The sequence below is a fragment of the Lithobates pipiens genome, unplaced genomic scaffold, assembly GCF_037356315.1.
Source record: "Lithobates pipiens isolate NorthernLeopardFrog02 unplaced genomic scaffold, aLitPip1_a1.2 Scaffold_1, whole genome shotgun sequence".
Classification (NCBI taxonomy): domain Eukaryota; kingdom Metazoa; phylum Chordata; class Amphibia; order Anura; family Ranidae; genus Lithobates; species Lithobates pipiens.
Window position 1 is genome coordinate 248,650,890 of NW_027507685.1, and position 72,089 is coordinate 248,722,978.

A 72,089-nucleotide genomic window follows, 5' to 3' on the forward strand; every position below is an offset into this window, starting at 1 on the left:
TTCCACTTAATCATGCTTGGGAAAAGGTTAATGTCACCATCGAAAGACTTTGCTTCTATTACTTTTATGTGGACAACCCAAAATTAGGTATTTTCTTTTTGCTTTCACTTTTAGTGATAATGGTAAACAGGACAAATAGAGAGGGGCGAATCTCCCTAACGGGGCACAGACTGCAATAAAAAAACTGACAGGGATCCTAATCCATCTTCATGCTATCCAAAACAAAAAACAAAAAAGTGTTGCCCTTTAGTTATACTTTAACGTAGGGAAGTTATTAGGATAAAACATGTTTTGGCTTTAGAACCACTTTAAGCTTACATGGTTTATAAGTAATGCCGAATCATTCAACCAATGTAAAAATCCCTCCGTAGAATACCCACCCCCCAAAAAAATTGCTTATTTTTCCCTACAGCTTCGTGTTAACTTTCTCCTATTAATTCTAAAATTTCTTTAAGGCAAGTTTTGAATACAAACATGTAAGACGTTTTCATTTTTCACTGTACAACTGTTTCCAATGATTTCGGCATAGGAAGCAGAAAATTATTTTTCAGACAGCTGCTGTGGAAAAGTAATAGTGTTCATAGTTTTAATCAATCTATCAGCAAATCAAATGCCAAAAAAAAAACAAAAAAAAACAAAAAAAAAAACATGCCGTCCTTGGAATGGAAATCAAATATAATTACACTGTATTTGTCGAAATTGTTTTATACATGAGTACGCAAAGCAAAAGTCAGATGGAAAATCAGATGAACTAAAAAATATACATAAATATTTTTTTTTTCTTGCAAATCCTTTTAAATTAAATTATACGATGAGAGACTTGGGGAAAAAAAAAGTTATTAACATGAATAACATGCAATTAAAGGGCCAAGCTACTCGAAAAGTACAAAGTAGAAATTTTCCTTTAAAATTGTTTTAAAATATTTTATAAAGCAATACATGTGGTTTTGCGGCCCTTCCCACAATTGTTGGGCCACCCCACTGCAAGGTCCAAGGGCAGGGCCTTTTTTCAGCAGGGGCGTGGGGGAACGCACTGAATGTATGTAATAGCAAGGGATGTGGGTGTGCTGGAGGGTCTATTGATGCTGGATGCTGGGGGAGTCTATTTTTACTGGTGGGTATCTGTTTTTGTGTGAGGATCTATTGTTGCTGGTGGGTCTTATGTTGCTGGTAGGCATCTACTGTTGAGGAGGAGGTCTATTGTTGTTGGCTGCTGGGAGATCTGTTGTTGCTGCTGAGGGGGTCTAATGTTGCTGGGGTGTATCGTTTGATGATGGGTGTGGTTCTTCGTTGTGGTCCATTGTTGCTGTGTGGAGGGTCTATTGTTGTGTGTGTGGAATCTATTGATGCTGGGGTGGGATCTTTTGTTGTGTGTTGGATTTATTGTTTCTGGCTGCAGACTGCAGATCTATTTGACTGCTTTTCTTGTAAACATTAACATATTCCATACAAATTATTTAGCCCCACAAAATGATATTCGGTTCTGTATTTTCTAAAACAGCCGGTACTGGGAATGGGGTAGGGGGTGGAACCAAAGAACGGTGCTCAGAGTTGGGTAGGGGGTGGAGACAAGGGACAATGCTCAGAGGTGGGTAGGGTGTGGAGACAAGGGACAATGCTCAGAGGTGGGTAGGGGGTGGAGACAAGGGACAATGCTCAGAGGTGGGTAGGGGGTAGAGACAAGGAACGGTGCTCAGAGTTGGGTAGGGTGTGGAGACAAGGGACGATGCTCAGAGGTGGGTAGGGGGTGGAGACAAGAGTTGAGGCTCAGAGGTGGGTAGGGGGTGGAGACAAGGGACGATGCTCAGAGGTGGGTAGGGGGTGGAGACAAGGGACGATGCTCAGAGTTGGGTAGGGGGTGGAGACAAGGGACGATGCTCAGAGTTGGGTAGGGTGTGGAGACAAGGGACGATGCTCAGAGGTGGGTAGGGGGTGGAGACAAGGGACAATGCTCAGAGGTGGGTAGGGAGTGGAGACAAGGGGTGACTCAGAAGGGGGGAGTTCCTGCACCTATTCTCTGAGAAAAAAGCCCTGTCCATGGGTATATGGGGGTGACAAAATTTTTTACAACATGCATTTCTTCTGACTCTGTGCCACTGCCCTATCATTTGCCTGTACTTTGTATTGCTTATGAACATGACAGAACTGGCAATATCTTCCTTCAACTATTCCACTTATATATATGTATACATGGTAAAGAAGGGGAATATATATATATATTTAGCAGAGACCCTATATAGTAAAAAATGGAGGATGTTGCAATTTTTTATGTCGCATGGTATTTGCGCAGCGTTTTTTATTTAAACGCAATTTTTTGGGGGAAAAAAACCACACTTTAATGAATTTAAAAAATAACAAAAAAAGAAATGATACCAATTTTTTGGTATAATGTGAAAGTTGATGTTACACTGAGTAAATAGATGCCTAACATGTCACGCTTTAAAATTGCACCCACCCGTGAAATTGCGTTAAACTACGGTGCTTAAAATTCTCCATAAGGGACCCTTTAAATGCCTTTATAGGTTAGCAGTTTGCACAGGAAGTCTAGTGCTAGAATTATTGCTCTCGCTTTCACGCTCACAAGAATATCTCACATGTTTGCACATGCGTTTTCATTTGCCCGTAAGCACGGTGGAACGGGGGCGCTTTCATTGTTTTTTATTATTATTTATTTTATCCAATTTTTGTTTTTTGTTTTTTTTACACTTTGTTTTTGTTTTTTTTGGATTAACTTTATTGCTATCACAAGGGATGAAGAACACCATGACAGGTCCTCTTTACGGAGAAATGTGGGGTCTCTTAGACCCCAAATCTCTCCTCTAACCTCCCCATGCAGCCGATCAGACACAGATCGGTATGATCGGCTGCTTTCCTGGCTGCTGGTGGCCAGGTAAACAAAGAGGCGGAAGCGGGAGTGACAAACTACTCATCGCTCGTTTCCGTGGTTACAGAGAGAGAGAGGAACGATGTCAGTTCCTCCCTCTCTGTTCATTGCAGCAATTGCCACCAGCCGCATCCCTCCCGGCCTCCATGATGGGACAGTAGAGTCCGGGAAAGTCGGCGGTGGCCGTGGGAGGGGAGTGGGACCCTGTTCTGCCAATTAGCAATTCAAATCACTTCTGCCTTACTGGGAATCACCGGCTGAAAAGATCCATGCTGGGATGATGCCTGTAGGTGTAGGCATCATCCCGGTATAACTACTGAAACCCGAAAAAGACCCATGGATAGCCTAACAGTTAACTTCTTGCCACCTGCCCACCTTAGTTTTACTTTTGACGAGCGGCATAGAAAGGTCAGACTACGTACTCGGTTTGGGGCATGCATGCCGGGCCAGGACAAGGGGGTGGGGGGCAGAAGGGACTGTTGCCCAGAGTGCTGTGAGGTGGGGGTACCATAAGGAGATTGGAGGGGATTTGTGTTAGAAGGGGGAATTTGGGGGGTGGCAGTGGGTAAGTATTGATATGGGGGGAGGAGGTGCTAGGAATGGTGATTTAGATGGGGATTTGTGTTGGGAGAGGGCATGGGGGAAGAAGATTTGTACTAGAAGAGGATATTTTTGGGGTAGAGGAATTATGCTAGGAGGGGTGATTTTTTTGGTGGGGGGTGGGCATTTGAGCTGGAGGGATTCAGGGGGATGTGGCGGCAAAGATATGTGCTAAGAGGGGGGATTTCTGCAGGGGGTGGATTTGTACTGGGAGGAGGGTGAATTTATGCTTAGGGGGTAAGCATGCAGATTATTGCTCAGTGTTTTTGTGGGGGAGGGGGTTTACTGACACATAGTACTCATAAATCTTATGGGGGGGAGCAGTTTGGCAAGTTTGTCCTGGCACTGCATGCGTGTGAGTGTCCCCTGCCGGCCCGTGCTGCAATAGGACACATGATGAGTTTTGCAATGATATGGGCTGAATTTTGGCTTACAAAAAAGACAGAACTCTGTGTACTGTAAACAGTGATCTGGTTGCTTCTTCTCCCTGCAAAGCAGGGAGAAAAATCTGGCAGATAGTAAAGTAAAAGCAGCATATATTACACATTGTTAGGCACATAGTAACCCCTTGATTGCCTCTAAAAGTTAAACTCTTCCCAGCCAGTGTCATTAGTACAGTGACAGTGTACAGTATTATCACTGATTTCTGTATTAGTGTCAATAACCACGTCGGTGCCAGTTTGTGACCCTCCCGGATAGTGTAGGGCCAGATTACCCACCACCCTATCACAGTCACACTATAAGTCACTGATCACCACCATAACAGTATAGCGTCTATAGCTGTGTAAATTCCAGTATATACACCATAGTTTGTAGACGCTATAACTTTGGCACATACCAATTAATCTACACTTATTGTGATTTTTTTTTTACCAAAAACATGTAGCAGAATACATTTTGACTCAAATTTATGGAGAAATTTTTTATTTTTTTTTGTATTTTTATTGAATATGTTTTATAGGAGAAAGTAAAAAATAATGTATTTTTTTTCACATTTTTTGTCTTTTTTTTCTATATGTATATATATATATATATATATATATATATATATGTGTGTGTGTGTATACTGTATATATATATATATATATATATATATATATATATATATATATATATATATATATATATATATATATATATATATATATATAATAAATATAATATAGTAAATTTGAAAAAAATTACATTATTTTTTACTTTCTCCTATAAGGCATATTCAATAAAAAAAAAAAAAAAATTTCTCCATAAATTTGAGCCAAAATGTATTCTGCTACATGTTTTTGGTTAAAAAAAAATCCCAATAAGTGTAGATTAATTGGTATGTGCCAAAGTTATAGCATCTACAAACTATGGTTTGGTATTTTTTCTTGTTTAGAATTAAAAAAAAAACACAGTGGTGATCAAATACCACCAAAAGAAATCTCTATATGTGTGAATTTTTTCTTTTATAAAAATGTCATTTGTGTACAGTGTTGCATGACCACACAACTACCATGGAAAGTGATGATATGGGTGGGTGGAAATGACAGACAAAAGGCACCAACATCCCTGTATGTAAATGTAAACAAGGAAAATTATTTGGCGGTATTTTTAAGGGTGCCAACGATGAAAGAAAGTCATAACAATGCTCTACAGTAAGTATGTAAAATTAGAAGATTTTTTATTGTTACATACAAAACATAATTAACATGCTAAAGCTTAAAAAAAATCTGAAATGAGTCACAGTTGTCCAAGAAAAAGGTATTGATCTGCATACATTGATATCTTCTCCTTCACAGAAGACCACCTTATAACCGGATCATTGAGGATTTCCTAAAACAGGGTATACACATTCAGTTTTTTTTTTCATTCAACCAGTGGGGGCCCGTTCTTGGTCTTTAGGGGCACATGGGCACCACTCCCCCTTTCCATGTGTCCAGCCCCCTGATCCACATAAAGGGGCTCCATACTATGGATTCCAATGGGTGGGGTGTTTATTTTAAACACGTCATTAGAGCTAGAGGCTCTAATAAGCTTCAAAAAAGGATGGGCTCGGGTGCAGAGCACTGCACTCTGCTCCCACCCAGTTGTGTGACGATAGCAAATGAATATTCTCTATTTTCACACTAAATCTTCTTCCCGCAATCAGGAAGCGTGAGACCTGTTTCCCGATTGGCCAAAACGTCAGATGATCCTATTGGACGCATAGCGCCTAGGAGGAGGAGAGAGAAGTGGCACGGCAGCTTGCGTGGTGGAAGCCGATGTGCTGGAGGGAAGGACACCAGAGCCACTACCCACCACCGCCACCTAGATGGAGTCCACCCGTGCTCGAGTACACTGGAGTCGCTGCCCGCAGCCCACCACCTAGATGGGGTAAGTCCCGGACCAACCGGCAGACAGCCTGGGGGGTTAGTGCCACCCAGGGGGGTGCTTGTTTGCCAGCTGCCACTGCATTCAACCAGGATTTTCCAGCATGACCATTTTGCCAGGCTTCCTGTTGAACAATCAGTGGTACACATGGACTGAAAATTGGCTGAACTGGGCAAATTTCAGTCTGGGAATACCATGCTTTATGCAGTTCATCAGAAGTTCCAGAATGGGGGGAGGCCTAAAGAGTTCCTCTGTGGATGGAAAAAGGTGCTGAGATGTCTTGATTTCTCCTGATCCTGGGCTTAGGCTTTGCACAAAGTAGTTCGACCTAAAATGCAGCAACACATACAGAGTAGAGGGTAAAATGAAGTTGGGGTTGGCAAAGCTGTCTTATGGTGCATTGGCTTTGTGTGCCAAGCTACACCCCCACTTTATACATACCCGACTATGTACTCTGTGCATTAGACATCCCCAACCCATGCACTTTGTGTATTACACACCTCTGGTTCCTACGTCATGCCACTGTATGGCTACACCCACTATTAGCTACAGGGATGCTCTCCTCAGGGTACCCCAGGTCCTTCACAATCCTAGCAACAGCCCTGACACTCTGCCCAAATTGTCCCTAATGAAGTTGGATTGGATATCATTAGCAGATCCTAAACGTTTCCCCAGTTTAATCGTTAATGATTTCTGCTAAGACTGTTTTTCTTAATTTGCTTTCTATAATTCTTTATTCCCTTAAACTGCATATCCTGGTATGACTGGCAATTTAAATCACGTAGGCAATAGTGATTAAAATAATTCCGAGTTAGGGAAGACTTAAGGGCAATCACTTCCATAAATTGAATGGCCTTAGGCAGCCGGGTTACTTTTCCCTCCAACCCCTGTGCAATTCCTTTTTAATGAAAAACACTTATTAATTTAGGAAGAGGATTAATTTGTATAATTGCTCAATGCCGTTACACCTAGTTCATAAATTAGATAATGCTGAAATATCTAATTATGTAACCTAATGCTTAAATTCTCAGCGATGCTAGGCAGGGAGAAATTATATTACCGAGTCTATCAAGACGTACGGACCAAGTTCTCACAAGAGATGTGATAATGTCTGGTGAAATATATCACTTCTACTAATAGAAATACATGGCTGGTTTTTCAGGCTCCATTCTGAATGATGGATTCCCCCATTTTGGCTAATTAGTTCACATCTTGTGTCATCAGTTCAATCCAAAATTTTATTTTAAGTAAAGGAATTCTTTTTTCTTGTTAATATTACCAATTTTCCTTTATTTTTAAAGGTTTTGTGTAGGGATGACTACAATTTACCCCCAAACCTTTCTCTGCCCCCCCACCCCACCAGAGCATGCCTTAGTATTAAAGTGGTTGTAAACCCTTATGCCCCGTACACACGAGCAGACTTTTCAACATCCAAAGTCCGACGGACTGATTCCGTCAGACTATTCGATCGTGTGTGGGCTGCAACGGACTTTTGATTCACCAAAGTCTGACGGACTTTAGAATATGGAACATGCTTCAAATTTTTCCGACGGAACTCCGCCGGACCCGGTCCCTTCGAAGAATTCGCTCGTGTGTATGCTATTCCGACGGACTAAAACCGACGCTAGGGCAGCTATTGGCTACTGGCTATGAACTTCCTTATTCGAGTCCAGTCGTACGTCATCACGTTCGAATCCGTCGGAGTTTAGTGAGATTGTGTGTGGCCAAGTCCGCTCAGCCGAAAAGTCCGCCAGAACTCTGTCGGAACTCCGGCAGAACTCCGGCAGAACTCCTTCGGAAGTCTGTCGGACATAAGTCCTCTCGTGTGTACGGGGCTTTACAAACCACTTTGACCTACAGGTAAGCCTAGGTTAAGGCTTACCTGTAGGTCCAAGAAATATCTCCTAAACCTACTTGGTTTAGGAGATATTTTCCAAAATACAGGCACCGCTGTCTATGGCGATATGCCGCGAGTGGCGGCTCCCGTGCGCATGCGTGGGAGTTACGTCATCGCGGCTTCGTCGAATGACAGCGGCGGAGCAGCGAGACCCACCGAGAAGATGGATGCTCCGGACTACAGCGGAAAGTGGTGAATTCACTGGCTCCTGTGTCAGGTAAGTGACACATAATGAACTACTATGTGATGCATAGTAGTCCAATATGCTTTACCTTTGCAGGGAATCAAAGAGGAAGTAAACTCATCAGGGTTTACTTCCTCTTTAAAGTGGTTGTAAACCCTAACATATACCCAGTGAAGTGATTGGCCTCGGGTAATAAATAGAGATGAAACAACTCCTCCTACATAAATTGTACCTGTATCCATCTACGACCTTCTCTCATATACATGCAGAAATTGCTAATCAGCCAATCACATGGCAGTGCATTAAGACGTGGTGAAGATGACTTGCTGAAGTTCAAACCGAGCATCAGAATGGGGAAGAAAGGGCATTGAACAAATTAATAATTCAGCATTGTTGTGCGGTAGTGTTGTGCCACGTCCTGTATAGACAGAAAAAAAGGAGAGAAACCCCCTATATTTAGGACTTTCATGGCACGTACACAATTCGAAAATAGAATAAAACAATATTTATTACACAAAATATATATGCATATCAAACAATCAAAAAACATATATGAAGATCAAAACACAATTAAAATACACAGTCATGGATAGAGAGTCACCCGTATGACAAAAGGTGGGCCAAGATGCTCAAAGACCCTACGTGTTTCGGAGCAGTGTTGGTCTCCTTCATCAGGGGTACACAAAGAGCAAAGGGCACATTTATGAATGATCACAGAGGTAAGGTTATGTAATGGAGGTAGTTAAAATAAGTCAGGCAAATTTCATGCTAGGAATTCCAGTGCTCTTTGGGTGGTCTTCCGTCTTGGGGGTCTTATCGCCGGACTCCTCCATTATCTTCTGCTAGCTCTTTTACTAGTGGAGGAGCCCGGCTTTCTTCGTCGTCGCCGCCGTCCGGAGGTCTTCTTCTGACTTCGGGGTCTTGTCCCACTCTTCGGGGTCTTGTCCCCCTCTTCGGTTCTTCTTGCCGGGCCTCCGCTTTCTTCTTCCAGCTCTTTTACTAGCGTTAGCCCGGTCTTCTGTTGCTGTCACCGCCGCTGCCGCATTTTCGCCTTCTTGCCTTCTTCTCTTCTTCTCTTCTTCTTCTTCTTTTCTTCTTCCTTGCGATGTGGACACAATGCTCTCTCTGGCCGCAATGGCAGGGAAGCGTTGTGCGGTGACTTATATAGGGACAAGGGGCTTGGTCACCGGGTGATGTCACATGGTGACCCCATCCCCTTATGATGTCACAGTTCCGGAGGATGCTGGCGCCGCAGGGCCCCCTTCCCCAAAGCACCCCCCATGTTGAGGACACACGTCCTGGTATGGCTCGGGGGGTGCTCGCTCGTCCCCACCCCCTTTCCCGACTATCCAGGCTGTGTGCTCAGATAAGGGTCTGCAATGGACTTTGGGGGGAACCCCACACCATTTTTTCGGTGTAGGGCTTCCCCTTTAAGTCCATACCAGGTGACGGGGCTAGCGAGGTGTCAATCTCGCCGATGGAGGCGGCGACATTGACTTCCTTCGCTAGTCCAGTCTACCTGGAGCCGCGTTCAAAATGAACGGACTTTTCTGTGGGCAAGTCCACTCATTTCAAAAGTCCAGCGGACTAGCACACAGAAGGGCGGATTGTCCGCCGGACTGCCGAGTCAAAACTTATTTCTAAGTCCGCCGGACTTTGGGAGGAAAAAGTCCGCCGGAGCCCACACACGGGCAGAGAGACCAAGTCTGCTGGATAGTCTGATCGTGTGTACGCATAAGTCTCTAGCAAGAGCAAAGTTGCAGTGGTGAGTCTACAGCAAGAGCTCTGCAAGTCACAGTGATCCCTGTGGTGGGATGATTATTGCACAACATAACTGAACCAGAACTTGCAGCAGACTTGCAGAAAGTTTGCATTTACAAAGAAAGTTGATCTGGAGTCATGCAATAAGGACTTGCAACAATTGTGAGACAAACTGTTGAAACATGGAAAGCCTAGCCTGTAAGGAGGGGATTCTTCCCAATGACCAAAAGTGTAAGGAGCATTCTTCCCACTGACCATCACACTAATGTATCATGAGCTATACATACAGTGCCTTGAAAAAGTATTCATACCCCTTGAAAATTTCCACATTTTGTCATGTTACAACCAAAAACATAAATGTATTTGTAGCACTGACATATTTTTGCCTATTAATGTGATCTTAATGTTTTACAATGTAAGCCTATGGACAATTCTATAGCTTAGTATTTGGCACCATCTAGCAGTCAAATACATGAAGTGGACTGGGATAACTTTGGTTTTTCAAGCATTGAATACAATACAGTAAGTGACTGATTGTTTACTTTGGAAGGTTGACCTTTACCCAGAATGCTTGGTGACCTACCCATGGACACCCTCTCTTGCACTGCATGCTGGGTAGGACATAAAAGGACCCTGAGCGGCCATTTTAGGACTCTTGGGATTGCATGGATCGGGAGGATCTGTGAGGATATCCTCCCAGAGAAAGCGGCCTACAGCTATTGCAGAGCGCAAATCCAGCAGTTTGTGAGAGTGACCTGACGGTGCCGGAGACACAGTGACTGGATTGGAGAGATCCAGAGACACTCGTTTGGGCATCGGAGGACCGGACTCACCCAGCGGAGCGGAACGGAACGACGGGCCCAGCTGATGGAGAAGCAAGCTGCATTCACCGGACCAAAGCTACTACATGGAGCCCCGAAGCAGTTGGTGAGCGGGTCACGGCCCACAGTTTGTTAACTTTCACACGCAATTAGACTCATACACAGGCCTCACTGGGATTTATAGTTCCACGGAGGAGGAGCAGAGCAACTGACACTGAGCAGGTTTGAGGCCTATCTACTCTGACATCCTAAGCCTTGTAAAATAGTTACTGAAGTTACACCAGGAGCACCTTTACCTCAACTTAACTTACTCTAGCCTGTGGATTACAAATCACAAGGATTTACTTTAATTAGTGAAGACAAGAAGATCAAAGACTTAATAATTTAAGTGAGATCTCACGCATAGCTTCAAAAGTAGGGGGAGCTCCCGGGTATATATATATATATATATATATATATATATATATATATATATATATATTGTTTGCAATTGTTTATGTTGAAATCCATTGTACTGTTGTCCTATGTTGGGATGACAGCACAATTAATGTAATCACCTTTTGAAACATATTCACAGTAAAATATATCTGGTTAAGTATTCAGTTGTGTGGAGTGTTGTTTTCTCCCAGCAGGTGGAACCAGTGGATCCCGTGGTTACAATACAGGTATATTGTATTACATTATATTGTACTGTATTGTATTGCACCACAGCTGTGTCAAGAGGACTGAGCCAATTCAGGGGGGTTCATTAGCAGAGTAGACGCCCAAATTAAATCTTAGCAGCTCCTTCGGGGGTCCGTGCTACATATTTTATTGAGATTTTATGTGATAGACCAACACAAAGTGGCACATAATTCTGAAGTGAAAGGAAAATGATAAATGATTTTCAAAATTTTTTTGCAAATAAATATGTGAAAAGTGTGGCATGCATTTGTATTCGGCCCCTTTACTCTGATACCCCTAACTAAACTCTAGTGGAACCAATTGCCTTCAAAAGTCACCTAATTAGTACCTAATTAGTAAATAGAGTCCACCTGTGTGTAATTTAATCTCAGTATAAATACAGCTGTTCTGTGAAGCCCTCAGAGGTTTGTTAGAGAACCTTAGTGAACAAACAGCATCTTGAAGGCCACGGAACACACCAGACAGGTCAGGGATAAAGTTGTGGGGAGGTTTAAAGCAGGGTTAGGTTATAAAAAAATATCCAAAGCTTTGAACATCTCACGGAGCTCAGTTCAATCCATCATCAGAAAATGGAAAGAGTATGGCACAACTGCAAACCTACCAAGACATGGCCGTCCACCTAAACTGACAGGCCAGGCAAGGAGAAGCAGCCAAGAGGTCCATGGTAAGTCTGGAGGAGCTGCAGAGATCCACAGCTCAGGTGGGAGAATCTGTCCACAGGACAACTATTAGTCGTGCTCTCCACAAATCTGGTCTTTATGAAAGAGTGGCAAGAAGAAAGACATTGTTTAAAGAAAGCCATAAGATGTCCCGTTTGCAGTTTGCGAGAAGCCATGTGGAGGACACAGCAAACATGTGGAAGAAGGTGATCTGGTCAGATGAGACCAAAATTTAACTTTTTGGCATAAAAGCAAAACGCTATGTGTGGTGGAGAACTAACACTGCACATCACCCTGAACACATCATCCCCACTGTGAAACATGGTGGTGGCAGCATCATGTTGTGGGAATGTTTTTCTTCAGCATGGACAGGGAAGCTGGTCAGAGTTGATGGAAAGATGGATGGAGCGAAAAACCTGTTAGAGTCTGCAAAAGACTTGAGACCGGAGCGGAGGTTCACCTTTCAGCAGGACAACGACCCGAAACATACAGCCAGAGCTACAGTGGAATGGTTTAGATCAAAGCATATTCATGTGTTAGAATGGCCCAGTCAAAGGCCAGATCTAAATCCAATTGAGAATCTGTGGCAAGACTTGAAAATTGCTGTTCACAGACGCTCTCCATCCAATCTGACAAAGATTGAGATATTTTGCAAAGTAGAATTGGAAAAAATGTCCCTCTCTAGATGTGCAAAGCTGGTAGAGACATCCCCAAAAAGACTTGCAGCTGTAATTGCAGCGAAAGGCGGTTCTACAAAGTATTGACTCGGGGGGGGGGGGGGGGGGCGCCATACAAATGTACCCCCCACACTTTTCACATATTTATTTGTAAAACATTTTGAAAAACATTTATGATTTTCCTTCCACTTCACAATTATTTTCCACTTTGTGTTGGTCTATCACATAAAATCCCAATAACATACATTTAGGTTTTTTGGTTGTAATATGACAAAATGTGGAACATTTCAAGGGGTATGAATACTTTTTCAAGGCACCGTATAGTAATTTTTAGCAGGGTTTCCCTGACACTGGAAATGGTTCCTCCATGTTGAAAAGATTGAGAATGGCTGGCATAGACTGTCAGAAGTGACTCATGCAGATAGCAGAATGAATGAATGAATGAAATACTTGTTTAGCGCACAATGCGAACTGAATCGCCTCTAGGCGCTGGGAAGGAGAGAGCAGACAGAAATCACACCAGGCGCTTTGTACAGAGGCAAATGCACAATGTAGAAAATATGCTTTGTTCATTTTTCATTTCACAGGTTTACAGCCGCTTTAAGACTCCCCATTACCTTGCTCCTGTTGCCAGGGCCGTCTGTAATTTTGATTGGGCCCTGAGCAAACATTTTCTTGGGGCCCCCCCTCCATTCTGAGACATACAAAAAAGGTAGACTCAAAATCAGTTTACTGCAGCAGATCCCGCAGTGATTGCAATTGTTTGCCAGAGGTTACAGCCTATTCTTACTGCTCGCTGGCTGGTTGCTAGAGGTTACAACACATAATTTCTGCTTGCCGATTGGTTGCTAGAGGTTAATGCACGTCATTACCACTTACTGATTGGCTGCTAGAGATTAAAGCAGATCACTGCTGTTCGCTGATTGGTTGCTACAGGTTAATTACCACTCACTGAGCAGTGGAGAAATTCTAAATAATTGAGCAAGTAAAGGGGCACATTAATACACATACTACAGGAGAGTGTCAGAGAGTGCAGACATAGAGACAATCGGAGACTGCGGACATACTGCAGGAGACAATCAGAGACTGCAGACATACTACAGGAGACAATCAGAGACTGCGGACATACTGCAGGAGACAATCAGAGACTGTGGACATACTGCAGGAGACAATCAGAGACTGTGGACATACTGCAGGAGACAATCAGAGACTGCGGACATACTGCAGGAGACATTCAGAGACTGCGGACATACTGCAGGAGACATTCAGAGACTGCGGACATACGGCAGGAGACATTCAGAGACTGCGGACATACTGCAGGAGACAATCAGAGACTGCGGACATACTGCAGGAGACATTCAGAGACTGTGGACATACTGCAGGAGACAATCAGAGACTGCGGACATACTGCAGGAGACAATCAGAGACTGCGGACATACTGCAGGAGACATTCAGAGACTGTGGACATACTGCAGGAGACAATCAGAGACTGCGGACATACTGCAGGAGACATTCAGAGACTGCGGACATACTGCAGGAGACATTCAGAGACTGTGGACATACTGCAGGAGACAATCAGAGACTGCGGACATACTGCAGGAGACATTCAGAGACTGCGGACATACTGCAGGAGACATTCAGAGACTGCGGACATACTGCAGGAGACAATCAGAGACTGTGGACATACTGCAGGAGACAATCAGAGACTGCGGACATACTGCAGGAGCCATTCAGAGACTGTGGACATACTGCAGGAGACAATCAGAGACTGCGGACACACTGCAGAAGACATTCAGAGACTGCGGACATACTGCAGGAGACATTCAGAGACTGCGGACATACTGCAGGAGACATTCAGAGACTGCGGACATACTGCAGGAGACAATCAGAGACTGCGGACATACTGCAGGAGACAATCAGAGACTGCGGACATGCTACAGGTGATGGTCAGAGAACTTTCAGCAATGCACAGCTTGACAGTTGAATAACACAGCTCAGGGTTTAAGCAGTCAGGCATTTTATGGGTGCAAGGACATACCTGGCCAGCCAAACTCACTACATACATTTAGAGGTATGTGGGCGGGGCTTCCATTCTCTGATCTCACTACAACAGTTGGGAGCTCCACTGATGCTTTGTAGGGGGGCCCCGTTACCCGTGAATTGGGGCCCCGATGAAGGTTTTGCAGAGTGCACAGAGGACACGGGAGGCTGTATTCCCGCGCTAGTCAGCTGAGAGGGGGCAGGGCCGGGAGCTCCACTGATACTGACCCCGCCCCGTGCAGCCTGTATTCTCGGAACAGAGCGGCTGTAGTGAGAGCCAGTGATCGGAGTGGGAGCATCAGTGGAGCTCCCGGCCCCGCCCCGCCCCGTCTTTACTGGCTGGGGAATACAGAGGTCCGGGGGCGGGGCCGGGAGCTCCACTGACGCTCCCACTCCGATCACTGCTCTCACTACAGCCGCTCTGTTCCGAGCATACAGGCTGCACGGGGGCGGGGTCAGAGCATCAGTGGAGCTCCCGGCCCCGCCCCCTCTCAGTTGGCTAGCACGGGAATACAGCCTCCCGCCCCGTGTCCTCTGTGCACTCTGCAAAACCTTCATTGGGGCCCCAATTCGCGGGTAGCAGTGCGGGCCCCCTACAAACATTGGGCCCAGGGCAGGTGCCCCGTTTGCCCTGCGCTAAATACGGCCCTGCCTGTTGCTCTCCGTAATGCCATCACCAGGCTTATAAAATTTGCAGGGGCAACTAATTGGAAGGGGGATAAGGAGGGCACCCTACATCAGTTGCAAATGACTTATAGGCATCTACAGAACGAGATCTTCTGAGAGCTCTTTACCTGTGCACAGCATGGGGTTGGTTTACTAAAAGTTGAGAGTGCAAAATCTGGCGCAGCTCTGCATAGAAACCAATCAGCTTCCAGGTTTTAATGTCAAAGGTTAATAGAACAAGCTGAAGTGAGAAGCCGATTGGCTACCGTGCACAGCTGCACCAGATTTTGCACTCTCCAGTTTTAGTAATCAACACATATGTCTCTCTCATAAGTCCAGGCATCAGCATTATTTTGCCGTAAAAATGTATGCCCCCTGTCATCATACTGCAGAGAAGGACCCTTGCTCTATGTGTTGAAACAGCAGTCTCTCTGTAACGTTCTATAATACCCCTTGCCAGTGCTATTTATTAAGCAGGGAGCAAATTGAAGAGCTATAGGTCTAACTCAGCACAGGGTTTGTTGGACCTTTACAGAGAGACCACTGCTTCTCCACAGAGAGCAGGGATCCCCCTCAGTAGCTGCTTGACAGGGGACAACCTTTTCTACTTAGGTTGTAGCTGCATTGGAAAGAAATAAGAAACTTTTCCTTTTATCTTCAGAAAAACATTTTTTTCCTGTTTTGCAGCCAAGAAAAAATGTCTACAGTTTCCAGATTGTCTAAATGTTTTGTCATCCTAAAATGCAGCAGCCGTGCTTTTCCCAACCTCTTGTTCCGAGAGACTTCCGTAATTTATTTTGGTGAAATTGTTCCGCCAGGCAAGGTGTCCGTCATTTCAGAATCTCGCAGTTCTTAAAGCTGTACTCCGGGAAGATATAAAAAATAAATTACAATTAATGCAGCTCATTAAAAGATTGTGAAATTCATTTTAATTGCAAGCTGCGGAGGTACCGGAATCCCACTCAGTATCAACCACCTGCACTCCTTTTACAGCAGCACTTAGACTAGGATAGGGGGAGTCCTCACTAGCAGCCAATCAGTTGTGCTATAATGTATATGAGCTGACAAGGAACATTATGAAGGAAAAAGAAGAGCAGAGTAATGGACTGATGACCAGTGGTGGCTGGTGCTCAAAAATTTTTTTGGGGGGGGGGGCAAACCAACGCGGGAGATGGTCGCTGGCCCCATCACCTGGTATGGACTTAAAGAGGAAGCCCTATGCTGAAAAAACGGCGTGGAGGTCCCCCCCAAGGTCCATATCAGACCCTTATCCGAGCACGCTACCCGGCCAGTCAGGAAAGGGGGTGGGGACGAGCGAACGCCCCCCCTCCTGAGCCGTACCAGGCCACATGCCCTCAACATGGGGGATGCTTTGGGGAAGGGGGACCGTGCGCCCCCCCACCTCAAAGCACCTTGTCCCCATGTTGATGAGGACAAGGGCCTCTTCCCGACAACCCTGGCCGTTGGTTGTTGGGGTCTGCGGGCAGAGGGCTTATTGGAATCCAGGAGCCCCCCACCCTATATGAATGAGTATGGGGTACAATGTACCCCTACCCATTCACCTGTGAAAAAAAATTAAATAAAACACAACACACAAGGGTTAAAAATAATTTATTGCACAGCTCCAGGGGTCTTCTTCCGTCTTCGGGGGTCTTCTCGCTGGACTCCTCCACTATCTTCTGCTAGCTCTTTTACTAGGGGAGGAGCCCGGCTTTCTTCTTCGCCGCCACCCGGGGGTCTTCTTCCGACTTCGGGGGACTTATCCCCCTCTTCAGGGGTCTTGTTCCCCTCTTTGGTTCTTCTTGCCGGGCCTCCGCTTTCTTCCTTTAGCTCTTTTACTAGCAATGGCCCGGTCTTCTGTTGCCGCAGTTTCTTCTTCCGACTTCGGGGGTCTTGTCCCCCTCTTCGGTTCTTCTTGCCGGGCCACCGCGTCTTCTTCCAGCTCTTTTACATGTGGTAGCCCGGTCTTCTATCGCCGCCTTCTCTTCTTCTTGTTCTTCTTCTTGTTCTTCTTCCTTGAGATGTTGACTCGTCGATCTCTCTGGCCGCAATGACAGGGACGCGGTGTGCGGCGACTTATATAGGGACATTGCCGGGTGATGTCCCCGCCCATTATGATGTCACAGTCCCAGCATCCTCTGGGATGACTTGACATTGACTTCCTTCGCTAGTCCCAGCTACCTGGAGCCGCGTTCAAAATGAACGGACTTTCCTCCGTGTGTGGGCAAGTCCATTCATTTCAAAAGTACGGCGGACTCCCGCCATAGTCCGGCGAACTAAAAGTCCGGTTGTGTGTGGGCAGGTCCTCTCATTCGGAAAGTCCGCCGGATAGTCTGATCGTGTGTACGCGGCATAATACAGTGATCAGTGATAATAATGTACACTGACAGCTGGGAAGGAGTTAACTTCTAGAGGCATGCAAGGGCCTAGCTCTGTGTCTAACAATGTCTAACATCCTATGCATTAAGGTGAAAAAACACCTTGCTGTCATGGGCCCCCCGTTTTACTTACCTGAGCCCGTTCATCTGCTGTGCGTGTCCCCCGGCATCCTCTTCTCCACTGAGTCTGACCGTTGATTGGATAGATTGATTGCAGCCATTGGCTCGCACTGCTGTCAATCACATCCAATGACGTGGCCACCAGGGGGTGGGACCGAGTCGTACACTTGACATCTATGGATGCCAACTGTATGACATGGGAGCACGCCCGCAAGCTAATTCCCTCATGAAAGAGCCTCCCAGAGGCTTCCCAGAGGGGGGTTAGCTTTAGCAGGGAGGAGCCAAGACAGCCGCCGTGGGACCCCAGAACAGTAGGATTGGGGCCACTCTGTGCAAAAAGAATTGCACAGTGGAGGTAAGTATAACATGTTTGTTATTTTAAAAAAAAAAAAAAAATCAAACCTATGCAACCCCTTTAACCACTTCAACCCCGAGCCTCGTTTTGAGATCTGTTGATTTCAAATAATTTTTTTATGCTAAAAAAATTACTTAGAACCCCCAAATATTATATATTTTTTTCAGACACCCTAGAGAATAAAATGGTGGTCATTGCAATACTTTATGTCACATCGTAATTGCGCAGCGGTCTTACAAGCGCAATTTTTTTGGAAAAAATAAAAAAATTTGAGTTAAAAACAGTAAACAGTAAAGTTAGCCCAATTTTTTTTATATATTGTGAAAGATAATGTTATACCGAGCAAATTGATACCTAACATGTCTAGCTTCAAAATTGCGCCCGCTCGTGGAATGGCGACAAACTTTGGCACTTGGCAACATTTAAACATTTCTACAGGTTGCAGGTTTTGAGTTACAGAGGAGGTCTAGGGCTAGAATTATTGCTCTCACTCTAATGATTGTGGCGATACTTCACATGTGTGGCTTAAACACCGTTTTCATATGCGGGCGCGACTTCTGCACGCGAGCTTGTGCGCTTTAAAATACATATTTTTTTTTTCTTATTTATTTTACCTTTTATTTTTTATTTTTACACTGTCCTTTTAAACAGAATAAAATCTGGATCATTTTTATTCCTATTACAAGGAATATAAAGGGGAGGGGAGCAGACACAATAGTCTCTGTCGCTACCAGCGGCTCCGGTAAGCGGCAGAGACGACCCTGGCATGGTGGGAGGGAGGCCTCTCTCACCACTGATAAAAGTGACCTCAGGGCGAATCCCCCGCAGAGACCACTTGTATCTTAAAGAAAACAGACACCATTCCTGAAAATACCAGGATTATGGCAGCTAGCTGCTGCCATAACAACGGTATTTCGCGTCAAAGTACCGACGTACGGGTACGGCGATTTGCGTGAAGTGGTTAATGTGTGCTGCTTTTATAAAAAAAAAGAAAACTTTAAGCTTTATTTTAACATTTTCTCACAGATGTAAAGCACATGAGCCTCAACGTGGTTGTAAACCCTCACGTATACCCAGCGAAGTGATTAACCTCAGGTGATACGCAGAGATAAAACAAATCCTCCTGCATAAGTTGTACCTGTTTATCTGCAGCTCTCTCTCATCTACAGCATTTCAAAGTCCAGAATGCATAAAGCGTGTCTGAGTTTTCAGAAAACAGGAGGCGGTGAGCTGAAAATACACACACCGCAGAGCTCAGTAAGGAGAGCTCTAAGAGCTGATTGGAGAGAAGGGACACACCCCCTTTAACACAGCACACAGAAACAGAGCTGAGGCTGTCAATCAAAGGCTGTGTGCTGGAGATCCCCCCGCCCCCCACACATTGTCACATTTTTATATCTTGGTGTCAGGAAAACTTCTCAGAAGTGACTCATGCTGGTAGCAGAAGACAGAAATGGCACTTAGTTCTCTTGATGGAGACAAGAGCACACTACACTATAGAGGGTTAGGCTTTTTTCGTATTTTATGTCTGAGGTTTACAACCACTTTAATGTTGGTTTTATGTATGTATGCCTCAGCTGGCTCCCCTGTTTTGTGCAGAGAGTGTACTCACTCACTGCACGTCTTTAGCACAAGCTGTTACAGTCATGTACCCAGAGGCGGCCCATCCATATAGAGTTCTACGGGATTGTTTATTTTTTCGTGAAGCACATGATTAGACCTGGAGGCTTCAATATTTAGGGATTCCTTAATGACTGGAATGGTACCACTAGATTGGCAAAAGGCCAAAGTGATGCCTATATTTACAAAGTCTTTACCAAGTAACTATAGACCTGTTAGTTTAACTTATATAATCAGGAAGATACTGGAGAGTTTAACCACTTAAGCCCGGACTAATTTGCAGCCAAAGGACCAGATCCCTCTTTGCAATTCGGCACTGCGTCACTTTAACTGACAATTGCACGGTCGTGCGACGTGGCTCCCAAACAAAATCGGTGTCCTTTTTTTCCCACAAATAGAGCTTTCTTTTGGTGGTATTTGATCACCTCTGCGGTTTTTATTTTTTGTGCTATAAACAAAAATAGATCTACAATTTTGAAAAAAATTCAATATTTTTTACTTTTTGCTATAATAAATATCCCCAAAAAATATATAAAAAAACATTTTTTTTCCTCAGTTTAGGCCGATGCGTATTCTCTTACATATTTTTGGTTAAAAAATATCGCAATTAGCGATTATTGATTGGTTTGCACAAAAGTTATAGCGTTTACAAAATAAGGGATAGTTTTATAGCATTTTTATTAATATTTTTTTTTTTACTAGTAATGGCAGCGATCAGCGATTTTTATTGTGACTGCAACATTATGGCGGACACATCAGACATTGTTGACACATTTTTGGGACCATTGTCATTTATACAGCAATCAGTGCTATTTAAATACACTGATTTCTGTGTAAATGACACTGGCAGTGAAGGAGTTAACCACTAGGGGGCAGTGTAGGGGTTATGTATGACGTGATGTGTTTTTTTATTGTAGGAGGGCGTGGCCTGGCATGGGACATCACTGATCATCCCTCCCTATAAAAGGGAAGAGACGGTCGATGACAGCCACACAGGGAAGCACGGGGAGAGGTTTGTTTACACTGACCTCTCCTCGTTCTTCAGCTCTGTGACCCAATCGTGGGACACCTGCAGCGATCGGGTCCGCTGGTCCCGCGGCCACAGTCACGGAGTGGCGCGCTCTCGACCCACGGCTGGGCACTTAAAGAATCAGGTAGCGGTATGTGATTGTGCCCAGCCGTGCCATTCTGCCGATGTATATTGCCTTTTGGCGATCCTTAAGGTTAATAAAAGACCACATAGACCAGTTCTTGCTAGAAAAAAAAAATATTTTTAGCAACAGACAGCATGGATTCATAAAAGACAGAAGTTGCCAAACAAATCTGATTTCTTTTTATGAGGGGGTAAGTGAAACCGTGGACAGAGGGATGGTGGTGGACGTGGTATACTTGGACAGAGGGGTGGTGGTGGATATGGTATACTTGGACAGAGGGGTGGTGGTGGACGTGGTATACTTGGACAGAGGGGTGGTGGTGGACGTGGTATACTTGGACAGAGGGGTGGATGTGGACGTGGTATACTTGGACAGAGGGGTGGTGGTGGACGTGGTATACTTGGACAGAGGGGTGGTGGTGGACGTGGTAAACTTGGATTTTTCAAAAGCATTTGACACAGCTCCCCACACACGGCTCATGTGTAAGGTAAAGTCTATAGACTTGGAAAGATCAATTTGTAAATGGATAGAAAACTGTCTAAAAGACAGAATTCAGAGAGTAGTGGTTAATGATTCATACTATGAATGGTCTAAGGTTATCAGTGGTGTACCCCAAGGTTCAGTGTTGGAACCCTTACTTTTTAATACCTTTATAAATGGTATTGGGTCTGGGATTAAAGGTATAATTTCTGTCTTTGCAGATGACACCAAGATATGCAGTAGAATAATGTCCTTACAGCAATGGTCACCAAGCCTGTCCTCAGGGCCCACTAACAGGCCAGGTTTTATGCATTACCTTGGGGAGCTGAAGACTAGAATACTACATTAGTACGTTAGTAGGCCCTGAGGACAGGGTTGATGACCACTGCCTTACAGGATGTCTCCAATTTACAAGTTGACCTCAATGCTCTGTCTAATTGGGCAACAAAGTGGCAAATTAGGTTTAATGTTGATAAATGTAAAGTTATGCACCTGGGGGCTAAGAGTGCATGCATCATACATACTAGGGGGTGTACAACCGGGGGAATCAATGGTGTAGAAGGTTCTGGGGGTTTTGGTAGATCATAAACTCAATAATAGCATGCAATGCCAAGCTGCGGTTTCCAAAACGCGCAAAGCCCTTTCTTGTATTAGGAGAGCTATGGACTCCAGAGAGAGATATAATTTTGCCCCATACCAATTATTAGACCTCATCTGGAATATGCAGTTCAGATTTGGGCACTGGTTCTCAAAACAATATCAGGGAACTGGATAAAGTGCAGAGAAGGGCAACCAAAGGAGCACAGCTATGAGGAAAGTTTAGAGGAACTGAATCTATTCCCTCTTGAGAAGAGGAGATTAAGGTGGGATATGATCAACGTGTACAAATACATAAGTGGTCCATATAGTGAACTTGGTGTTGAATTTAAGGTCATCACAGAGGACAAGGAGACACTCTTTACGTTTAGAGGAAAAAAGATTTAATCTCCAAATATGGAAAGGTTTCTTGACAGTAAGAGCTGTGAAAATGTGGAATAGACTCCCTCCAGAGGTGGTTGTGGTCAGCTCAGTAGATTGCTTTAAAAAAAGTATTGGATTCTTTCCTAAATGTACATAATATAACTGGGTACTGACATTTATAGGTGAAGTTGATCCAGGGAAAATCCGATTGCCTCTCGGGAGGATCAGGAAGGAATTTTTTCCCCATGCTGTAGAAAATTGGATTATGCTTTGCTGAGGTTTTTCACCTTTCTCTGGATCAACTGTGGGTGAAGGATTGTGTATATGGGATTGTATTATTTTTTGTTATTTTGGTTGAACTAGATGGACTTATGTCTTTTTTCAACCTCACTATGTAACTATGTTGAGCTCAGGGCACAGAGCACTGCGCCCTAAGCCCACCCACTTGTGACAATAGTGAATCAACATTCTCTATTGTCTTACTACTTACCCCATCCAGGTCGCGGGTGGCTTCAGCGGCTGCAACAGCTTCTCCTCCCAGCTCAGGACTCACTTCCTGTCCTAACTGGCCGGGAGGAGAAGCTGTGGCAGCCACTGAAGCTACCTGCGACCTGGATGGGGTAAGTGTGGGGGTGGAGGGCTTGCGAGCGGTGCTGGAGAGCGGGCGGGGGGGTGCTTGTTTTCCGTCCCGTCCCCTTAAAAAAATGGAACACCAACTGCTACTGCTGAATTCTGAGCTCTGGTTTCTGCATGGTGTGCATCATAGGGAAAGCAGAACAAGGCACACAAAGCCACATTTCCTATTACGTTATGTCTTCCCACATGAAATACCATCTCTCCTATCTAGCAAATAATTATCACAGCCATCTATCTTTCACAAAAAAAAAAGAAAATCTAAATAGCAGAAAGTTAATCTCAATACTTTTGCAATCACGTTACATAATCTTCACCAACTGCGTGAGGGAACAACTGAGGTCAATAAATATACGAAGATTATTTGAATCGCTATTTTAAATTACATTTGATTGCAATAAGAAAAAAAGAAAAAGGTGCTTACCTACATAGCAACCTGTGATTTAATGTGAGAATCTTCTCATTAGATGGCAAATTCCATGTGATGCATTTTCTCAGTTTATTCGTAACTTTCCTGCAATCAAGATTTTTTTGTTCCACTTAGCAAAATAATCACTTGATGTCTTTTGCTGTAGAATATCTACAATCATTTCCCATTAAGTGTTGCATAGTATATTAGTGGTCAATAGTGAGACTATTCTTGTACAAGTTTCTCAGGGCCACAAACCTCACCCACCACTTTAGAAGCTTGCCCTGACTACGCTTGAACGCTACCTGCCCTGACCTTGGCCTATCTCTGGATTTGCTCTGCCTCCTGCTAATTTGGGTGATTCTACATTGCTGACTTCTGCTTGTAGTTTGACCATTCTCTGCCTGCTGCCAATGCCTGTAAATGACTGTCTGTTGCCGACCTGGCTCGTCTGAACTTGCATCCAGTAATCCACCTGTCCTGCTTTGCGGGGCCGTCTTTAATATTGATTGGACCCGGAAGAGAATTGTTTGTACTTATTGTTTTTCTCCTGTATTGAAATAATCTTCAATAAAATTTTCTTTAAAAAAAAAAAAATATATTGATTGGACCCTGGGCAAACATTTTCTTAGGGCCCCCTCCCCCCATGCAATTTCACTCTCCACCTTCTCTGAGACATACAATAAATAGCAGCTAGACTTAAAATCAGTTTACGGTATCAGATCAGGCAGTGATTGCGATTGGTTGCCAGAGGTTACAGCATATCATTACTGCGTACTGACTGGTTGCTAGAGGTTACAGCACTCCTTAAGGCTCACTGATTAGCTGCTAGAGGTTACAGCCCATTTCTGCTTGTTGATTGGCTGCTAGAAATTGCTGTACAGTAATACTGCTCACTGGTTGCTATAGGTTACAGCACATCTTCTCCTCACTGCAGGGGGGCATGATATACCTATGAATGTCCTTCCGTAGCTGCTATCTGCCAGCTGCATGTAAAGCACCTGCCACCTGCTATCTGCCCAGTCCTGGGTTTTATGTCTTTGCTGCCACCTGCTTTTCCAGCGATCTGACCTGTCTCTGACGATGCACCTGTCACCCACTTCCACGAAAGGAACATCTTACCGGCACTCACATCTCGCTGTACTTTCGCAGCCACTGTGTCAACATCAGTGGTCCCAGAGCTGGGGCTGTAAGAAAGGCCATCCTCTACATGTCAGGCTCTGCCACAAGGTACATGACACACTGACTTTTGGAAGCCTGTAGGCAGATTGACTACAAGGATTGTCATGGCCGGGATATATAAAACTCTTCATAATTCATGAAACACTGAATTAAGGAGTCATCATACCAGAGGAGTGCCCCCCCCCCCCCTCACCCCTCACCAGGAAAAGCTAAGCAGATCACCCTCTCCAAGTGGAGGTCAATACACAAACCTTATGTTGGAACAAAGTCAGAAATCAAAGATATTTACCTTTCCTTGGTCCTTGTTGGGTAGATGAAAGGATAGACCCAACACTGCCATAAAAAGTACACAGATACGCAACTGTATTGTTCTCACAGAGAAATCCCCCTTATCTAACAGAACCCATTGTTTAAACTCTAGGAATTGTGTAGACAGCTAAACTCTAATCTAAATATTAATTGAGTCTGTCCAAAGTTCACTTCAAAAGACTTTTAGGAAGACATTTGAGATTTGTGCATTCAGCATTATTTTAAAATACCTATATTTGATTATAAATCACTAAAATTATATATTATATTCCATTACATAGATACAATTATAATTTTAGTGTCTACTGACCCAATGATAATTCTGTCGTAGGGTATAAACATAAGACTTATGCCGCGTACACACGGGCGGACTGTATGGCGTACTTAGTCCGTCGAAACACATTTCAGCAGACAGTCCGCTCGTGTGTGGGCTTCAGCGGACTTTTTCAGCGTGCAGTCCGGCGTACTAAGAATTTCGTATTTTTCGAAATTCTGTCCGTCGTACTTTGGTTTCAGCGGACAATCCGCTCGTCAGTATGCTAGTTGGACGGACTAAGAATGGCGCATGCCCAGAAAGGATTTACACGGCGGAAGGGTGCATTGCTGTGTATTGGACTATTTCTAGTCCCGTCGTATGTGCTGTACACGTCATCGCGCAAGCTTTCGACGGACTGTTTGAGTATCTGTGTGTGGTCAAGTCCGTTCAGTGGAAAGTATGACGGACTGTCCGTCGGATTGTATGACGGACTAAGTACGCCATACAGTCCGCTCGTGTGTACGCGGCATTAGATGCAAGAACAAATTAGAAAAAATAAGTGTTTTAAAAATGCCAATCACTGTTATGAAAGACATATGAATTGTGACTATAACTGTATAAAAATATACCTCTAGCATGTTTTTCCTAGATAAACAAGTATTCACAGTAGAACATATTATTTAACAGATAGTCCAGAACACGTTTTTCTGCCCTCAGACATGCCTAGTGGTTGAAGGTGATATCTGAACTCACCAAAGTAAATCATTTGATTTTTCCAACCAATGGAAAATAAGTCATGCCTTCTGGGTTGAGCTTATTATAATTTTATTAGCTTATTGTCCCAGATGATATAAAGTATATTAGGTGCCATACAGAGGGACCACAGACCCACATGCTGACACACACACCCTCTGAACGAACACAAATTTCATAAGCGACCACTCCCCATCCCGTTGGACATTGCTGCTAGGATGAATGGAATATACATCCTTTCCTTTAAACAGTGGTGAGATACTGATCATATAATTATTGATAATATTTTCTTGTTTTTTTTTCTAACATATGTTGCCTTCCAATGCTACTTGCTACAATGGCAAGTTATAGGTGGGGGCAGTGGCTTTCTTTTTTCTATCAACTGCTCTAAGCCTGATCTGAATTTATTCAAAGAGGTGCATGCTGGTTCTTGATATGCTTGCTTCATGCCCCAGTAAAGCACATATTTGGTATGAAGCAAGGCCACTATACGAGGTTAACTCAGCAGGAGAATTGGAGTGGAGTGCAGTTGCTATGGGTAACTACGAGCTAGTGGGAAGTGTAGAGCAGACAGTCATGAAGAGTGGTACCTGGTGTAGGTATTGGGACCTCTAGTAATGAGGGGGATTTGTGATCTGGTTCCCTCCCCAACAGTTCGTTTTCCAAAGCAACTGGGACCAAACTCATTTTCTAGAGACCCATTGACTGTCCTCATGGTATGGGAAGGAAGAAGTTAACAAGTGCATGAATGAGGTCCATGCTATGTGCACAGCAGGATTCTATTCTGTTACTGGGAGTGAGGTAACAGAGGTATGCTGGACTGGCGGGGAGGGCATGAGGTCCGCACTGCCCTTCCTAATTGCAATATACATCAAGCTAAGGTATATAATGACACAGGACAATGTCTTTCAGATGAATTTTGTACTTTTATTACTGCGACATGGCTCGTCTTTAAGTTGGGGAACTGACTTTATGTTTGATTCTCACATGACTGCAGTCCCTGCCTGGTCCCGGGCATTGATGAGTGTGTTCACGAAGAAAGGTACCCCCACGTGCAGGGCAAGTGGCCCGGCACACATACCTTGAAATTGTCTGGACTTCCCAAAAGGCATCTTGCTTAAAGTGGTGCTTAAAATTCCCCTGGTATGTAAGTTTATTAAAAGTCAACAGCTATAAAAAGTGTAGCTTCTGACTTTTAATAAACAGGCACTCACCTGTCCCAAGGTCCAGCAATGTGGCCACCTGAAACCTTGCTCCTCTCCCCCTCCTCTCCTTGGCGCCGTCATGGCAAGTGTGGGCACCCAACTGTGACAGCTTGCGGCTTCACAGCCAGGTTCTCACTGCGCAAGCGAGAGTCGTGCTGCGCTCCCTTAGTGGCAAGGAAATCTTCTGAGACCTGCGACGTGTCCCAGAAGATTTCAGAGAAGGGGGGGACACCTAGGGGGAGAGGAGGAATCATCTGGGAGGCGACACAATGAAAAGGGGAAGTGGGACAGGAAGTACCTGTCTAAACCAGGTACCCACTCCCCCCAAAAAAAATCACATGCCAAATGTGGCATGTAAAGGGGCGAGGAGTGCTTAAAGCGGAAGTTCCACATTTGGGTGGCTCTCCGCTTTAAGAAGTGATTCATATTCAGTATGTCCATCCATCAGTTCCTGTCAGCAAATTTGTACAAGGTTGTGTGTTGTATAATCCATACACTTCAAACATTCTAACTAGTGTTGTAATACATTATTTAAAACTAAATATACGCTGAAACAAAGACCTTAGAGTTTCTAAAACCTTTATTGAAAAAGTAAACATTGACATAAAGCTAACACGTTTTAGAGAAATAGATTCAAGGCTGTTGCTTTGTACTTCTGAATGGGAATGGTTCCCAATGGGATTTCTAGACTTTGGACTACAAATTCAATGAGTGTTCAGTAAGGGTGCAAAAAGCAGCTGAGACCTCTGGGGAATTTCCTCATTGGGAACCACTCCCACCTATAAGTACACAGCACCAGGCCTATAGAAGGGGAAGTCCATTCCCCTGAAATGTGTTGACTCAATGTACATTGTGTTGAATCAATGTACATGTTTACTGTTTCAATAAACGTTTTAAATAAATGTTTTATGAGCCCTACATCAAGAGTTGCATTTTTCTGGAAACTGGCGCCCCTTCCTCTCCACCAAAGTTTTCTTGCTGGAACAACCACAAGGCCATACCAGAAAGTTAGTAGCTCAATTGCCCAAGAGGGCCCACTACCACCATCCACCTCTGGGCACAGCCCACTGGAATTGATTCCTTCTTGAGTTCCTCACTGCCCATGCAGCCACCTATCTAGAACTAGTGACCTATCCAGTCAGTCTAGTGCAGGGGTGTCCAAACTACGGCCCTCCAGCTGTTGCAGAACTACACATCCCATGAGGCATTGTAAAACTCTGACATTCAAAGACATGACTAGGCATGATGGGGATTGTAGTTCCTGAACAACTGGAGGGCTGTAGTTTGGACACCCCTGGTCTAGTGCAATCTCCAGCCCAAACCAGATACAGTACATCAATAATACAGAGACTTTTCTTAATACTAACCACACATGTAACAGACTTCTTCTCACTGACCATCAATGTGGGAGGGATTCTACTTTCCAATAACAATCAATGTAATGTGGACTCTTCACCCACTGATGACCAGTGTAAAGGGGATACTTCTTCCAACTGACCATCAATGTAAGGGGGATTCTTCTTCCACTGACCACAAATGTAAAGGAGATTCTTCTTCCCACTGACCATCAAGGTAAGGGGGAATCCTTCCACCAATGACTACAAGTTAAAATGGGATTCTTCCCATGGACGTGAAATTTTTAACTCATTAGCTACCATTGTAAGTTTGTTATTAGTTTCAATTGCTGCAGTTATCAGTGGTATTGTACATATCTGCATAGTGTCACAACTGCCCATTTGTTGCCCACATATTGTTACTGTTATTGCTATTTGCAACCCAAATATTGTCATGATCACCCATTGTTGTCTGTGAATTGTAATGTTTGCCCATTTGTTGAATTTTTTTTTTCAGGATTGCATTTTTTTTACCTACAAAGAACTGGGCGTTTAGCCCTGGTGCATGAGACTACGGCGTCTGGTGCGGCCAGAAGGCACAGATGCATCACCTAGTCCTGCTCCCTGAAGTCTGTAAAACTCTATGGGAGGTTGAAAGCTGTTGGGGCCAGATGGAGCTGGAATACTACTAAGCCCTTGTACACACGGTTGTAGATTCCGACGGAATGTGTCCGATCGGACAGTTTTGTCGGATATTCCGACTGTGTGTGGTCTCCATCGGACTGTTTCCGTCGGAGTATCCGACGGACCAAGTTTTCCAACTTGTTGGTAAAATTTTCCAACAAAATGCTCCGATCGGACATACTCCGATCATGTGTAGAGAATTCCGATCTGACAAAGTGCCACGCATGCTCAGATCTAGTGATGGACGAACTTCCGACGGGACGTTTCGCGAACGCGAAATGCGAACGGACCCAAACGTTCGCGAAACCGAACGTTCGCCGCGGGCCCCATTGACTTCAATGGGAGGCGAACTTTGCAAACCTTCATGTCGAATTTGCGGCCACGTGGTAATTATTAGGGGGTAAAACGTAGTCCCACCATCTGGACAATGACATAATACATGTATGAGGTGAATTTGGGATCGATAACTACAAGCATTTTTATTTTATTTGGGAAATTGTTCTAACAATTCAGGACTATGGAGCTAATGAAGGCAATGGAGGAGAGGGAAGGTCAGGGACCAGGGTAGGCAAAGAAGAGGGTGCAGGAGATGATCACCAGCAGCGTGACATACCGGAATGACACATGCACCGTGATAGAGGCATCTGACAGCAGCACCGTAATACAGAGCACTGACAGCAGCACCGTGACATACAGCGCTGACAGCAGCACCGTGACATACAGCGCTGACAGCAGCACCGTGACATACAGCGCTGACAGCAGCACCGTGACATACAGCGCTGACAGCAGCACCGTGACATACAGCGCTGACAGCAGCACCGTGACATACAGCGCTGACAGCAGCACCGTGACATACAGCGCTGACAGCAGCACCGTGACATACAGCGCTGACAGCAGCACCGTGACATACAGCGCTGACAGCAGCACCGTGACATACAGCGCTGACAGCAGCACCGTGACATACAGCGCTGACAGCAGCACCGTGACATACAGCACTGACAGCAGCACCGTAAGCAGCCCCAGGAGGAAGTCAGCACAGCACAGGGATGGTGTGATCCCCTCATAATAAGAACCCCCAGGAGGAAGTCAGCACAGCACAGGGATAGTGTGATCCCTTCATAATAAGAACCCCCAGGAGGAAGTCAGCACAGCACAGGGATATCATAAGCAGCCCCAGTAGAAATATGACACCGCTCAACCTCTTCAAAGAGGAGGGTAGGGGCATATAGTACGGTGTGCTTTTTTGGGTCAAGGAAGTGAGCCAAATGAATTAAGAAGGTCTGTGTGCTTGATTAAAAAAATAGTTTATAGACATATACATGGTCTACTGGTCACATGTGTTGAATTCCTCCGAGATCCATGCCTCATTCATTTTTAGAAATGTGAGGTAGTTAACACTGTCGTGAGCTAGGCGAGTACGCTTATCGGTCACAATCCCCCCTGCTGCGCTGAACGTCCTTTCGGACAGGACACTGGATGAGGGGCAAGCCAACAGTTCGATTGCAAATTGGGCAAGCTCTGGCCAGAGGTCAAGCCTGCCCACCCAGTAGTCTAGGGGTTCATCACTCCTCAGAGCGTCCACATCGGCCGTTAACCCAATGTAGTCGGACACCTGACGGTCTAGGCGTTCCCTGATGCTGGATCCGGATGACACCTGTCGATGGGTCGGCTGAAAGAATGACCTCATATCCGAAGTCACCAACACATCTTCAAACCGGCCTCTTCTTGCAGGCGCTGTTGGATTGGTACCCGCAAATCCTTCTCTGGGAGTGGGAATTGCTCCTCTGCCAGCGCACGCAAAAGCAGAATGCAGCATTTCTCGAAGCAAGGCCTGGAAGTGCTGCATTCTGACAGCCCTCTGCGACGGCGGTAACATTTCCGCCATTTTGTGTTTGTACCGGGGGGTCTAAGTACGTTGCCACCCAGTACTGGTCCTTGACCCTCATGCTTTTTATACGGGGGTCCCTATTAAAACACTGGAGCATGAAGGCCCCCATTTGCACTAAAGTGGAAGCGGTGTGGTGGCCTGGCTCCTGCTCATCATCCAGGATAATGTCGTCCTCTTCATTCTCCTCTCCCCATCCTCGCACAACAGGGATCCCAGAAAGGTTTAAAGCATGCTCTTCTTGCTCCTGCTCATCCGCCCCGGCACCATCCTCCTCTGACTCCTCATCAGACTCCTGTTGTTGACTTGTCTCAGATAGAGTAGCCCCCCCTGGGAATTCATCCAGCATTGCGACTTCCTCATCTTCCCGCTCCTGCTCCTCCACAGCCTGATCAATGACACGACGCAATGCACGCTCCAGAAAGAAGGCATAAGGTACCATGTCACTGATGGCGCCATGGCTGCGACTGACCAGTTTGGTGATCTCCTCAAATGGCCGCAGAAGTCTGCATGTGTCGCGCATGAGCAGCCACTGGCGCGGTGAAAAAAAACCCAGCTCCCCAGAACCGTTTCTTTCGCAGAGTTCATACAGGTAGACGTTAACTGCACGTTTCTGCTGGAGCAGCCTATCAAGCATATAGAAGGTTGAGTTCCATCGCGTCGGGCAATCGCAAATAAGACGTCTGACCGGCAGATGGTGTCGCCGCTGAATGTCAGCAAGGCGAGCCATGGCCGTGTAAGATCTTCTGAAATGGGCCGAGATTTTCCTTGCCTGCCGCAAGATGTCCTGGACCCCAGGGTATTTGACAAGGAATCGCTGCACGACCAAGTTTAAGACGTGTGCCATGCACGGCACGTGCGTGATTTTGCCCTGTTTCAATGCGCTAAGCAGATTGGCACCGTTGTCACACACCACTTTACCAACTGTCAAATTGAGCGGTGTTAGCCACTCATCTGCCTGTGAACGCAAAGCTGAAAGGAGTGCCGGGCCAGTGTGGCTCTTTGCTTCCAGGCACAACAGACGCAGCACGGCATGGCAACGTCTCACCTGGCATGTGGAATAGGTTCTGGGGAGCTTGGGCGGTGCAGTGGAAGAGACGCTAGCAGCGGAAAAGGAGGAGGCAGCTGAGGAGGAGAGGGAGGAGGATGGAGTAGGAGGAGGAGAAGAAGAGTCAGGCCTGCATGCAATCCGTGGCGGTAAAACCAAATCTACACGGGTGCCACGGGTTACATGCTTGACGGCCGTCAGAAGGTTCACCCAGTGGGCAGTAAAACTGATATACCTTCCCTGCCCGTGTTTGCTAGACCACGTGTCTGTGGTCAGATGTATCTTGGCACCGACACTGTGTGCCAGAGATACATTCACTTGCCGCTGAACATGGCCATATAGCTCTGGGATGCCCTTCTCTGAGAAATACTTCCTTCCTGGGACCTTCCATTGTGGTGTTCCAATGGCCACAAATTTGCGAAAGGCCTCCGAGTCCACCAGTTTATATGGCAGTAGTTGGCGGGCTATGAGTTCTGACAAGCCAGCCACCAACCGTTGGGCAAGAGGGTTATCCGGCGTCATCATTTTTTTACGCTCAAACATTAGGCCCACGGAAGCCTGCCTTTTTGCAGAAAAATGTGAGCTTGGCGTGATGGAAGGTGGAGTGGAGGACAATTGTGAGGAGAGAGGAGAAGGAGAAGTAGAAGACGAGGCTGGACGGTGAGAGCCTGCAGTGTGGCTTTGTGTGTTCCGTTGCTCCCACTGGGCTCGGTGATGGCTGCTCATGTGCCTTCTTAAGGCGGTCGTCCCTAGGTGAGTATTGGGCTTACCGCGACTAACGCGTTGACTGCAAAGATTGCAGATGGCAACGCTATTGTCAGCAGCGGACACGTTAAAAAAAGCCCACACTGCGGAGCCATGTGCCGGTGTCCTGGGAGCGCCAGATGTGACCGTACATGGTCGATGACTCGCTCCTGATACATTTGCAGTCTGCTTTGTCCCTGCTGTGCAATGTAAGTCATTGCTGCTTCTCCTCCCTATCTGCTGGTCCATATCTCCCTCTGAACTCCCCTCCTCTTCCTCTCTTGTGGGCACCCACGTGACATCACTAGACACGTCATCATCAACGTCACCTTCCCCACCGCTATAAGTAGAGATCTCGGAGTAGGCAGCAACACCGGGGACCAACCTCCTCCTTGGGCTGATCTGGGTACTGGCGTCAGACTGCTGAGTAGCGCTTGTTGCTACCTCCTCTTCCTGATCCAATACCAAGAGTGGCTGCGCATCAGAAATGTCCTCTTGATATGGATCGGAAAATAATTCCAGTGACTCAAGCGGAAGGTATGTGGTGGTGGTGGTGGTGGTCGTGTTGTTGGTGGTAGTGTCTTTGGGGGTGCACATAGCAGAGAGTGAAGAAGAGGGTGCAGATCGAGAGGATGAGGAGGGTGCAGAAGAGTAAGGCTGAGCGAGCCACTCAACCAAGTCTGGTGCATCCTTTAAAGTAATTGAACGCACCTTCTGCAACTTCCCACTTTGGCTCAAGCCTGTTGCTCCTGCCCTACCCCTACCACCCCTGCGGAAGGGCCTGCCTCTTCCTCTGCCTGTCATTTTTTAAATGACCCTGTGACAAAACTCTTAGTCCCTATACCGATGAAGGACTGCTGCAGTATAGGGCAGCGGTCAGCAGTGGTGCACGTCAACCCTATCTATTGTGGACCGATAGCGGTCCTTACAGAACAGCAGACTGTACCGCACTCAAGCCTATGTACCGTAGCACCCTATACCAAGTTACCAGTCCTTATAAGAACTTTTGTGGACCAAGCAGGTTGTGTATTAGTGTTTAGCAGACTGTACGTCAGTCCCTATACCGCTGAAGGACTGCTGCAGTATAGGGCAGCGGTCAGCAGTGGTGCACGTCAACCCTATCTATTGTGGACCGATAGCGGTCCTTACAGAACAGCAGACTGTACCGCACTCAAGCCTATGTACCGTAGCACCCTATACCAAGTTACCAGTCCTTATAAGAACTTTTGTGGACCAAGCAGGTTGTGTATTAGTGTTTAGCAGACTGTACGTCAGTCCCTATACCGCTGAAGGACTGCTGCAGTATAGGGCAGCGGTCAGCAGTGGTGCACGTCAACCCTATCTATTGTGGACCGATAGCGGTCCTTACAGAACAGCAGACTGTACCGCACTCAAGCCTATGTACCGTAGCACCCTATACCAAGTTACCAGTCCTTATAAGAACTTTTGTGGACCAAGCAGGTTGTGTATTAGTGTTTAGCAGACTGTACGTCAGTCCCTATACCGCTGAAGGACTGCTGCAGTATAGGGCAGCGGTCAGCAGTGGTGCACGTCAACCCTATCTATTGTGGACCGATAGCGGTCCTTACAGAACAGCAGACTGTACCGCACTCAAGCCTATGTACCGTAGCACCCTATACCAAGTTACCAGTCCTTATAAGAACTTTTGTGGAACAAGCAGGTTGTGTGTTAGTGATTAGCAGACTGTACGTCAGTCCCTATACCGCTGAAGGACTGCTGCAGTATAGGTGAGCGGTCAGCAGTGGTGCACGTCAACCCTATCTATTGTGGACCTATAGCGGTCCTTACAGAACAGCAGACTGTACCGCACTCAAGCCTATGTACCGTAGCACCCTATACCAAGTTACCAGTCCTTATAAGAACTTTTGTGGAACAAGCAGGTTGTGTGTTAGTGATTAGCAGACTGTACGTCAGTCCCTATACCGCTGAAGGACTGCTGCAGTATAGGTGAGCGGTCAGCAGTGGTGCACGTTAACCCTATCTATTGTGGACCTATAGCGGTCCTTACAGAACAGCAGACTGTACCGCACTCAAGCCTATGTACCGTAGCACCCTATACCAAGTTACCAGTCCTTATAAGAACTTTTGTGGACCAAGCAGGTTGTGTATTAGTGTTTAGCAGACTGTACGTCAGTCCCTATACCGCTGAAGGACTGCTGCAGTATAGGTGAGCGGTCAGCAGTGGTGCACGTCAACCCTATCTATTGTGGACCGATAGCGGTCCTTACAGAACAGCAGACTGTACCGCACTCAAGCCTATGTACCGTAGCACCCTATACCAAGTTACCAGTCCTTATAAGAACTTTTGTGGACCAAGCAGGTTGTGTATTAGTGTTTAGCAGACTGTACGTCAGTCCCTATACCGCTGAAGGACTGCTGCAGTATAGGGCAGCGGTCAGCAGTGGTGCACGTCAACCCTATCTATTGTGGACCGATAGCGGTCCTTACAGAACAGCAGACTGTACCGCACTCAAGCCTATGTACCGTAGCACCCTATACCAAGTTACCAGTCCTTATAAGAACTTTTGTGGAACAAGCAGGTTGTGTGTTAGTGATTAGCAGACTGTACGTCAGTCCCTATACCGCTGAAGGACTGCTGCAGTATAGGTGAGCGGTCAGCAGTGGTGCACGTCAACCCTATCTATTGTGGACCTATAGCGGTCCTTACAGAACAGCAGACTGTACCGCACTCAAGCCTATGTACCGTAGCACCCTATACCAAGTTACCAGTCCTTATAAGAACTTTTGTGGACCAAGCAGGTTGTGTATTAGTGTTTAGCAGACTGTACGTCAGTCCCTATACCGCTGAAGGACTGCTGCAGTATAGGTGAGCGGTCAGCAGTGGTGCACGTCAACCCTATCTATTGTGGACCGATAGCGGTCCTTACAGAACAGCAGACTGTACCGCACTCAAGCCTATGTACCGTAGCACCCTATACCAAGTTACCAGTCCTTATAAGAACTTTTGTGGACCAAGCAGGTTGTGTATTAGTGTTTAGCAGACTGTACGTCAGTCCCTATACCGCTGAAGGACTGCTGCAGTATAGGGCAGCGGTCAGCAGTGGTGCACGTCAACCCTATCTATTGTGGACCGATAGCGGTCCTTACAGAACAGCAGACTGTACCGCACTCAAGCCTATGTACCGTAGCACCCTATACCAAGTTACCAGTCCTTATAAGAACTTTTGTGGAACAAGCAGGTTGTGTGTTAGTGATTAGCAGACTGTACGTCAGTCCCTATACCGCTGAAGGACTGCTGCAGTATAGGTGAGCGGTCAGCAGTGGTGCACGTCAACCCTATCTATTGTGGACCTATAGCGGTCCTTACAGAACAGCAGACTGTACCGCACTCAAGCCTATGTACCGTAGCACCCTATACCAAGTTACCAGTCCTTATAAGAACTTTTGTGGACCAAGCAGGTTGTGTATTAGTGTTTAGCAGACTGTACGTCAGTCCCTATACCGCTGAAGGACTGCTGCAGTATAGGGCAGCGGTCAGCAGTGGTGCACGTCAACCCTATCTATTGTGGACCGATAGCGGTCCTTACAGAACAGCAGACTGTACCGCACTCAAGCCTATGTACCGTAGCACCCTATACCAAGTTACCAGTCCTTATAAGAACTTTTGTGGAACAAGCAGGTTGTGTGTTAGTGATTAGCAGACTGTACGTCAGTCCCTATACCGCTGAAGGACTGCTGCAGTATAGGTGAGCGGTCAGCAGTGGTGCACGTCAACCCTATCTATTGTGGACCTATAGCGGTCCTTACAGAACAGCAGACTGTACCGCACTCAAGCCTATGTACCGTAGCACCCTATACCAAGTTACCAGTCCTTATAAGAACTTTTGTGGACCAAGCAGGTTGTGTATTAGTGTTTAGCAGACTGTACGTCAGTCCCTATACCGCTGAAGGACTGCTGCAGTATAGGGCAGCGGTCAGCAGTGGTGCACGTCAACCCTATCTATTGTGGACCGATAGCGGTCCTTACAGAACAGCAGACTGTACCGCACTCAAGCCTATGTACCGTAGCACCCTATACCAAGTTACCAGTCCTTATAAGAACTTTTGTGGAACAAGCAGGTTGTGTGTTAGTGATTAGCAGACTGTACGTCAGTCCCTATACCGCTGAAGGACTGCTGCAGTATAGGGCAGCGGTCAGCAGTGGTGCACGTCAACCCTATCTATTGTGGACCGATAGCGGTCCTTACAGAACAGCAGACTGTACCGCACTCAAGCCTATGTACCGTAGCACCCTATACCAAGTTACCAGTCCTTATAAGAACTTTTGTGGAACAAGTGAGTTGTGAATGTTTAGCAGACTGCAGCAGAAGGGCAGCAGTCAAGTATAATATCCTTTCTATATTTGGAAGAAAGAATATTATACATGTACAAGCCTATTACTGTACCACTGATACCAGTCCTGAAAAGAACCTTTGTGGAACTAATAATAACAGCAAGTCTTTAAAATTACCCTCACTGCCTGACAACACTGCTTCCTTCCTGTCCCTATACAAATTGGCAAAAAAAGAGAACGATTAGTGGTTACTGGAACAGCTCTTTTGTGGACCTTGATAGTAACAGCTAATGATGATGATGATGATGATGATGATGAAAGACTAATCTGGCTGTCCCTGTAGCATACACCGTCCTTTCCCTTTCTCTAAACTAACAAAAGACACTCAGGCTGCTGCAAGAATCAGCAGCACAGCAAACCTATCAACACCTAACACCTATACCAGTCCTGAAAAGAACTTTTGTGTACCAAATAGCTAGTGGTTTATCTCTCCCTACTCCACACAGGAACCTGTCCCTATCGTAACAGAAGAAAGAATGTAAAATGGCCACCGGATCGGGTGTATTTATAGGTTAGGGGGAATGTACAAGTGTCCATGTGCTGTCATGTCTCAATTGGCTGTCCTGTATCACATGATAAACGTGTCACCAAAGGTTAAAGTTCTTGTATACATTAAACACGTAAGTCCGCCGCGGCGAACGACGGAAAAAGGCGTTCGAACGTGCGGACCGCGAATGTCGGAAATTCGCCGCGAAACGACCGCCGGGCGAAACGTTCGTCCATCACTACTCAGATCAAATTCCTACACCAAAGCTATTGGCTACTAGCGTGAACATAGTCCCGTCATAATGACATAACGTCATCACGTTCTGTTTCCGACAACTTTGTCCGACCGTGTGTATGCAACAGTTTCGGACAAAATCCGTCGGACAAAATCCGACGGATTTGGTTGTCAGAATGGCCGACCGTTTGTGTACAAGGGCTAACATTTAGAGCACTATATACTCAGGGGCAAATGCTCAGAATCCACATTCTTTGTTTTTCTAGCATTTATCCCTGAGTGCATAATGCCCTAAACAGTAGACTGCCAGCTATGGGGCTGGATGGTGCGCCTGTGCCTTTTGCCTGCACCTAAATGTCAGAGTCTCATGTACCAGGACAAAACACCCTGTGTGCATGAGGTCTTATTATTGAACCATTTCTGTTTAACCGCTTACCGACCGCATAACCGAGATATAAACGGCTGCTGTGGCAGATCACGTACCTAGTATGACAAGTTGAGGCGCACGCGACACGGCCGTGCTGTGATTAAACACAGAAGATGTCAATCACCATGTGCCAGTGGTAATCCATTTGCCGTCACATGGTGGTTGTCATGAATTCACAAAGGACACGGCTCTGCCTATGTAAACAAGGCAGATCCCTGTCCTGTCAGCAGTCCTGTAATAGATATTTTTTTTTCTTCAGGGAATAAAATCTATTACTTCCCCTGGTAAAAGCCCCACACACAGTACACACATAAACACTGGCTAGGCACACATTTAACCCTTTGATTCCCCTAGATGTTTAAGCTCTTCCCAGCCAGTGTCATTAGTACAATGACAGTGCATATTTTTAGCATTGATCACTGTATTGGTGTCACTAGTTCCCAAAAAGTGTCATACAAGTCAGTCCACTGCAGTATCGCAGTCCCCTATATGTCGCTGATCGCCACCATTACTAGTAAAAACTATCCAGTATATATTCCACTGTTTGTAGACACTATAACTTTTGTTAAACCAATCAAAAATACAGGATTCTTTTTTTAGCAAAAATATGTAGCAGAATATATTTTGCCTTAATTTAAGAAAGAAGAAGAAAATATATTTTTTACATTTTTTATTGGATATGTTTTATAGCAGAAAGTAAAAAATATAGTTTTTTTGGCAAGGCTACCGCTCAACAATGACCGTGAAAATGGGGAAACAAGGATGAAACTTTTAATGGAAATACTACAGAAGAAGAACACTTAAAAGATGTTTAAATGAAACGTCATAACTGGTAGATGAAATGTTCTAAGGTCACACTGTTGTGTATTAAGCAAAAGCAAACATAGAACGTTGACGCTCATAGGAAAATAGATCAATTTCTATTAAAAATGTTGTTGGCATTGAGTAACTTTTTGAACTGGGTCCAACAAGGACACAAAGAAAGCCCGATTTACTAAGTAGGATTAGCTTTTTTTTTCACATGAAATTTTTTTTCTTTACTGTTGAAAGGTTTATTTTCTTTGAGGTTATATGGAGAAAGTTTGATTCATATTTCGGAAATTATTTTGAAAGATTGGCTATATTCGTGTTAACTTGTTAATTCATTATTTCGGGAGATTACTTATGCACTCTGTTTGGGTTGGAAGGAGGTGGACCCATCAGAATCTCGGAATCATAACATAATGAATTGAACAAAATAACAGTTTGGAATAATTTAAGTTATAATTTTGGAGATTCCGATGGATCCAAGAAGGACCCTTTCACACTGATCAGTTTCTCACTTAACTTCTTGCCAACCGTATAACTCACATATAAGGTGGCAAGGTGGCATTGAAAATTATTTTGTCAAAAACCTGTGTACTGTTTTTATTTTTGACACTTTTTTTTTGGGTGAATGGGTAGGGGTACAATGTACTCCATACTCATTAACATAGGGTGGGGGGCTGGGATCTGGGGGCCCCCTTGCTAACAGCTTGCCGACTTCCTCATGCCGATATACGTCGGCAAAAGGGCTCGTACAGGCAAACTAACGTACCTGTACATTGCCCTTTGCAAGCTCCATGAGTCAGGTCACAGGTCCCGCGGACTTGATTGCAGCGGGGATACAAGCCCATCTAAATCAAAGCTGCGGCTGTCACACACACAGAAGTCCAGGTGAATGAGGTTGGTCTCCAGCAGCAGCCCTCCTCTGTGAGCACAGCACTACCCAACTCAATAGCTGTGCTGGATACTACACTGAGAGACATCTTAATGACTATGCAAAGCTCCATACACTCTGAGATATTGAATATGATGCAGCATTTCTCATCCAAAATATCCTATATGGGGGTAGAGTGTCCAATATAGATTGCTCAGGTGTGAATGGAGCCTTAGCTTAGTGGACAAGGTGAAAATGTACTGATTTCCATCATCAAATAATGTATAAGCAAAAATAAATGTTTTTATTTGCATGTAATTAATTATTAATTACAAAGTACCGTATATACTTGAGTATAGGCCGACCCAAATATTAGCCGAGGCACCTAATTTTACCACAAAAAATGGAAAAAACGTATTGACTCGAGTATAAGCTTAGAGTGGGAAATGCAGCAGCTACTGGGTAAACAATGCCCATCTGCAGCCTCACTGTGCCCATCTGCAGCCTCACTGTGCCCATTTGCAGCCTCACTGTGCCCACCTGTATCATCAGTGCCCATCTGCAGCCTCACTGTGCCCATCTCCAACCTCATTGTGTCCATCTGCAGCCTTACTGTGCCCATCTGCAGCCTCACTGTGCCCATCTGCAGCCTCACTGTGCCCATTTGCAGCCTCATAGTGCCTATTTGCAGCCTCATAGTGCTCATCTGTATCATCAGTGCCCACTTGCAGCCTCACTGTGCCCATTTGCAGCCTCACTGTGCCCACCTGTATCATCAGTGCCCATCTGCAGCCTCACTGTGCCCATCTGCAGCCTCATTGTGTCCATCTGCAGCCTTATTGTGCCCATCTGCAGCCTCCCTGTGCCCATTTGCAGCCTCATTGTGCCCATTTGCAGCCTCATTGTGTCCATCTGCAGCCATACCTTTGATAACTAAAGCAGCGAGTGTCTCCCGCTGTGTCGTGCAGTCTGTTCGGCGTCCACCCATTGTAGCAAAGCCCCGCCTCTTCCTCGTCCTTGATAGACGGAACACTGATACAGTTTCCCAGCATTGTATCAGTGTTCCGTCTATTACGGATGAGGAGGAGGCGGGGCTTTGTTACAATGGATGGCCGCCGAACAGACTGCATGACACAGGGGGAGAAACCCATTGTTTTAGTAATCAAAGGTACATCTGCAGCTAGGCACCCTCACTCAAGACCCTCACTCGAGTATAAGCCGAGGGGGGTGTCTTTTAGCCTAAAAAGCCTAACTTTATGGTAACAGTTCGGGGAAGACCCTTTTATGTTCCAACATGACCCTGTGTACAAACCTAGCTCGATAGAGAAAGTTCTTCATGAGATTGGTGTTGGTGCAGGAACTCCTCCCCTCTGAGTCACTCCCTGACTCCACTCCCACCCACCTCCAAACACCATTTCTTTGTTCCACCACCCTACCCACCTCCAATTGCCACCCATTTTAGAGAATGCAGAACCAAGTATTATTTTGTGGTGCTAAGTATTTTGTATGGAATTTGTTAATGATATCAAGAAAGTCGGTAAAATAGATCTAACAACAATAAACACCTCAGCGACAATAGATCCAAGCCGGAAACAATGGACTCCCAACAGCCAGCAACATTAGACCCCTACCTCAAGTCCTACCCCCCAGCAACAATAGATCCCCCACCAGCAATAGTAGAACCCCCTGCTAAAATAGATCCCCTCTAGCAACAATAGATTCCCCAGCAGCCAGCCTCAATAGACCCTCCAGCAGTCAGCAACAAAGACCCATCCCTCAAAAGTAGATCTCTCCCAGCAATGATTGACCCCCCAGCCAAATGAGACCCACCCTCAGCCACAATATCCTCCGCAAATATGGATCGACTCCAGCAAAAATAGATTCCCCAGCATTAGTAGACCCTCAAGCACAGCCCAGCACCCTTTATCATTACATACATTCAGCTCTGGAGGTACCAGAACTGCGTCCCCCCTCATTCCTGCTGAAAAAAAAGCCCTGCTTCCAGGTATGCATCAAAGAGGTTACAGCACTTGTCCGAACAATGCTTTAATCTACTTTCCTCTCCAAGTCACATGCCCTCCATCTTTGTTCCGGTATCATCCAGAGTCACCATCTACTTCCTGAGATGCCTGTTCAAAAAAGGCAATAGGGGAGAATTACTAAAACTGGAGAGTGCAAAATCAGTTTCAACCAATCAGTTTCCCGATTTTTTTTTGGTCAAAGCGTAATTGAACAAGCTGAAGTTAGAAGCTGATTGGCTACCATGCACAGCTGCACTCGATTTTGCTCTCCCCAGTTTTAGTAAATCAACCCCACATTCTTGAAAATCCTGGTGCTGTGAAGTTATTGGTTGTATTCACAAATGTCTAACACAGATCAACCACTGCTGTAGCCTCTCACCTTATGATTTGCTACAATGTTGCAATGCATAGTCTAAGACCCCATACACACTATTAGATTTTCTGCATATTTTTGTCTTCAGATTTACCAAAACCATGTAGTGCAAGGGCTTGCCTGATTGCATACAAATAGAAACTCTTAAAGGTTTGACCTCGTATTATATGGTTTTGGTAAATCTGAAGACAAAAATATGCAGAAAGTCGAATAGTGTGTATGGGGCCATAGCCCTTGTACACACGGTCGGACATTCCGACCACAAAATCCGTCAGATTTTTTCCGGCTGATTTCATCCGAAATGATGACGTTCGTTCGTTACGACGGGACTACATTCAGGCTAGTAGCCAATAGCTTTGGTCTCGTAATTTGATTTGAGCATGCGTGGCACTTTGACCGATCGGAATTCTCTACAAACGATCTGACAAAGTCCGATCGGATCATGTTGTCGGAAAATTTTATATCCAGCTCTCAAACTTTGTTGGTCGGACATTCCAATGGAAAAAGTCAGACGGAGCCCACACATGGTTGGATTATCCGACAACACGGTCTGATCGGATATTTTCCGTCGGAATTTCCGACCGTGTGTACAAGGGCTTAGGCTCGGTTCACACTTCCGTGACTTGGGATCCGACTTGTGAGACTCCAAGCTGCCTGACATGTGAAATCCTATTTTAGTCAATGAGAGCTGTGTTAATTATCACTACTGAAGTCGCTCCAACTTTAGAAAAGGTTCCTCTACTACTTCAGGCTACTACTATAGGCAACTTCTATCCGACTTGTGCACATCAACATAAATGGAAGTTGCCTCCAAGTTGTATCTTCATCTTAATTGATGTGATTTGGATCTGACATTACAGGAAGATTACCCAGGCATTCTCTGAAGTTGCTTCGAAGTTGCCTTGATGTTGCCTCCAAGTTGCTTTAAAGTTGCCTTCAAGTTGCCGTGCAAAGTCGTGCTGACTTTCAGGTCAGGTCTTTCAGTTTGACTCGAGCCTAATGCCGCGTACACACGACCGGACCTTTTGACAGCAAAGGAGTCCGTCGGACAATTCGATCGTGTGTGGGCTCCATCGGACCTTTGCTTGCCAAAAATCCGGCGGACTTTAGAAACAGAACATGTTTTACATTTTTCCACCGGAACTCCGCTGGACCGAGAAATAAGTTTGTGTGTATGCTAGTCCGACAGACAAAAACCGACGCTAGGGCAGCTATTGGTTACTGGCTATAAACTTCCTTATTCTAGTCCGGTCGTACGTCATCACATTCAAATCCGTCGGACTTTGGTTTGATTGTGTGTGGCCAAGTCCGTTCATTCGGAAAGTCCGTCGGAACTCTGCCGAAAGTCCGTCAGAAAGACCGTCGGACTTAGTCCCTCGAAAAGTCCGGTCGTGTGTACGCGGCATTAGGCCCCATTCACCCCTGAGTGTTTCATAGTTCAAACTTCTAAAATACTCAACATCTAAAATCCTCTATAGTTCATGGTCACTGTTGACATACGAGTGCTCAAGAGCCTGTAGATGGATTCCTGATGCTCCAAAAGCTATATGAGTGACCTTTGAGGCAGATTTGGCTGTTTTTGGCTCTAAAGATTTCATTGCCAACCCTTACAAATGCTTGATTTGAGTGTCTTCAAGCTCATTTTCAGGAGTATTTCAGAGGATTTCTGTAAGATCTGATCTCCGCCTCTTAGTGCATTCCATTAGCTAAAACAAAAATGCCTAGATCTTGAATACACGTGTGTATTGCATGTAAAATGATTAAAATACTCTTCTCAAAAAAAATACTGTGCCTGTATATTGTGTCAGGAATGCATTCATGCCGACTTATTGAACTTATTGAAAATCATTTATTGATTATTAAATTTATTGACTTTCTTTGATGTTGAGATCTATGGGTTTCCACCAAAGGCCAACTGGTTTGAAAGAGGTTTCCATCTATCTATTATAATTGCTAACAGTTAAACAGATCTCTTTTGTTTTTAAAGCCTACACAAATTGTATCTGTCATGTTGTTGCTCTTTCTTTAAGAACACTCTTAACTACAGAAACAGAATCCAAAATAAAGGCTGAGGTTGAATATCCAAGAGGAATTAAAAATTCAGTTTAGCTAGACAAATATAGACCTAGAGAACCTGTCGGCCAAGCTCCGGGTGGAATTGCTGAGTAAAATTTGGTTAGTGAAGGACAAGTATGCAACCGAGTGGTTGTAACAGTACATAGAGGGCAATGAAAGTCACCTTTGGAGACTCAACTTCTTTTACACACTCTATCAATGTTCTATGGTAGAGTGTTACTTTTGTTTTTCCTAAAGAGGAAGTAAACTCTCCCACTCTGATGCTTCTTTTCATTTAGTCCATTATAATAAGTAATTATCAGACTATAGCCACTGTAATCCAGCCCAAATCGCATATTACTTACTGTTTAAAGAAACGTTAAAAAAACTTGTTTCCAGTATTGTTTTCTGAGTCCACAGTGGCGTGTATTTCCGCCCTTACACTGAGCACTTCCTGTACTGTTAACCAAGCCTCCTTCTCAATCCAACGTTTCTATGGCAACCCTGCTTCCCTGTTCATAGCTGACTTGTTTATTTCATAGTATTTACTTGTGCCCATGTCTAATGTTTCCCTTTGTCAGACTTATCAGCTTCAGCTGATAAGACTGCAGTATTGGCCAAGTTTAGACTGTATGTGAGGTCACATGGTCACATGGTGTGTAGGAGGAAGCTCCGAGTGATTAGCAGAGTTCAGTGTTGTGCCGTAGGAAGTCCTGATAACAGATAGATAAGACATAGAGAGTGTACCTTAAATCAGGGGAGATCTGGGCATGCTCAGTGACTTCATTCTACAGAACAACAAGGATTACAACAATACTAAGCACGTAAGGAGATATCTACAAGCAGTGTTCATTAGGGTTTTTTATGCTGATTTACATGGGACAAAGTTGTGGGGGAGGGTTTACAACCACTTTAAATCTGAGGTATGGCAATTTGGTGTAAATGCAGCCCAAGAGATCCTTCTTACTGATATCATATCAGCCTAGGCAAAGTCCCTGACTGGAAGTTGGAGATTTTTGAACAAGGATACTGATTGTGTATACTGCATTGTGTCAGGGACTTGTGAAGTTATTGAAAGGCCCACTTTTAAAATCCAATGCTGAGGTAAGAAAAAGTTTTCCCATGCAGTGGGGCTGTACCTGCATGGCATGGGTCAGCTGTTTATTTTGTCTAGGGGTGAGAAGAAAGCTTATACTCACCAGATCCTTCATTCCATTGCAATACGGGGTTCCACCACGGTCAAGCATTGGACTGTTATGGGTCTATGGAACCTGCTCTGGGCTTGATGATGTCAGGAACGGTCCACAGCTCAAGACCGTTGGAGTGTGAGGGTGCCGGACTGTTCTTGTGCTTAGGGGATCGAAGGATTAGGTAAACATATTTACTTTCTCCTCTCCCTTAGAAAACGCTAGCCAATAACCTAGACAGAGTGGTCACTTTTTTTGCCCAGAGATGGACTTTAACGGCTCGCCGACCAGCTGCCACAGTTAAACTGCGGCAACATGGCTTGGCTGCGCAAATCGCAGCCATGTTACGTCGGTAACATAGACGCCACTAGGGGGCCCCTGCTTGCCCACGGAGCCAATGTGAGTGCCCGGCGGTCACGATCACCGCCGGGCACCCGCGGTCTCTCGGGGCACATGGAGAACCGGGATCTGTGTGTGTAAACATACAGTTTCCAGTTCTCGGAGGGGAGAAGAGACTGATTGTCTGTTCATACAAAGTACGAACAGCGATCTGTCATCTCCCCCACACAGTCCCCTCCCCCTTCAGTTAGAATACAAACTAGGGAACACATCAACCTCTTCAACGCCAGCTAGTGTTAACCCCTTCACTGCCAGTGACATTTTTACAGGAATCAATGCATTTTCATAGCACTGATCGCTGTTAAAATGCCAGTGGTCCCAAAAATGTGTCAGATTTGTCTGTCGTGTCCGCCATAATGTCACAGTCCCAATAAAAATTGCATATTGCCGCCATTACTAGTAAGAAAAAAAAAATTAATAATAAAAAAAGCCATAAAACTATCTCCTATTTCGTAGACGCTACAACTTTTGCGCAAACCAAACAACATATTTATATATGTTATACTTATTGGAATTTTTTTACCAAAAATGTAGAAGAATACATATCGACCTAAACTGAGGCAAAAAATCTTTTTTTATATATATTTTTGGGGGATATTTATTATAGCAAAAAAAAAATAATGCGTTTTTTTCAAAATCATCGCTCTTTTTTTGTTTAACCACTTCAGCCCCGGACCATTTTGCTGGTCAAAGACCAGACCACTTTTTGCGATTCGGCACTGCGTCGTTTTAATTGACAATTGCGCGGTCGTACGATGTGGCTCCCAAACAAAATTGACGTCCTTTTTTTCCCACAAAGAGAGCTTTCTTTTGGTGGTATTTGATCACCCCTGCGGTTTTTATTTTTTGCGCTATAAAAAAAAATAGAGCGACAATTTTGAAAAAAATGCATTATTTTTTACTTTTTGTTATAATAAATATCCCCCAAAAATATATAAAAAAAACATTTTTTTCCCTCAGTTTAGGCTGATACATATTCTTCTACATATTTTTGGTAAAAAAATCGCAATAAGCGATTATTGATTGGTTTGCGCAAAAGTTATAGCGTTTACAAAATAGGGGATAGTTTTATGGCATTTTTATTACTTTTTTTTTTTACTAGTAATGGCGGCGATTAGCGATTTTTATTGTGACTACGACATTATGGCGGACACATTAGACATGTTTGACACATTTTTGGGACCATTGTCATTTATACAGCAATCACTGCTATATAAATGCAGTGATTCCTGTGTAAATGACACTGGCAGTGAAGGGGTTAACCAGTGGGTGGCAGTGTAGGGGCTAAGTGTTCCTAGGGGTGTGTTACTAACTGTTGGGGGCTGGGCTTTAATTTAGTGAACACTGATCTCTGCTCCAATCACATGGAGCAGAGATCAGCGTCACTAGTTGCTAGGCAGAACGGGGAAATGCTGTTTACAACGGCATTTCCTCGTTCAGCCGCCTCGTGAGACGATCGCGGGTATGCCCGCGGCGATCGAGTCCGCGAGACCCGCGACCGGACTCACGGGTGTCCCGACCAACAAGCGAGGGCGCGGCCGGTGCCTTGCTCGCGATGGCAGGGCGGCATTAAAGATTGGACGTACCTGTATGCCAAGATGCCTGCCTGTGCCATTCTGCCTACGTACATCAGCGTGCGCCGGTCGGGAACCGGTTATAGTGCAAAAAAAAAAAAACGCAGAGGCGACCAAATACAACCAAATACAACTTTTAGCAACTCACATGGTTGATGATTAAAAGAGACACATCTAAGTATGGAGGCATCCGGGGTAAAGATGTCCACATAGAACGCCCCCGCGCCGCCGGCTCTCACCGCTGTCAGTTTGCAATCGTAACCAGGAAGACTACCCTGCAGTAGAGCGATCTGAAAGTGAGGTTTGAACCACTTGTGGAGCGCAGAGTGGAAGGTATGATGTAGATGGCAGTACGGAGGACGGTCTATGTGGACAGCTTTACCCCGGGTGCCTGCATACTTAGATGTGCCTCTTTTAATCATCAACCATGGGAGTTGGTAAAAAAAAAAATGACATGACACGGCTTGGGACAAGTCTTCTTCTTCTCTTGCTCCGCCGACAGACCGCCTTCATGGGAGGCACCCGCCGCGTGGCGCATCTTCGCTTTGATAACTGAGGGAGGGGCCACATGGTGACCCCCCCCTGATGCAAAGGGACTTTTTTTTTATCTTTTAATAAAGGACTTGTCCCAAGCGATGTCATGTCATTTTTACCATTTTCAAATTTTTTTTGTGAAATGGTAAGGGTACCCAGTTATCATTTCGCACAGGGGGGAGGCCGGGACCTGGAGGTCCCCTTGTTAACCGCTTAAGGACCGCCTCACGCCGATGTACGTTGGCAGAATGGCACGGCTGGGCACAGCTGGGCACGGCTGGGCACAGGCACGTACAGGTACGTTGCTCTTTAAGTGCCCAACCGTGGGTCGCCAGTGCGCCACCGCCGGCGCACTCGCGACCCGGTCCTGAGCTCCGTGACCGTGGCTGCGGGACCCACGGACCCGATCGCCTCTGGTGTCCCGCAATCGGGTCACAGAGCTGAAGAACGAGGAGAGATCTGTGTAAACAAACCTCACCCCGTGCTTCCTAGTGAGCCTGCCACTGATCATCTGTTCCCTTTTATAGGGAAAGACGATCAGTGATGTCAGATGCCAATCCACGCCCCCCTACAGTTAAAAAAAACACACATGCACTTAACCCCTACACTGCCCCTAGTGGTTAACCCCTTAACTGCCAGTGACATTTTTACAGTAATCAGTGCATTTTTAATTGCACTGATTGCTGTATTAATGCCAATGGTCCCAAAAATGTGTCAAAATTGTCCGACGTGTCCGCCATAATGTGGCAGTCACAATAAAAATAGCTGATCACCGCCATTACTAGTAAAAAAAAAAAATATTAATAAAAATGCCATAAAACTATCCCCTATTTTGTAGACGCTATAACTTTTGCGCAAACCAATCAATAAACGCTTATTGCGATTTTTTTACCTAAAATATGTAGAAGAATACGTATCGGCCTAAACTGAGGAAAACATTTTTTTTTATATATATATTTTTGGGGGATAATTATTATAGCAAAATGTAAAAAATAATGTGTTTTTTTTTCAAAATTGGCGCTCTTTTTTTGTTTACAGCGCAAAAAATAAAAACCACAGGGGTGATCAAATACCACCAAAAGAAAGCTCTATTTGTGGGAAAAAAAGGACGTCAATTTTGTTTCGGAGCCACGTCGAACGACCGCTTAATTGTCAGTTAAAGCGACGCAGTGCCGAATCGCAAAAAGAGGCTTGGTCCTTTAGCTGGAAAATGGTCTGGGGCTTACGTGGTTAAAGGGGGCTTCCAGATTCTGATAAGCCCCCTGCCCGCTGACCCCCACAACCACCGGGCAAGGGTTGTGGGGATGAGGCCCTTCTCCCCATCATCACGGGGATGCGATGCTTTGGGGGGGACTACCCCAAAGCACCCTCCCCATGTTGAGGGCATGTGGCCTTACGTTCGACTTGAACATCGGGCTCATCCCTAGACATGACTACTACTCTTATATCAAGACATCGCTTGTATAGCAAGTCAAAATGTATTTAAAACATTTTGATTGTCTTACAAAGCACTCTCAAACCAAGTTACTCGCAAACCAAGATTTTACTGTATGTTGCTTCTGCTCGGAATCCATAATTTACCTGCAATGAAAAAGAAGAATAAGAGGAGATAATATAAAGGAAGAGTTACTCTACCAACATGTAAAATTTGAATGACCTATGTACGTTATTAAAAAAACGATGCCCACTTTTGCATTACATTTGGTATAGCCCTTGTACAATAAATGTATTGACTTCCCTTGAAGTTGAGATCTGTGGATTTCCACCAGTTGCCAATTGGTTTGAAAGAGGTTTTCATCTATCTTTCTATTGCTAACAGTAAAAAAAAAAAAAAAAAAAAAATCTCTTTACGTAACATTTCCCTGAATACTATAATTCAGCAGCTTCTTTTTTTTCTTTGATTATCTCATGAAATGATTTCCAGGGGAAATATAAAAACACAGAAGACGCTATTGACTGAATAGGGTGAAAGGCATCTCTAAAACAACACAGGTTGTCTTTAGAGAACTGCTTCATTGTTTTTAAAGCCTACAAAAACCGTATCTGTCATGTTGCTGCTTTTCCACATAAACACACTAAACTACTGAAAGATCTTTGCAGGCATTGATTTTTACTTTCTATAGTTGTTTAAAGAGATCGGTGTGTCTAAGTATATGCAGACCCTACAGCTAAATGTTTACAGCCTGTCATTCTCTCAAAAAGACGTAAAAAAAAAAAAAATAATAATAAAAAAGAATTGTAATGTGATGGCTTTTGTGGATCAACGGAGATTGTATTTTTCAGGGTTTCCTGAGAGCACCCGGATTGCAGCAAAAATCTCTTCAAACGCCGGCTCGATAAATATGATTTATTTTTTATGAAGTTTGCTAATGTCCTATTTCTGTTGGATGCATTGAATATGTATGTGATATAAACCCAGAGCGAATTGAGAGTTCTATTTTATTTGGAATGTAATCTTAATATCCTCCTTCTTTCTCTATGCAAAAAGGGGGAAAAAAATGCTTTCGAGCACTTACATAAGGAGATTCAATAATTTGCAAACCAGATTTGGAGTACCGTATATACTCGAGTATAGGCCGACCCGAATATCAGTCAAGGCACCAAATTTTACCAAAAAAAACTGGGAAAATTTATTGACTCAAGTATAAGCCTAGGGTGGGAAATGCAGCAGCTACTGGGTAAACAGTGCCCATCTACAGCCTCACTGTGCCCATCTGCAGCCTCACTGTGCCCTTTTACAGCCTTTCTGTGCCCATTTGCAGCCTCACTGTGCACACCTGTATCATCAGTGCCCATCTGCAGCCTCATTTTGCCCATCTGCAGCCCCACTGTGCCCATCTGCAGCTTCACTGTGCCCATTTGCAGCCTCATTGTGCCCATCCTCAGCCTCATTGTGCCCATCTGTAATTTGAAAACCAGATTTGGAGTACCGTATATACTCGAGTATAGGCCGACCCGATTATGAGTCGAGGCATCTAATTTTACCACAAAAAACTGGGAAAATGTATTGACTCGAGTATAAGCCTAGGGTGGGAAATGCAGCAGCTACTGGGTAAATAATGCCCATCTGCAGCCTCACTGTGCTCATCTTCAGCTTCACTGTGCCCTTTTGCAGCCTCACTGTGCCCATTTGCAGCCTCACTATGCACACCTGTATCATCAGTGCCCATCTGCAGCCTCATTGTGCCCATCTGCAGCCTCACTGTGCCCATCTGCTGCCTCACTGTGCCCATCTGCAGCCTCACTGTGCCCATTTTCAGCCTCATTGTGCCCATCTGCAGCCTCACTGTGCCCAACCGCAGCTTCACTGTGCCCATTTGCAGCCTCACTGTGCCCATCTGCAACCTCACTGTGCCCATTTGCAGCCTCACTGTGACCACCTGTATACTCAGTGCCCATCTGTAGCCTCATTGTGCCCATCTGCAGCCTCACTGTGCCCATTTTCAGCCTCACTGTGCCCATCTGCAGCCTCACTGTGCCCATCTGCAGCCTCACTGTGCCTATCAGCAGCTGTACCTTTGATTACTAAAACAGCGGGTGTCTCCTGCTGTGTCATGCAGTCTGTTCAGCAGCCGTCCATTGTAACAAAGTCCCGCCTCCTCCTCATCCTTGATAGACAGAACACTGATACAGCATTGTATCAGTGTTCCTTTTTTAAGTCCATGGTGTTCCTTTATAAGGTTTCTGGGTGATCACTAATCCCCTTTTTTTTTTCATGTTTATGCATGACCTTAAGGAACCACACCTGTCATGTTAGGTGGGGTCCTCAGCATAGGGATATTTTGAACTACCCAGTGCACTAATTAATTATTGGTCTGCCTGGTTGTCTTTTTATACATATTGTGGGTTAAGGTTTTAATATAGCTTTAAAGTGGAACTTCACTCTCTCAAGCAACATTGACTATTTTTAATCCTTATGCTTGAAGCATTAGTAAATAGATAGGAAAATATATCATATTTTGCTTGTTCGAGACTTTTTTTTTACATTTCTTCAGTTACTTCCTGGTTCCCATGCCGAGGCAAATGATGTCATACATCATACATCCCAGGGGTCTTCACCAGGGGAGGAGGGGCTTTCTCAGTTAAACACACCCTTTCCTGCTAGCATGCCTGAGCTAAGGGCAAGTGGATAGCAGGAAGTAAATACTACATGAATCATTTGCCCTTACTCATGAGGGCTAGTGATGGCCGAGCGGTTCGCTCGGCGGTCGTTTCGCGGCAAATTTCGGCTGTTCGCGGTTCGCCCGACGGACTTCTGTGTTTTTACTGTGTAAAAGAACTTTGACCTGATGACACATCCATCATGGGGTACAGGACAGCCAATTGAGACATTACAGCACATGGACACTTGGACATTCCCCCTAACCTATAAATACACCCGATCCGGCGGCCATTTTACATTCTTTCTTCTGTCACTATAGGGAAAGGTTGCTGTGTGGAGCAGGGAGAGATAAATCGCTAGCTATTTGGTACACAAAAGTTATTTTCAGGACTGGTATAGGTGTTAGGTGTATATAGGTTTGCTGTGCTACTGATTGTTGCAGCAGCCTGAGTGTCTTTTGTCAGTTTAGAGAAAGGGACAGGACGCTGTGTGCTGCTGTTGTAGGGACAGCCAGATTAGTCATCATCATTAGCTGTTACTATCAGGTCCACAAAAGTGCTATTCCAGTAACCAGTTATTGTTCCAGCATCCTCTGTTTTGCCAGTTTATATAGGGACAGGCAGGAAGCAGTGTGTCAGGCAGTGAGGGTCAGTTTAAACAGTAGCTGTTACTATTAGTTCCACAAAGGTTCTTTTCAGGACTGGTATCAGTGGTATGGTAATAGGCTTGTACACGTATAATATTCTTTCTTCCAAATATAGAAAGAATATTATACTTGACTGCTGCCCTTCTGCTGCAGTCTGCTAATCATTCACAACTCACTTGTTCCACAAAGCTCTTTATCAGGACTGGTAACTTGGTCTAGGGTGCTACAGTACATAGGGTTGAGTGAGGTACAGTCTGCTATTCTATAAGGACTGTTATCGGTCCACAATACATAGGGTTGAGGTGCACTACTGCTGACCGCTGCCCTATACTGCAGCAGTCTTTCATTGGTATAGGGACTGACGTACAGTCTGCTAATCACTCACACACAACCTACTTGGTCCACAAAAGTCCTTATAAGGACTGGTAACTTGGTCTAGGGTGCTACAGTACATAGGGTTGAGTGAGGTACAGTCTGCTATTCTATAAGGACTGGTATCGGTCCACAATACATAGGGTTGAGGTGCACTACTGCTGACCGCTGCCCTATACTGCAGCAGTCCTTTATTGGTATAGGGACTGAGAGCTTTGTCACAGGGTCATTTAAAAAATGACAGGCAGAGGAAGAGGCAGGCCCTTCCGCAGGGGTGGTAGGGGTAGGGCAGGAGCAACAGGCTTGAGCCAAAGTGGAAAGTTGCAGAAGGTGCATTCAATTCAAAAGGACGCACCAGACTTGGTTGAATGGCTCGCTCAGCCTTACTCTTCTGCACCCTCCTCATCCTCTCGATCTGCACCCTCTTCTTCACTCTCTGCTATGTGCACCCCCAAAGACACTACCACCAACAACACCACCACCACTACCACATACCTTCCGCTTGAGTCACACAAATTATTTTCCGATCCATATCAAGAGGACATTTCTGATGCGCAGCCACTCTCACGCTGCTGCTGTCAGTGCTGTATATCACGGTGCTGCTGTCAGTGCTGTATATCACGGTGCTGGTGTGAGTGCTTTATGTCACGCTGCTGATGTCAGTGCTCTCTATCATGGTGCTGCTGTCAGTGCTGTATATCACGGTGCTGGTGTGAGTGCTTTATGTCACGCTGCTGATGTCAGTGCTCTCTATCACGGTGCTGCTGTCAGTGCTGTATATCACGGTGCTGGTGTGAGTGCTTTATGTCACGCTGCTGATGTCAGTGCTCTCTATCACGGTGCTGCTGTCAGTGCTGTATATCACGGTGCTGGTGTTAGTGCTTTATGTCACGCTGCTGATGTCAGTGCTCTCTATCATGGTGCTGTTGTCAGATGACTCTATCACGGTGTAGGTGTCATTGCTGTATGTCACGCTGCTGATGTCAGTGCTCTGTATCACGGTGCTGCTGTCAGATGACTCTATCACGGTGCAGGTGTCATTGCTGTATGTGACGCTGCTGGTGATCATCTCCTGCACCCTCTTCTTTGCCTACCCTGGTCTCTGACCTTCCCTCTCCTCCATTGCCTTCATGTGCTCCACAGTCCTGAATTGTCAGAACAATTTCCCATATAAAAAAAGAATGCTTGTAGTTGTCGATCCCAGATTCACCTCATACATGTATTATGTCATTGGCCATGTGGTGGGACTATGTTTGCACAGCTAATAATTATTTTGTGGCTGCAAATTTGACCTATAGGTTTGCGAAGTTCACCTCCCATTGAAGTCAATGGGGCCCGCCGCGAACGTTCCGGTTTGCGAACTATCGGCTGCGTTCGCGGTCCGCGTTCGCGAAACGTCCCGTCGGAAGTTCGTCCATCACTAATGAGGGCCACGGCCAGAAATGATAGAGGGTGTCTTTCAAAGTGATTTCTTAACAAAACAAAGCATGGAGACATAAATGGAGGGGGTGAGATTGTTTTGGATATTAAAAATTATTTAAATAGCAATTATGGTTTGTGGTGCTCAGATACAGATTCTGCTTTAATGTGATATTTAAGGTATTTTTTAATTTTTTTTGTACCAAACATGTAATACTTACCGGCTCTGTTTAATGGTTTTTCACAGAGCAGCCCCAATCCTACTTTTCTCGAGTTCCCCGCCAAGTTTGGCTTGCTATGGGAGAACTTGTGTCTGCTCACTCCAGAGCCCCACTCTGTGCGTCTAAAAAACACACAAAACGGAGATAAGTCCCGCCCCTTGCTCCCTCCTCACTGGTCAATGGCTCCTGCTGCAGTCTCTGAGCCAATGGGGATGCAGAGAGCTGGGAGAGCATATGCTTTCATGCACATTGCTTGATCGAGGTCAGGGTCAGGTAAGTAATGGATATATTACTGAGCGAGCTGCATACAAAAGGTCTTTTACCTTCATGCATAGAATGCATGAAGGTAACACACCTTCATCCTTTACAACCACGTTCAGCCTGTATTTTGCCCCATTCAGGAAAATGTAACAGGGTCAACTTTAAAGTGGTTGTAAACCCATACAACACACTTTGACCTACTGGTAAGCCTAGATTAAGGCTTACCTGTAGGTCCAAGAAATATCTCCTAAACCTACATGGTTTAGGAGATATTTGCCGAAAAACAGGCACCGCTGTCTACAGCACACTGAGTCAACGACGAAGATGCCGCGCGCATACGCAGGAGTGACGTCATTGCGGCTTCGCCGAACAACAGCGGCGGCGCAGCGAGACCCACCGAGAAGATTGATGCGCCGGGCTACAGTGGACAGCGGTGACTTCGCTGGCTCCTGTGTCAGGTACGTGACACATAATGGACTACTATGTATAGAATGAAAGAGGAAGTAAACTCATCAGGGTTTACTTCCTCTTTAATGCTTGCTTCCCGAGCACACACTCACCGACATGGTTAATGAACCCTTTGTGTCAAAGAAGACCCTGAATTCCTCAACCCTGGGGCATCGAGCCTTCACCAGAGCCTCCAGCATGGATGAGCTCAGACTTCTTCAGACCCTAGTCTTGTATCCGAGTTCAAATTAATGTCTGCTGCTTAGAATTTATTTTTATGCAGTGACAGCTTCCTGCTGGCATAGTTCAGGTGATTTCAGACCAAGATTGGAACAGGCCTGTGCTCATCTCTAGACTCAGGTAGTGAAACTGTTGGGTTGGTAACACCCGAGACTGGCTCCAGCAGTGACAGCCTGTTAGCAGATATCCAGCTATGATAGCAATTCAGTAGACACAAGCATGGTCATATGGCAAACGGGCAGATAGGCAAGTAGAAGACAGAAAAATCATAAGTACAGACTGAGGTTGAACATCCAAGATAAAATGCAAGAACCTGGAAAACGTGCTAATAAAGCACCAGATAGAAGCCCTGAGTTAAAGGGGATTAACGAGAGTCAGGTGTGCAAGCTGAATAGTGGAAGTATTGAGGTTCCAGAACCAATCCATAGAGGGAAATAAAGGCAATTTTGGCAACTCCCAATATCTTACACACTCTATCATTGCGCTAGAATATTACTTGTGATTTTCTTAAAGCTAAAGTTTAGTCATAGCAATTTTTACATAGAATACTGTGCAAAAGTAAGACAGGTGCGAACGCTTTAAAGTAAAAATGCTTTCAAAAATATATATTTTAAGTGTTTTTTATTTTTATTTTTTTACTGAAATTAGAAGGTGCTAAGATTATAACCAGACAATGACGAACAGGTAACATTTTTCAATTTTTATAACAAATATTACATAAAATCAAGTTGTTTCTTATATGAATGTGCATCCTACATACACATATACTGTACTTAAGCCATTAAGCTATGTTGGCGAAACATTTAAGAGAAGTTGTATAAAGGATCTTGTCAACATCACCACAATGTATAAAGTGGATGGCTACTATTATTATTGTTATTATACAGGATTTGTATAGCACCAACAGTTTACGCAGTGCTTTACAATATAAAAGGCAGACAATAATAATAATACAATACAAGAGGATTAAGAGGGCCCTGCTCGGAAGAGCTTACAATCTAATAGGGTGGGGCAGGTTGTACAAAAGGTCATAACTGTGGGGAATAAGCTGATGGAAGTGGTAAAAGATTAGCTGAAGGCGTGATAGGCTTCCCTGAAAAGATGCATTTTCAGGGATTGCCTGAAGGCAGCTAGAGTAGGAGATAGCCGGACTGGTTGAGGTAGAGCGTTCCAGAGAATGGAAGAGGCTCTGGAGAAATTCTGGAGATGAGCATGGAAGGAGGAGACAAGGGAGCTTGAGAGTAGGAGGTCTTGAGAGGAGCGAAGAGGACGATTTGGGTGATACTTGGAGACAAGATTGGTGATGTAGCTCGGGGGCAGAGTTGTGAATTGCTTTGTATGTTGCGGTTAGTATTTTGAATTTTATTCGCTGGGCAATCTGGAGCCAGTGTAGGGATTGGAGGAGAGGGTTGGCAGACACTGAGCGGTTGGTAAGGTGTATAAGTCTAGCAGCAGCATTCATGATAGACTGAAGAGGGGAGGAGCCTATGGAGAGGTAGGCCAATGAGAAGGGAGTTGCAATAGTCAAGTTGAGAGATATTTTTGAGATGTTACGGGGGTGAAGTCTACAAGCTTTTGACAATGATTGTATTTGGGGCTGAAAGGACAGGTCAGAGTCTAGGATTACACCCAGTACCCTGGCATAAGGGGAGGGATTGATGGTTGCATTATTGATTTTGATGGGGGGCATATTACCATTTCGTTTAAGGAAGTAGTGTGACATCCATGCTGATATGTCAGTTCTCTTGAGCTTTTTTTGGGGGATTTTATGTGTTATTTGTAATAAAAAAAATTGTAAAATTTTAACTGTTCTTAGCACCCTAAAAATTCCACTCCTATTTTCGATACAATTTTTTTTTCTGTGCAACACAAGGGATGCTGTGCAAGTAAAATATATACCTTCCACCAGCATTAATATTTTTTTGATAAAATACAAAGTGAGCGAACAGAAGAAAAATCTAAATCAAATCAATATTTGGTGTGACCACCCTTTGTCTTTAAATCGGCATCAATTCTTCCAGGTACTCTGATATGAAAGAGGGACCTGGGGGCCTCTGACTACTAGAGAAGACTTTGATGTGATTTGGGCTTCTGAAGTTAATGTCATCAAGGTGGTTGTGTGCATCATCCCAGACTCATGTTTCCCATTAATTACTAATATTTAACTTTTTTTTTTTACAGTTTAGACGCGGGTGCATTGAGATTTTGCATAATTTTAAAGGGTGCCTTCAAAAAAGTTGCAAACATTGAGAAGAAATTTGGAAAATAAACGAATCTGGAAGAATATAAAAAAAAGCCCCGGTTGAAGTCCTTTCGGACGAAACACGTTAGCCCTGCTTCACGTGCTTTCCACATTGCTTTTACTACCATCCCTTGTGATCACATTTTATGCAGTCATCTGAAATCGATGTTTGTATATTTTTTAAATAAGATTAAAAATCTTCTTTTTTTGACCTGCACCATATTGAGCTTTTTTATTTTTTGTGCACTATGGTTCAAATGTGATAACTTTCCATTTATCGCTAGTTCTTAGCACAGACCCTCCATTGAGGTCCAACTTACATCTGTTCCGAAGATCTGTCTGAGCTCTGGATACTTGGCTGCACCATTCCTGGTTTTATTCATGTTGATTGATCGAACGTCTGCATTTGGAGTGATCCTTCTACAAGCTCCATTCGTATCTGAGTTGTTACCACTGATGACCATCTGGCCTTCGGCCGATATAAGCTTGATCATACGACAGATGGGTCCACCTTGTCTGGTAAGAAGTATTTATCTACAACTTCCCATTAGAAGAATGTCCGTCCTGTTTTGAATGTGCCACACCGTCAGTTCCCCGTTTGCATTGCCACATTATTATCAGTTATCTGATTGGACATATGTTTTATGAAGTTTACAAATACTTCTCTTCCTAGTGTTTGGACATTTTCACGTTATCGTTCAAACATATTTTTGTAATCTTTTCACTTTCACGAGGCATTTTAATATTGTATTATTCGTATTTTGTGTCAAAGTACTTGTATTCACGACTTTGTACCAGTCCATATACCTTTTGCCCACCATGCACATGGTGTTCCATTGGTATATTTAGCGCTACACTTTTGTTTATTTTATGTGAAGGGGACCCCTTGATGTATAGGGAGAAGTTGTGGTGGGAGGACTCCGATATGAAAGAGGGACCTGGGGGCCTCTGACTACTAGACTTTGATGTGATTTGGGCTTCTGAAGGTAATTTCATCGAGGTGGTTGTGTGCATCATCCTAGGCTCATGTTTCCCATTAATAAGTAATATTTAATTCTTTTTTTTTACAGTTTAGACGCGGGTGCATTGAGATTTTGCATAATTTTAAAGGGTGCCTTCAAAAAAGTTGTAAACATTGAGAAGAAATTTGGAAAATAAACTAATCTGGAAGAATATAAAAAAAGCCCCAATTGAAGTCCTTTTGGACGAAACACGTTAGCCCTGCTTCATGTGCTTTCCACATTGCTTTTACTATCTTCCCTTGTGATCACATTTTATGCAGTCATCTGGAATCGATGTTTGTATATTTAACCACTTGCCGACCGCCGCACGACGATATACGTCGGCAGAATGGCACGGGCAGGCATATGGGCGTATATATAAGTCCCTGCCGATCGGGCCCCCCCCGGTGCCTGCGGCGGTCAGCATTCCTCCGAGAGCGATCCGGGATGAGGGGGCGGCCATTCATTCATGGCCACCCCCTCGCGATCGCTCTCGACGAATGGAAATCCTCCGTGACATCACTTCCTCTCCTGTAATGTAAACACAGGAGAGGAAGTGATGTATTCTCTCCTCCGTGTCGGTATTTTTCGTTCCGGCACCGAGGAGAGAGGTTCGGTGAGTTGCACCAACACACCACACATACAGTAGAACATGCCAGGCACACTCACACCCCCCCTTTACCCCCCAATCACCCCCCCAATTACCCCTGCCCCCCCAGTCACAGTGACACCAATTGCTTTTTTTTTTTTGCATTGGTGTCATTTGTGACTGTAATAACTGTTAGGGCAGTTAGGGTTAGCCCCCTTTAGTTCTAATGTACCCCCCTAACCCCCCCAATAAAGGTTTAACCCCGTGATCACCCCCCGTCGCCAGTGTCACTAAGGCTGGGTTCACATTGCAGCGGTTTGAGAACGGATGTGATTCGCACCGCACTGCAGTGCAAATCACATCCGATCTCTGTGCGATTCGAGTTCAGCCATACAGATAGTATGGCTGAATTCGTGTCGCACCCGCCGCACCCGCCGCAAACTCGCACGGGACCCTTTTTTTGGTCCGCAGCAGAATCTGATTGCATGGGTGTTCACACCATGCGATCCGAGTTTGCAGATCGCACTGCGATATGCGAACTGATCTGGGGGTGTCATTATTTCACTGACACTCCCAGCAGTTCGCATAGGGCAGTGTGAACTGCCGCCGGGAGGCATGCGATGCGGGAACCCGCCGCGGATTCGTGGCGTTCCCGCATCGCTCCAGTGTGAACCCAGCCTAATAAGCGATAATTTTTCTGATCGCTGTATTAGTGTCACAGGTGACGCTAGTTAGGCAGGTAGGTATTTAGGTTCGCCGCAACTTTTTATAGCGCCAGGGACCCCCATATACTACCGCATAAAGCCCCCTGATTGCCCCCTAGTTAACCCTTTCACCAGTGATCACCATATAACTGTTACAGGTGACGCTGGTTGGTTAGTTATTTTTTTATAGTTTCAGGGCACCCGCCATTTATTACCTAATAAAGGTTTAACCCCCTGATCACCCGGCGGGTGTCATTTGTGACTGTAATAACTGTTAGGGCAGTTAGGGTTAGCCTCCTTTAGTTCTAAGGTACCCCCCTAACCCCCCCAATAAAGGTTTAACCCCGTAATCACCCCCCGTCGCCAGTGTCACTAAGGCTGGGTTCACATTGCAGCGGTTTATGAGAACGGATGTGATTCGCACCGCACTGCAGTGCAAATCACATCCGATCTCTGTGCGATTCGAGTTCAGCCATACAGATAGTATGGCTGAATTCGTGTCGCACCCGCCGCACCCGCCGCAAACTCGCACGGGACCCTTTTTTTGGTCCGCAGCAGAATCGGATCGCATGGGTGTTCACACCATGCAATCCGAGTTTGCAGATCGCACTGCGATATGCGAACTGATCTGGGGGTGTCATTAACATTTCACTGACACTCCCAGCAGTTCGCATAGGGCAGTGTGAACTGCCGCCGGGAGGCATGTGATGCGGGAACCCGCCGCGCATTCGTGGCGTTCCCACATCGCTCCAGTGTGAACCCAGCCTAATAAGCGATCGTTTTTCTGATCACTGTATTAGTGTCACAGGTGACGCTAGTTAGGCAGGTAGGTATTTAGGTTCGCCGCAGCTTTTTATAGCGCCAGGGACCCCCATATACTACCGCATAAAGCCACCTGATTGCCCCCTAGTTAACCCTTTCACCAGTGATCACCATATAACTGTTACAGGTGGCGCTGGTTGGTTAGTTATTTTTTTTATAGTTTCAGGGCACCCGCCATTTATTACCTAGTCTCACTAGTGTACCCCTAAATTTAGGGGTGTCTACTTTCCAAAATGGGGTCATTTGGGGGGGGTTTGTGCCATCTTGGCATTTTATGGCCTTCAAAACTGTAACGCCCTTAGAAAGCCTGAAGGCGGTGCTTGGTTTTCGGGGCCCCGTACGCGGCTAGGCTCCCAAAAAGTCCCACATATGTGGTATCCCCGTACTCAGGAGAAGCAGCAGAATTTATTTTGGGGTGTCATTTCACATATGCCCATGGCATGCGTGAGCAATATATCATTTAGTGACAACTTTGTGAAAAAAAAAAAAAAAAAAAAGTTTGTAATTTTCCCGCAACTTGTGGCAAAATATAAAATATTCCATGGACTCAACATGCCTCTCAGCAAATAGCTTGGGGTGTCTACTTTCTAAAATGGGGTCATTTGTGGGGGTTTTGTGCCATCTTGGCATTTTATGGCCTTCAAAACTGTAATAGGTAGTGAGGAGTGAAGTCAAATATTTACGCCCTTAGAAAACCTGAAGGCGGTTCTTGGTTTTCGGGGCCCCGTACGTGGCTAGGCTCCCAAAAAGTCCCACATATGTGGTATCCCCGTACTCAGGAGAAGCAGCAGAATTTATTTTGGGGTGTCATTTCACATATGCCCATAGCATGTGTGAGCAATATATCATTTAGTGACAACTTTGTGAAAAAAAAATAAAAAAAAATTAAAGTTTGTAATTTTCCCGCAACTTGTGGCAAAATATAAAATATTCCATGGACTCAAAATGCCTCTCAGCAAATAGCTTGGGGTGTCTACTTTCTAAAATGGGGTCATTTGTGGGGGTTTTGTGCCATCTTGGCATTTTATGGCCTTCAAAACTGTAATAGGTAGTGAGGAGTGAAGTCAAATATTTACGCCCTTAGAAAACCTGAAGGCGGTTCTTGGCTTTCGGGGCCCCGTACGCGGCTAGGCTCCCAAAAAATCCCACACGTGTGGTATCCCCGTACTCAGGAGAAGCAGCAGAATTTATTTTGGGGTGTCATTTCACATATGCCCATAGCATGTGTGAGCAATATATCATTTAGTGACAACTTTGTGTAAAAAAAAAAAAAAAATTATTTTTTTGTCATTATTCAATCGCTTGAGGCAAAAAAATAAAATATTCGATGGGCTCAACATGCCACTTATCAATTTCCTTAGGGGGTCTACTTTCCAAAATGGGGTCATTTGGGGGGGTTTTGTACTGCCCTGCCATTTTAGCACCTCAAGAACTGAGATAGGCAGTCGTAAACTAAAAGCTGCGTAAATTCCAGAAAACGTACCTTAGTTTGTAGATGTGACAACTTTTGCGCAAACCAATAAATATACAGTTATTGACTTTTTTTTTACCAAAGACATGTGGCTGAATACATTTTGGCCTAAATGTATGACTAAAATTGAATTTATTGGATTTTTCTAATAACAAAAAGTAGAAAATATCATTTTTTTTCAAAATTTGCGGTCTTTTTCCATTTATATCGCAAAAAATAAAAATCGCAGAGGCAATCAAATACCATCAAAAGAAAGCTCTATTTGTGGGAAGAAAAGGACGCAAATTTTGTTTGGGTACAACATTGCATGACCGCGCAATTACCAGTTAAAGCAGCGCAGTGCCAAATTGTAAAAAGACCTCTGGTCATTTACCAGCAAAATGGTCCGGTCTGAAAGTGGTTAAAGATTAAAAATCTTATTTTTTTGAACTGCACCATAATGAGCTTTTTTTCTTTTTGTTTGCACTATGGTTCAAATGTGATAACTTTCCATTTATCGCTAGTTCTTGGCACAGACCCTCTATTGAGGTCCAACTTACATCTGTTCCGAAGATCTGGCTGAGCTCTGGATACTTGGCTGTGTCATTCTTAGTTTCATTCATGTTGATTGATCAAACATCTGCATTTGGAGTGATCCTTCTGCAAGCTCCATTCGTATCTGAGTTGTTACCACCAATGACCATCTGGCCTTCGGCCGATATAAGCTCGATTGACTCACTGTCGTACGGCAGGTGGGTCCACCTTGTCTGGTAAGAAGTATTTATCTACAACTTTCCATTAGAAGAATGTCCATCCTGTTTTGAATGTGCCACACAGTCAGTATATATGTATATATATATATATATATATATATATATATATATATATATAAAATGTGCATTGAGATTTAACTTTAAAGGGTGTCTTTAAAAAAGTTGTGAATGTTGAGAAGAAATTTTGAAAAAAAAAAAAATCGAAGCCCTTGTACACACGGTCGGACTTTCCGACGGAAAATGTCCGATCGGACCGTGTTGTCGGATAATCCGACCGTGTGGGCTCCATCAGACTGTTTCAGTCGGAAAATACCAAAATACCACGGACAAAGTTTTAGAGCTGGGCTATAAAACTTTCCGACAACATGATCCGATCGGACTTTGTACGATTGTGTGTAGAGAATTTCCGATCGGACAAAGTGCCACGCATGCTCAGATCAAATTCCTAGACCAAAGCTATTGGCTACTAGCCTGAACGTAGTCCCGTCGTAACGAAATAACGTCATCACGTTACGTATGATCGGATTTTCCGACAACTTTGTCCGACCGTGTGTATGCAACACAAGTTTCGGACAAAATCCGTGGGACAAAATCCAACGGATTTTGTTGTCGGAATGTCCGACCGCGTGTACAAGGGCTAAAAGAATATAAGAAAAAAAAACAAGCACTCTCATTGCTCAGGTAGACTCCAGTATGGCCAATCTGGGTCAGATCTTGGTTTGGACGGTCCAGTTTGCTTTTTTTTTTTTGCCGGTGGATAAATAACCTTTCATTCTATTTACCTTGAAGCCCCAGCTGTGTGCAGACGAGTGACTCAGATATTACCATCTGTTGTGTGCAGTCGTCACCTTATTTCTGGCCTTCCTAAATATGCTAATAAAGTCCTAGGAACACAGACGGTCACTGTACCCTATAATAGCTGAGAATATGCTGCTGTCAAGTCCCATTACTGTCTAATGTCATGAAATATCGGTCCTGGCTTCCTATCTATAAATTACCGGACAGGCGGACACTAAAAAGCTGCATCAGCATTCAGCCGTTGAAAAGCATTGTTTCCGAGTCTTTATCTTTACACTGTGTTCTGGGAGGAAACAAGCCACTTGTCCTCTTACAGAATGGAAATTGAATGTGCAGTGCTTGTATTTCAGCATCTCTGGTGGAGAAGAAAATATAATTGGTTAAGGGAAGGAAAGCAAACCAATATAAAACCGTTGTACTGCACACTCTATGGGGAGCTACCAGCCTGGACCAGTGATTTAAATTTTGTTTTTCTTTGCTTAAGTCATGTTTCTGTCTGTACAGTTTTTATATACTATACATATCGGTGAGATAGATAGATAGACAGATAGATAGATAGATAGATACTTAGATAGATCATGTGTGATTTAGATGTTGTTTAATCTATAATAATTCTATATACATAAGTATATATATATATATATATATATATATATATATTGTGGCAGCAGGCAGGTAAAATCACCTGGTTGTATCCAGGATGGAAAATATGTATGCCCTAGATTCAGGCTTTATGCGGACTTGTACAACTAGAGGGGAATGCTGGGGGTCCTATAGGGGAAGAGTTAATGAGCCCAGCTGAAGTAAGTGGGCTCATTAAGACCTCTACAAAAAACCCCAGCATGCTTAGGGAGATGCTCCATCCTGGAACCAGTTTTGTGTTTGTATAGACTGGGGAGTGTGACACTTGTTCTGTGCGGTGAGTTAACGCCTGTGTGGCAAACCTCTACAAGAGAGACAGAGACAGGGACTGGTGCAGCACAAGGCTGCACTCAGTTGTTAGACAGGGAATCTATGTGTGTAATTAGAGGTCAAGCTGACCAGGATTTATTTTCATGTTTTTTTTTTTTTTGTTTGGCTGTTATATTTTTCACTGCATGTAGCATAAATAAAACGCACCTTTTGTTTTTTTTCACCTACAACGCTGTCTGCTGTGCCTAATTTTGTGTTGTGAACCCATCCAGGGGGTCACACACACCCGCTGCCGAGCTAACCCCTCACAATATATATATATATATATATATATATATATATATATATATATATATATATATATATATATATATATACATATACATATATATATATATATATATATATATATATATACACACACACACACACTCACACACACAGTATGTATAAGGTATACATATACTGTCTGCACAATAGATAGATAAATAGAACCCACAACTTACTTTAAAAAAAAAAACAGATAACATCATTGAAAAATCTAGTGATTTAAATGCTTATTTCCAGCGTTTTATCTTTCCATAAATGTTTTCTCTATTCACTTGAGTCTCCGTGATTAAGCCCTTTTGGGCAAAACACATCAGAGTGGGTGGATGACCAACGGGAAGTCTCTTTGTGGATATGTGTGGCTTTTTTGTTTTTTCTATTTTGAATTTTTATTGTTTTTTTTTTTTTTGAATAGAACAAAAAAAAAAAATATATAAAGAATAAAGAGGAAAAGTGTGCTTATAGAGAACACAAGATGCAAATGAGGAAACAAAGGCAATAGAACGCCGCATGCACAAATCAAGACAGGAATTGTGCGGAGGTCTATTAAGTAACACATAGGATGAAGTACTTTACCTCAGTAGAGAGGACACAGGAAAAAGCAAAACATATATAAGTATGAGTAGGTATCATGTAGGACATCTTCAGGTAGGGGGAGAGGTAAGAGGGGAGACTGGTACGGTATCCTCGGGTAGTTTCAGCCTGCTGAGAAAGTTAGCAAGGTCTGCCTTGATATACCTGTAGCACTTACCCCCGAAGGAGCGGCTGCATTTTTCTGGGCTTACAGATTACCTCCACCAGCTCATACTTGTTGTCCTTGTCTAGAGGTTCCCGGGGTTGATAACCCAGTAATTGTAGAGACCGACACTTGAATTCCTTGTTAGGATTTTTATTTTGCATAAAACAGTTGAACAAACTCAGACTCTAAGTTGGGAATAGAGGGTATCAGGGTAAAGTTTAGCTCAGGTGCTTGGAACTGCTGACTTCAATAAAAGTCTCTCTCTGTACATAATCCAGGGAATAGCCGCTCGCAACTGGACTCTTTAACTGTTGGATAAATCCTTGAGCTTGGATTTGGCAGCCGACAGGTAATTCTAGCTTTGCAAAGTCTCTCACACAGATTTGGTTGAAGAACTTAGTTGTAACCAGAAGGATAGAAGTAGGAACTTTTCTTACTGTACCCAAATCTTTCAGCCGGTCCAGCGATACCGTAAGAAATGTGGATTCAATCAATGTCCATGGCAGCTCAGCTTCCAGGCTCTTACTGAGCAGCCAGTCTTGTGCATGGCTCTCTTACTGAAGAGTCCTCCTCTGGTCGCATGTAGAGACGGCACCGGAACACCTTAGAATCCTCCTTCCAGTTACTGCACTTCGGACTAGCCAGTTCCGAGGCTTGGAAACAGATGGCTCCGCACCCCAGGCCATGAGGGCCCCTGGGGGCTGGTCAGGAGGACCAGGACCACGGAGTCAGCAGCAACTTCTGGACCGGAACCCAGAACCATGTGACTTCAACACCTTAAGTACCCTCTCCCAGAATACACAGTGAGACAAACTCCCACTGATTGGCTCCGAGAGAGAGATTGGCACCTAATGCGTCCAACCAGACTGCATTCTAAGGCCTCTCACAGGTACGAGCCCCACCTATGATCAGGAAGAACCTTAATACAGCCCAGCCAAACTGATGCCAAACACAATTTAGCACAATTAACCCCAAAACTCAACTACAGTTTTGGGCAAAAATTAAATTTGCAAACATAGCATGTACTCATCAGGAGTACCAGCGCTACATACCATTCCGTGAATTGAAACAGTTTCATAAGAAGATGGATTTCCAAGTTCGGAAGAGAATTTTCCATGAATGACTTCCAGCGACTGAAGAAACATTTGTTAGGTTTTGGGCAATGGTATCTAGTTTTTTAGCTTCTTTTTAACTGTGATAATTGAGGGAGTGGACAATTATGTTCAGACTTTCAAGATAGCTGGACGTACTGTCAGCAAACAAAGAAGTGTCCATTGAGGGAGTTTCAGAGGAGTGATGGTTGAAGAAGAAGCACATCCAAAAACACAAAGCATTGGGTCCTTTGGAATTCTGAAAGATGTAATTCCTTGAATGCATGATAATAGCTGGTCCCAAAATTTGGAGATGGCAGTGCAGAACCAAAGATGATGAGCCAAAGTAGGATGATGAGAAGCACACCAGGGACAAAAGGAGAGCATGGGATTTTCTGGAGAAACCAATGATAGAATATACAATGATAGAATATAGGCTTTCAGCCCACAGATGAACAAGGAACTCCAAACGTATACATATATGCACAGTGAAAGTAAGAAGGTGATTGAGGGGTCTTGCTGTTTCCCCTCTCCCTCAATGATACCGTAAAATCTGGATTATACTCAGTGGAAAGGCACTTTGGGATATCTGACCGGACTAATAGAAGATTACGGCTTACACCACCTTCTTCTGTCGCTTTATATGTATACGTTTGGAGTTCATTGTTCATCTGTGGGCTCCTCTACATACAATAGTCTGATTGTAATACCATATACCACTCTACCCCTGTAGAGACACCCTTTCTTTTCTTTTGTTCTCTTTTGGGCTATCCAAAGGAATAAAAATGTTAAGCTCCTGAGGAAGCGTTATGATGAACGCGAAACATGTAGGGGCATCAGAATATCTTTGATCTGTTCTTCAATTGTTATCCTGTCTATACAAACTGGTTTCTGTATTGAGTGTCAATTTTTCTTTAATGCTCCTATGATTGGATGTGTATAGGAATATATACAGATTTTGATATACATTTAACATACTAGACAGGATAATACATTTTGAGATTTGGTGTGTTTTTTCTCTTTCTAGAAAAATAAAAATTGTTTTAAATTAATATTCTTTTTCCCTCCCCTTTTATTTCTCTCTCTCTCTCTTTCTATATATATATATATATATATATATATATATATATATATATATGCCTAAAAAGTCCAGTACGGTCAACAATTTTTGTTGAGGTTTTTGTGTTTTTCTTTTCTTGTCTATTATCAGGACGTGGCATGTGGATTGTTCTGTAGTGTATCCCCAGGACCACCCTGTGGCAGATACACACCAAATTTAATTTAATCGCTCTCATTCTTTCATACTGGTCATTGGAAGTTCAACATGGCACCTCATGGCAAAGAACTCTGAAGGTCTGAAAAAAAAAACTGCTGCTCTACATAAAGATGGCCTAGGCCAGTGATGGAGAACCTTGGCACCCTAGAAGTTTTGGAACTACATTTCCCATGATGCTCATGCACTCTGCAGTGAGTTGAGCACCATCGGAAATGTAGTTCCAAAACATCTGGGGTGCCAAGATTCGCCATCACTGGCCTAGGCTATAAGAAGATTGCCAAGACCCTGAAACTGAGCTGCAGCATGGTGGCCAAGACCAGACAATGGTTTAACAGGACAGGTTCCACTCAGAACAGGCCTCGCCATGGTCGACCAAAGAAGCTAAATGCACGTTCTCAGCGTCATATCCAGAGATTGTCTTTGGGAAATAGACATAGATATGAGTGCTGCCAGCATTGCTGCAGAGGTTGAAGTGTTGGGCAGTCAGCCTGTCAGTGCTCAGAACATATGCCGCATACTGCATATATATATATTTAGGATATAGTCAAAGACTATGGTCATGATACAAGAGATGGTCATAGACTGTGGACATAATACAGGGTATTTTGCATGATACAAGAAATGGACATGCCTCTGGAGACAGTCAGAGACTGTGACTATGCTATAGGAGTTGTTGGAGACCGGGGACATGCTTCAATAGACATATTACATAAGACTGCTATAAATCACTACTATAACAGGGCAATGGGGAAAGACAGATTAGCAAAGGCCCCAAGGGTCACACAAAAAGTGCCAAAGGGCCACATGCAGCCCCTGGGGCCACAAGCTGGGCGCCAGAGTTCTGGACACACTAAATTGCAACTGATTACATTTTATTTTCTGTTACTTGTTTCTTTAAAGTGTTGGTAATGGTCCATTTATTTCTCTGAGAAGTTTTGAATGTGTTGCCTTTGCCCAGCGTGTCATGTTCCACTGTCCTCAGCCACACTCAGTTCCATTTAAACAGCAATAATAAAAAATAATAATACCATTTCAGCATTTTTCCCCCGATTCAAAAGAAACATCATCCTTTCATGTGCTGACTCTTTCTTAGATGCATTTTCTTCTACTCTTTTTTTTTTTTTCTCTCTTTAACCGCCAATTCAGTGCTGACCATCAGATATAAACAGAGTATAATGGACCAAAGATTACTCTCCTGTTATGTGAAAAATAAAGCCGAGTTTTAATCACCAGCCACTGGGCAAGGCTTTTTTTTTTTTTTTACTGCCAATCAATTTTTTTGAATACCCTTAAATGACCCTCATCAGGCTCTGCTGCTTTTGTGTGCCGATGTTTCTCGATGTTAGAAGAATAGAAGAACTAAGCGCTATCCTTGAATGGAACAGTTATGAATATAATGATTCATATGTTGTTGTTTTTTTTTTTTGCTAGGATCTTTGCATGGTTCCTGGTCTCATTGTAAAATTTGGAATGTGACTGATGGTACCGCTAGATAAGTACAAGCAATGTTCCCACTTCAGAACAATGCTGGTGACATTTTCAAATGTGAAAAACATTGGGAGGCTGTCATGAATGACATATTTCATAGATACTACTGTTTAATACATACAAATTGTAACTTCTTTTCTTTTTTTTTTTTTTTTGCCTTCGATATCTCTTGAAATTTCTAACGCATTTGTCAAGCCAAAAATAAATAAATCGGTCATCTTTGCAATTCGTGCACGATTCCCCATGTCTTATCCTTCTAACACTACAAAACCAGAAAAAATAACAGCAGATGTGGCAGAAGAATAGTATGATAGTATGTCCCTCCCTTCCTCACAACAGGGCTTATTTGTGGGCTCTGAATGCCTAAGTACATGTTGCCAGCCTTGCCTACTTCATCGATGATGTAGTTCTCTCATGCCGCTTACACATGACTGAACTTTCCAGCAGAAAAGGTCCGATGGAGTCATTCCGGCGGATATTACGATCGTGTGTGGGCTTCATCAGACTTTTTTCTTCAAAAATTCAGACGGACCTAGAAATAGAACATGTTTCAAATCTGTCCGACGGAATCAATTTCTATCGGGAAAACCGTTCGTCTATATGCTGGTCCGACAGACCAAATACGACGCAAGGGAAGCTACTGGCTATTGAACTTTCTTTTCTACTCCCGTCGTACATCATCACATTCAAAATGAACACACTTTGGTCCGTTCGTGTGTGGGCAAGTCGATTCGGTTGGAAGTCCGTTGTAACTCCATCGAAAGTCCGTCGGAACTCCGTCGAGAAGACCTCTTCTCCTGGAAAGTCTGGTCGTGTGTACGCGGCATAACCCATTTTCATATCTTAATCCCTCTCCACCCCTTCTCATCTCATTCACCTTCTTATCTTTGTAATCCCTCCTCATTGACTCCCCATATCGTGATTCCTTTACTTTCTCCTCATCTCTTCCCTCCTTCCCTCTTCCTTATCACCATAACCATTTTACCCCTTGTTTTAACGTGAGCCATTAGACAGGGCTAATTTGGTTTGTTGCAGGCTGGCTGGAAAGTGAGCTGGGCATTTTTCTTTGTTGTTTTTTAGTTCAATCTTATTTTTTTAAGAAAAGAGAGATGTACATTGCATATATATATATCCTACATTGACATAAAGGTAGAAATAGACATTTCAACATCAGTACCCTAACGTCACATTTTATAAAGAATTGTTAGCTTCAACAGAGTAGGCTTGTGCAATTCGTTTCGTAACGAATCGAAATTCGGCCGAATTTTGCATCTTAATAAATAAATAAATAAATAAAAAAATAACGAATAACAACGAATACGAAAGAAATATAACAAATGAATTCGAATGAATTCGACACGATTCGGTAATTCTTTAAAGATCTAATGAAACAAAAGGTCAGTTCAAAGTAAATCTTATAGTCCAATCGGCTAATTAATTTTGTGCCGGAGGATGGATTACTGGCAAAGTGCATTCCTGAGAACTGAGTTAGAAGGGTGTTGTATTGTATTTGAGCCGAGGAGAAGAGACATTGTCATTGTGTGTGCTAAAATATTCAATAAACAAACGACTTTTCAAACTATGAATCATTATCACGAATGTCTATACATACACAAATATCGAATTTCAACGAATACGAACGAATGAATTCGACACTCTACGAATAATAACGAATTATCCAAAAACGTATTACCATAACATAACGAATATAACAGAACGAAATGATGTATTTTACGAATGACAACGAACCGAAACTAAACAAAATTTTCCATTGTGCACAAGTCTACAACAGAGTTAATTTAGTATATGAGCGTGTGTAGCCATATCATCTATCAAGACATATTGAGGGTCTGTGAGCACCACTATCCGCTCAACGAGGGGTGCCCATCCATTATAAATATGCTAGGGCTTTTGTTATTGTGCTAAAAACCATTTCTTGGGGGGGGGGGGGGGACTCTATGTGGGTCACAGAGTTCCCGTCTGTCGCATCTAAAAATTATGGTTCGGGTGTTCGTGCATTGTTGCTTCATGTACAGAGAGAAAGGGGAGTGATGTTGAAAATAGAGGGGTCAAAGCAGTAAGGTAAGAAGATGT